Raw genomic sequence first — 72089 nt, 5'->3', positions numbered from 1 at the left:
CAGGTGGATATCTGCTTTCCTGTGGACCTCAATGGACTGCAGGTAAACAGGCTGCCTTGCCATGGTCTTCACTGTGGGTTTCAGGGAAATCTGCTCTGGCATATGGATCACCTCCCCTCTTTCTTTCTTCACAGACCTCGGTGTCTTCAGGGTTGTTTCTCTCACATATTCTCACTCCTCTCTCCATCTGTTGTGTATTTCCCCAACCTCCCACTTTCTTCTTAACCATGTTACCTGAGAGGTGCTGCCACTGTCACTGATGGACTCAGCCTTGGCCAGCAGCAGGTCTATCTTCAGCCAGCTGGCATTGGTTCTGTTGGACACACAGAATCACAGAATATGCCGAGTTGGAAGGGACCCACAAGGATCATAGAGTCCAACTCTCGGTCCTGAACAGGACCATCCCCAAGAATCACACCATGTACCTGAGAACATTGTCCAAGTGCTTCTTGAACTCTGTCAGTCTTGGTGCTGTGACCATTTCCCTGGGGAGCCTGTTCCAGTGCCGAACCAACTTCTGCATGAAGAACCTTTTTCTAATATCTAACCTAAACCTTCTCTGACTCAACTTCAGGCCATTTCCTTGGGTCCTGTAAGTGGTCACCACAGAGAAGAGATCAGCACCTACCCCTCACAAGGAAGCTGTAACTGCAATGAGGTCTCCGCTCAATCTCCTCTTCTCCAGGCTGAGCAGACCAAGTGACCTCAGCCTCTCCTCATATGGCTTCCCCTCAAGAACTTTCATCATCTTCATTGCCCTCCTTTGGACACTTTCTAATAGCTTAATATCTTTCTTATAATCCAGTGACCAAAACTACACACAGTGTTCAAGGTGAGGCCATACCAGTGCAGAGCAGAGCAGGACAATCACCTCCCTTGATTGGCTGGCGATGCTTTTCCTGATGCCCCCCAGGACACAATTGGCCCTCCTGGCTGCCAGGGCAGTGCCACCTCATATTCGACTTGCCATTGACCAGGACCCCCAGGTCCCTTTCTGTGGCACTGATTTCCAGCATCCCATTCCCCAGTCTGTATGAACATCCAGGGCTGCTCCATCTCCAGTGCAGAATCTGGCACTTTCCCTTGTTGAACTTCACATGGCTGGTGATTGCCCAGACTTCTGATTTGTTGAGGTCTCTCTGCAGGGCCTCCCTGCCTTTGAGGGAGTCAACAGCTCCTCCCAGTTTTGTATCATCTGAAAACTTGCTAAGAATCCCTTCCAGTCTTGCATCCAAGTAATTTATGAAGATGTTGAAGAGCACAGGGCCTTAGATGGAGCCCTGCCTCTATCAGTGGAATAGTATGCTAGGAAAGCAGGCTATATGGGGTTATAGCTTTCATCCATGCACAAGAGAACATTGAGAGAACAGGAAAAGGTAAGGAGAGCGGATCAACAAAACTCAGAGGGTGTTATCATCCAGGAGGAATTAATATATGTCAGATAATACTGAGAACGGTTGATTAAAAAAATATTTTTATCAGCAACAGACAAAGAGAATTGATTTTTAACTACCGTTCAAGACTCAGAGAATACAGACAAAACAACCACTACAGGTCAGATAAATCAGTACATGCTAGAGATCCATCCACCAATAAAATTACACCTATTCATTCAGATGAAATAACAAAAGAAATAATTATAAAGATTGTGACATCATGGAATAGAGGGATGTGGGAAAAAGCAAAGCGATTGTGTTAATGACATACTATAAAAGCACAAGGACAAAGAACGATACTTAAGCAAAGACAGAGAATATACAATTTTCTGACTGAACCTTGTGAAGAAGTCAAAGCTGAGTTTACCAAAGAAAAATGTCCAACGTAGTTTGGAAAGGAGTGCTGGGTAAATCCAGGTTAAAACTCACTCTTTGGATGTTATTCAGTTTAGCAAATACACTTAAATGAAAGTTCTGCTCCAAGGATATTTCTGAGATTAATTGGGTAGATCTAAGACAGCCAGAAAATTTTCAGAGTTCATAATGGATGATGTTTTAATTTGGCTTATAGAATTTAAATTATGCAATAAGAGATTTTGGCAAGATTTTCAGAGAGGAAGAAGTAAACCAAAGACTTAGATTAATCTAACAAATGTTCTATGCATTCGACAGAGAGGGACTGCTTCACTGTTTTGTGCCCTCACTGTAACTTTGAGAAACTGCAAGGAGAACTCTGCTTTAACAGCATCCATGGTGCACAGTTCTAAATAAGTACATCAAATATGAGACAGTAGAAAACTATGGTGAGTGTGAATCACTACCCACAGATCCAGGTGAAACTGAGTTATTCTCTCACTAGAAGCTCTTTGCGATACTCTGCTAGTACAAAGGCCATTGCAGGCATTTATGTATAATGTAGGTTTTTGAGTAATAGTAAAAAAATCCTTTAAATTTCACCTTTTAGAGGAAAAAAAACAGTCTTTTTCTTTTTTAAATATGTTTTATTTGTGTGGTAAACTGGAATGGAAAAGTCTGGAATTCAACATTAAAATCCGTTTAAAACTGTGTAAATTCTAGACAGAAAACTAACAGAATAGTCTTTTCACAATGGGTTACAGAGAAATTATTTAAATAACTGCATGAGATGAGACAGCTTTATCTGTAAAAAACAATTTATTTTAAGTAAAGTATCAGAACAAATCTAATATTGCCATTTCAGCATCAAATGGCTTCTCTCCAGCTATTTACAGTGTAATTGCCATTTCAGTGGCCAATTTCAGTGAAGTTCTGAAATATGTTTCTTTCATGCTCTATCAAAGAATTGCAAGAGTTTTATAAAACTTCAAACACAGCTGCATTTGGGGCAGTAAGGGATGGGAGGAAAGCAACCAGCACAATTGCCCAAGGCCGTAGGCTGTAGGAGGCTATGTTGGAAAAAGTTCAATCATTCCATCCTTGAATCGAAGCAGAGAGAAATCTTTCCTATTGTGTCTTCCCAGGTCTCACTAAATCATTACTGTCCACAAATCTCCCTTGGCTCTGGAAATCTGTGGAGAAATGTGCAATAAAGATATTTGTATATGAAGTGTTTAAAAAGGCAGACTTCCTATTTTCTTAGGTTACAAAATATAATTTAAATAAGGACCAAGTTAACTAATTGGTATGTATGGAAAACAATAGTTATCCACAATTCAGTACCATAAATATTTCCAATTAACATTTTAGCATGAAGCATATGTTTAAGAACTTAGGTTCAATTCAAGCAGAACACCATTTGGGATTTAACTGATAGGTATTCTGCAAAACTCTACAGCATGTTGAGCAAACAGCAGCAAAAAATGTGTGACCAATTTAATCAGCATGTGCTTTGGGAGTGGCTATAAATATGTTTCTAATGAATACCCAACTACCCTTGTGAAATCAACATTTATATGCTGTTTTTTTCGCTCCCTCCTCCACCCGCCTTCTGAACCTTTTAGTCTGTGGGTATTCACTGGGGAAAACAAAAACAAAGAAACAAAAGCAAAACCTACATGCAAGGGCAAGAGAGGAGTTCTTGCAGTTGAGCAGTCTGATAGAAAAGAAGGCAGGTTACCTCCTCATCACCTTCAACTGGATTAATGTGCACACACACATGCACACAAACACTTATGTAAACAGATGTGGGTGGAGTAGCACCAAAGCATCTTTTGCCTTGAGAGTTTTGAAAATCTTTGTTCTAACGCGGGAAGGATGGAACAGGCATCAGTGCTTCACAGGCTCTGTTCCTCTAAGACAAATAGGGTCAGAAGATAGCTGTGATCCTAGTGGGAATGAGGAAGAGATTTTAGTTGCCACTCAATCTTTTCAGAGGAGGACAGCTGTCTGTAGACTGATTTCCTACATTTTTTGCAAAAAATTTGTCCTGGATCTATTATCAAAATGCCAACAGCCTTTCATCCACTGTGGCATGTTACTACAGTCTTGTTAGTAGAGCAGTATTCCTTTCACTCAGAACAGCAGAGAACCATTTTGAAGGTCTTCTGTCTTAGAGATGTCACAGCAAAAGTTGGTGGTGTTGGAGTGATTTCTAGCACTTGGAAAACACAGCCTAACAGGTGCTATGTATCTGCATGCCAGAGTAGGTAAAAGAGAGGACTAAGTAGCTATTGAGATGTGAGACTGTGCTTTTCATATTTACTGACATTAAGTAAAATGTTCTTGCTTGGGAGAAGAATTTAATCAATCAAGAAATGATTTTAAGCACCGTTAAAATCGCTTGTTGTCTCAATTCTATATGTTAATGGAATGATTCATATGGCTTCAGTACTGCAGGTTGCAATCAGTCTTTCCAGTAACTAAACACAATCCTTTTAACTAGCATGCTGGAAAATCCACATTAAGAGGCTACAAGCCTACTTCATTAATCTTTTCATTAATCTACCATTCACCCATGAGACAAGAGGGGTACTAGGCATCTGTGGGCCATTTTATGCAGATTTTACCCTTTAAGTTTCTAGAACACATCAAAATAATAGTTTGGTATGCATTGTTGCAAATATGTCTGACAGCATTTCTATCTTCATCTGATCAAAAAGAAAAAAATGCATATAAGCCAATAAAAGTTCTGTTCTGGGGATTGGTTCATATCTAAAATTTTTCTGAAGTATTTGAAGCATTTCCTTTTAGGAGATATGGGTTGACAGCTTGTATGACAAGTTTTAACCCAATGGGATTTTAAAAAGATGATAAATTAATCCTGAAAATCCAGCTTTATAACAGAAAGCCTTATAGGCTCTTACCTGTATTGCTAGTGAGAGCTGTTAGAATACTAATAGTTTTTTTAAAAGCCTTTCAAAATGTTTTCTTTTCAAAATTCAAACTTTGAAATAGTTTAGTTGTAACCAAGTGCCAAAGCTATAGCACTGGAAAGGAGAAAAATTCCTCTATTATATTTTTTGTTAAATTCATTCTATTCATCAAAAACATTTTCGAACAATTTTGTTAAAAAAATCTGCATAAAAAATAACCCTTTAACTTCTGTTCAGCATTCCAACTAAAGATCTTGGGGTTCTTTGCCAACATGAATGAACTTAAGCTCTCAACCAGTATGTGGAACATATGATTGCTCTCACTTAGCTAGATAAACAGAGTCACACAGTGAAAGTGACTAAAGTATTGCAGTCCTTCTTCCCCATTCAACTTTCACAGTAATTACTTATTCATTCCCCAGAATTCACATGAAAATTATTTATATTCCCATTAATGTAGGAGGTTAATTAATCTACTACATTTATCTGGAAGATTTGGTTTCCATTCCATGTTTCAGGAGAGACACAGGAATGTACCATCTATAATTGATACTAGGTAGCATTAAGTGTCTTAACCAAATGGAGATGTCAACCAACAAAGATTCAAAGATTCAGGTTTGTTCCACCTCTCTTGTGAGCCATCCAAACTAAGAGTTTAACTGCCCTGCACTTCTGTAGGTAGCAGGGGAAGATGATGATTCAAGCCCCAAATTAAGATCTTCAACCACAAAGTGAATGGCTTAAAGGAAAACAGATTCTTTTCCCCCCTATTCATTACTTTAGGTAGCACTTCAGTGCACCAAAGTGCAATGGTTTTCAGTGTAACACACATTTTTGTGGCTAGAATACTAGGATGCTTTTCATCCCTATAAGTTGTGCAAAGAATTTCAAGCTTCTCACTGAAGGCTTTAGAAGCCTTTCCATAGCCCTGGTATTTCTCAGTGGTGTAATACTTTTGTTCAGAGAGCAAGCTAAAATCATATACAGATAAGTAGCAATATGAAGGATAGGATGAGATGGGATAGAATAGGATAGGATAGGATGGGATATATTAGGACAAAAAGGATAGCTCACATTACTTATTCATTGTTTTGTCTTGTTTCTAAAATACATTCAATGTCTCTGTGGTAGCTTTTGAACATCACATTTACTTCCTACTCGTACCAGTGATACACAATGTAAGAGTCTACTACCTAGTCTCCTTTTCAACCCTTTCTTCCTATTATGTAATTTCTTAACAGTCCCAAAAACTTTACTACTAAATCAAAGTGAATTCACTTACTCAACCTTTGTTCCCTGTCTCAAAAGACTGGAACCCTCTTAAACAGCTGCAAAGAATTGAACTTGCTTAAATAACTGCAATCGAGCAGAAAAAGGAGAAATCTAATCTCCCTACACATCTCCTTGGGTACAAATATAGTTAACAGCATAATCCTGGTGCATTTTCAATGTCCAGAAAGGTAGCACTGCTAGATTTATTCCATCTATGCATTGCAGAGCTGTGCCCATGTTAAGTGGGTATTTGATTGTATTCAGCAATTGCTGTTTGATCATCAATGGCTGTGAATCCATTTGTGGCAGCACACAAAATTCTCCCTCACTACCAACATCACACTGGGCCATTATGCCCCTTCAGTGCTCCACTGTGTTGACATTCAGGTACATATTGTCATTTACAATGCACTCAGGCATTCAGGGGATCGTATGATGATCTGAATCTCATGACTTACAGTCCCTGTGTCAGTTGCTCCAGTCAACAGGGATTTTTTTTAAGCAGAATGTCAGCCGGTGAGGGATGTCAAAGTCTTTGAAAGACTATGTCACCATTCTAGCCACATTAAACAATGTTTTCAGAGTTTCTGTGGCTCCTCTGCTGTCACCAGTCAGCGTCTACCTGTCTGGTAGCTTAGAACTTGAGGAAAGGCAAGGCAAGAGTACAAAGAAAGGCATTTCTAAAGACTGTGGGACTAACACAATTATGCATGGCTTTTCGAAGGGGATAGTTTTCCTTTTTCAGGTCTTGTTTTACTATTGTATGAGGATTTCTCCTTTCCTTAAACATTACAGGGAAACAAAATATGTTCAGAAATATAAATATGTGCATTGAGTATTAATTTTCAAAACCACCTGGGACAACAGCTTCAGCAATTTCCCATTAATGCACTTCTAAATATTGAGAAACTTATATTTGTGACTTTTCCTCCAGAAATATTATTATTTCACTCAGCACCCCTTCTGCAATTTTAAAATGCCACTCTTGCATTCCCTTTTTTCCAATAATTGTTTCATGCTGTCCAGAGAGTCTTCAAGCTGTTTTAAATTGTTTTGCAAAAGCAACTGATTGCTTACACTAGCTCTTCATACTCTATGTTATGCTCAAATTCTGGTTTATGGACAAAGATGAAGCATACTGTATAAATATATATATGAAATTGAAAATTTATTGTTAGCATAAATGATATTTTAACACTGCAGTTCAAGAAGCGTATTTAATCTTGGTGTAATTTTTCAGAAGAAGAGAGAAGAAATAATAATGCACCCACAATACTTGTATGGAGAAATAAGTCTCAATAATATTAATAATGCAATTAAAATTGTAACACACTTCTTAATTTCTGTCCCTTTTTCTGGTGTTTTGCCTACCCTTCCACTGTTTTTTTAGATCTTATACTACCGACTACTTAAAGTAGTTTCTTAAAATAGCTTTGGACTACTAGAGAAGGCAACACCACAGTTGTCAGCTTGTCCCTCTTGTTCTGGTAGGAATAAGATGTTGGTGGCTTCTTCATTCTAGGATCCACTTGGAGTTATTTTTATATGTTTACTACCATTCTTTAACACCTTTACTCTGTCTTCATCAGCAGCTCCATGTTATATCTAAATTTATTGTATATGGTGGGTTTTATGTATTAGTTGCTGGTTTTTGTTCTCTTTATTACTCCTAAACCAGTTTTACCCAGATCCACATCTATGTTGCTGTTACTGACCATGGATGAGTTTTTAACAGCCATGAGATGTTTAGAGCTGTGGGTTTGTCGGTGCCAGCCTTTCCTCCATTCCTTGTCTCATGCCAGTACACCTCTGTAATAGTCTTCCTTTGCTATCCTACCAGCACCATATTTCTCTACATCACTATCTTAGAGTCAAAAATCTCTCCTTATGAATAGAGCAACTTCTCACTACTGCTATCTATACTACATAAAGATAAGGAAAAGTGAAACAAATTAGCTGTAGACATCTGGGCAGTTAGAGAAAATGCCATCACGATTAACCAGGAGAAACAATGCTACAGGCAGGTCAAGAAAAGCTGAAGTAGAGCAGGTTTGGCAAAGCCATACTTCTGCAAATCATGCAGGCTCAGTGCAAAACATATGATGTTACTAGCAATCACAATGCTATGGTGCAGGGCATATGAAGTGTACGTGACATATATTGCGGGGTAGCAAGAGGAAGTCAGGCATTGTTTTAGGTAGACAAACTCTGGGGTGCAGCAACATCAAACAGGGTTAATTTTTCACCTGTTTCAGTTTCCCCAGTGTGATGTTGCTGAGGAGACTGACGGGTAATTTGCAGCTGATTCCAGTTAGTGCAAGGATCACAAAATACTAAGTGCAAACATTTTACAATTTTACATGAGTTTAAAATCTTCCTACGAAACAATATAATGAAATCTTTGGTGAAACAAACCCAGAGGCATTGATGTAAATGATTCTAAAATATTTTTATTTCTTTTCTGAATGAAAAGCAGTGCTTCAAAGTCTGGTACTTTGTACCATAGCTGTGATCTGACTAAAGAAGCCTTAGTTGTGGTCATTTTATACAGCATAATGATACCATTATTTCAGAGCAGCAGAGCCCATCTGGTGGCATTTAAACTACGGAGGAGCTGTCTTTTTTAAAACAAAATTAAAAAGGACTTCTTTTTGCATTAATTATGAGAATGATGTTGGCTCTTTTGGTCTTTTTTGTTTCTCTCTTTTGCTCTTTCTGTCTTTCTGCCATTCTGTTTTTCTTTTCCGAGTGCAGCAACAGATACAATAAATAATGAAATAACCTGTGGATTGGAAGATGGCCCTGTGCATCCATGTTTTCTGATGAAAAATTTGAAGCATTTTTTATTTCTTCTTAACATATGAATTCATCCTGATCCCTGATGAGATTCTGCACAACATAAAAACATCCATCTTAAATAAGGTGTTTATGGAAATTCCTCATATTTTCTATCTAGTTGTTGTTAGGTTTTATCAGTTGTGACTGAGCTCCCTAAGGATGTAAACATACGACTTGAACTAATTTAATGCACTAAAAATGAATATTTGTTACTTAAGACCCTCTCTATCTCTGAATAAATCTGTTATTGATAAAGGTGACATGAATTGAGAATACCTTTTTCTCAACATTAAGAGAAAGGTGCTATATAATGTTTAAATACTTTTGCCACAGCCTCATTCTTTTTTCTTTTTTTTTCTTTTTTTTTCTTTTCATGCTAGTTAAAATTGCAAAATATTAGGAAACTACAAAAGGAATATTTTTCTCAAGGCTGGCAGAAGTGAACTGCCGAATCTGAGTCTGAAATGACAAGCACATCAGTCACTGACACGAACCAGCTGCCAGGCCTCTTTATATGCAAGTCATTCAGTGAGATATCAAAACATGGAAAATATAATACTGCTACCAACATTTCTTGTTGAATTAATGCCCAGGTGAGTTCTTCTGAAATGCTGCAGTTGTATCTTAGAAAAAACAAGAAGCAGTAAAGCATCATACTTATTAGGACCTAATTTGCCACAGCAGCAGTCAAGTGCTTCAGCCTCTCCCAGTGGCAATGGGGAGGGAGGACTGGGGATAGGGAAACTTAGATTAAATTCATAGTGCAGTGCACATTTAGAATTCAATATTGAGAGCTCTAATTACACACACCTTTCCATCACATGTTCATCAGCTAAGAGGGAAATGCTAGAAACAGCAGTATCAACTTCTCATGGAAATAAATAAATAAGTGCAGAGCCAAGAACTCCAGAGTTTCTGATCTTCCCCCTTTCTTTCTGGCAAAGCCCCACATTTTTTTCCTGCACTTTTTTCTTTTTTTTTTATTTTTCAGATTGGAATAAATTAATAATAATAATAATAATAATAAAAAAGCTGTCTGGATATTAGTCCTTCATTCAAAATATAATCTTAAAATGCTACAGTCAGTGTGGTGGGTGCGATATACTCTTAGGATATTTGCCTTCCAGCAACTTTTTAAAAACAAGGAATCTCAGCAACTCTTCAGGCTTCTTCCAAAGTAGATAAAGGGAAATAAGCAGCCTGAGAAGGCAAGTATTTTAGAAAAGGTTGAACCACTTCATGGATATTATTTCTCTCTGTCGGCAAAAGAGAGAATTGCATATCCAAATGCTGGTCGAGGTGAATCCTGCTTCTTCAGAATGTACCATTAAGAACATAAGAAGTCCACTACTCAGCACAAGATCAAAGACCTCCCTGTATGACATTAGACATACTTATGTATGCAACTGTACGGGTCAGCCATAGTCCAACTGCAGAATTTTGCAGCATTGGAGCAGATGCTACAGTCAGTTAATTTTAAATATGATTTCCACCAGCATAGAAGATGATTGAAGTAATTCATCAGCATATCCCAAGTCAAGTAAGTGAGACAACTCAGTTAACTTACAATTCACAGGTTACACATAATGAGGAATGGGGTTTTGTTGTATAAGATACTGCTCTCTGTAAGAACAGCTTACGCATTGTTCCAACAAGCAGTTTTTTTTAGTGATTACATGTAGGAAATTCTAAACCTCACTAGTGTGGGCACAGCTCCCTGCTTTTCTTCTCTGACTTCTGTATATTTAATTTAGTAAAATTTGTTGGATTTTGAACCCTTACAAAGTATTGCTATATCTTTTCCTTGAGCATCATATCTCCAGGGAGATTAAAGAGGTACTTCGAGCTAGGCTATAAATTAACTGCTGCAAAATCTGGTTTGGTTCTAGCATCAATTTGAGAGTGTGTAATTCCCATGAGCAGCTAGTCCTTATGTAATAAATTGCCTGTGGCGTGTGCCAGGAAGTTCAAGGAAAGGGTCACTGGTGCATCCTATTCATGATCATGTGAGACCACTGGTGGAGAGCTGAAACATGACGGACATATGCCTAGCTTAGGATGAGTTAGAGCAAGTCAATAAAGAATTCTTTGTCTGATTTTCTACTTTTTAACTATTTATTCAAAATTTCTTAAAATACAGAGACATGGTAAAACTGCCATGGATGAACTCTCCAGTCTCTAACATTTCAAATAATTTGGCCACATAAATAATAGTGGAACACAAACATCCTACACGTGTTCATGGAAACCATGATGCATTTTCCTTGTTCATTTTACAATATTACTTCTCTAATGAATGAGTAAGTTTGAAAGATTTGTTTAGCAACACTCGTAACATGAATGTCTTAAAAGGGAAAATATGAATCAATCCTCATTGACATGCAAATCTGTATTTTATCTATGGATACGGCATGAAATGTATTTGACATTTTTCTTTTTACAGAAGAAGTAGACTGTAGAACTTTGCAAGCTAGCAGAAGTTTCCACTTACAGAAATGTCCAAGACTTTGCTATATCTTCAGTAAGAATAATCCTTTTATAGGCATTATGAATATTTTAATATACATATGATTCAGCTCCTCACAGTTAGTTGCAGGATTCTGTTGTTACCACGCAGACTGTTGTAAAGATTACTACAGCCTTTGTTGTACCTCCTACTGCAAATTTCTTTTTGTCCTCATTCCAGATAATACTCATTACAAAGCACATTTTCTCAATAGATGCATTAAGATTCTGACATGCCAAAGACTATTCTGTTAAAACACTCTGATAACTGGACAAAGTTATTTTTTATTAAAAAATTGAGCATCATGCATTTAGCAGAGTTCCATATTTCATTTATCTGACAGTCTTTCTGTTACCTTACAGGCACAAAGTACTTGACAAGGAGTATTCAAACAATTTTCAAGTTAGGTTGCTTGGATTTGCACCTCTGCCTTGGGGAATTTTTTTCAGGTTTTTTGTTTGTTTGTTTGTTTTAATGTGTGTGTGTTTTGGTTTTTTTTTTTTTTAATTATTTGGGTTTTTGTTTGGGTTATGGGTGTTTATCTGTTTTGTTTAGTTTGGCTTGGTTTGTGTTTCTTTTGAACAATGGTGTTCCTGAATGTACGTCTGGCAGATAAGAAGTTCTCATATTTTCTGGTCATTTACAGATGCTGTGGAAATGCTGCATCCTCTCTAGGAACAGGTTGTTAACAGAATTATTTCCTTAATCTTCTATATAGGTGAATGTAAGGCTAGTCTACAGTGCTGCTTGCTTTCAGAAAAAAAAGAGAGTCTTTAATCAGTAAATTTCCCATAGCACTGAAGTACCAGTTAGCCTTTTTTCAGATGAAAGCACTAGATATCATTTTCTTCTTCAAAGGGAATAAGTGTAGCAGGTCTGAAAACCCATCTGATTTCTTCAGCCCATATGTCATATTAAAATTCCCTAAATATTATACAAAAAGCCTAACTGTGTTCCTCATTTCATGTCCATTTGTGGCTAAGAGGAATATGAGTAATTACCAGCCTGGTTTAAGTGAACATGTTGACTGCACGATATGGAGCTGTTCTCTGGATGGATGCTTCTGTCTCCAAAGTAAATAGCATGTTCATAATTCAGTATTTCTTTTTAGAAAGCATTGTTTGAAAGGTGTGCTTTTGAGTGGATTTTAAAAACTTTTCTAAGTGTGCATTCACTAGAATAGAAAATGCAGAACAGAACTGCAAGTTTGTGCAGTGCAGTTAAAAAAAAAGGGTTTTTTATAATACTTACAGGGGGGTTATTTATATGTCATTTGACTTTTAAAGAAGTTAGCTTAAGTGTGGGAAAGTCCCAGATTCAAAGCTACAGCAGCTTTATATTTATCCCCAGGTTAGATTTTGTTTCAAATCTTCATATGGTTTGTATGTGCACTTATAATTACATCAGTACTGCCTCTAAAAGCCATTTCTCCTTTTAAATATGCAAAATTTATCAGTGATCAGTAAACATCTGTTACCAGGTATGTTGTAGAATATTGTCTCTTCATCAGGCTAGGAGGATTGCGCTTAATCTGTTCCAACAGCTCAAAAGATTAAAGGTATAAGTACTTTGGGGAAAACTTAGTTTTCTTGTTTACAAATTTTTTCATCATGCAAAATAGTTCCTCAATAGATAAAATTTTCAAATTTCTACATTGATATATTATTATGTTGACGAATTTCACCTGACAATTCCTCTAATCTTTCAGTGACAGTGGAGTGATGCTTTTACTCTCTGTACAAGGAATTAGATGAGGTGAGAAAGAGTGCTATTGATTCCTGTATTAGCAGTACCTGATGGAGTGTGTTTTCCTCATCACAGGATGCCCCTATCATCATGACAGCACCACCAAAATTGTTAACATTGTGTTAGAACGGTGTGTCTGGGATTAATACACAGACAGGTCTAAAACATATATTTTCAAAAGCTCTCTGTGAAGCAGAAGACCTCAAGAAGAATGGATAAATCAATTCACACCGGTTGGTAAGCCCAGGAGTTAAGTGCTATTTAAATAAATTACTGAAATAGGTTTATAGTTGTTTAACTGTGAACCTGTTCCCTACAATCACAGCATTTCAAGTTTTGAAGTGAACCATATGTTGATAAATGCTCAGATACTTAGAGTCTTTGCAGCATAATAAACACGCCAGCTGTATCTACTTGCATTTCGCTCCACTGAGGAACTTAGGTGTCCCAATTCAACTAAGTATTTAATCACAGTCTTCTGTCTTCTTTAAGCATTTTGTTGAATTTGAGTACTGAATTCAAAAGTGAAGTTAGCACTGCCATGTGCACTCCCCTGAGACCCTAATGAAGTTAAAGGACTGCTGTTGGGCTGCAGGTTTCACAGAATTGGACTGTAACACCCCTGCCTCAATGTCTTGGGAAAACCTGCTGTTACAAACTGTTGTAGTTTAACCCCAACCAATAACTCAGCATCACACAGGCACTCACTCACTCACTCCCCAACACTAGGATGGGAGAGAAAACTGGAAAAGTGAGAAAATGCACGGGTTAAGAAAAAGACAGTTTAATAAATAAAAAAAAAGCAACACACAAGCAAAGCAAAACAATGAATTCATTGAATTCATTCACCACTTTTCATGGGCAGGCAGGTTTTCAGCCACCCCTGGGAAAGCAGGGCTCCATCACATGTTAACAATGACTTGGGAAGACAAATATTATCACTCCAAATACCTCCCCTTTTCTTCTTCCCCCAGCTTAATGCTGAACCTGATGCCATATGTTATGGTATATTCCTTTGACCAGTTGGGGTCAACTGTCCCTTCAGCGTCCCCTTCCAACTCCTTGTACAACCCCAGCTTGCTTTCTGGTCTGTGGGGTGAGAGGCAGAAAAGGCCTTGACTCTGTGCATGCAGTGCTCAGTGGGAATGAAAACATCCCTGTGATATCAACCCTGTTTCCATCACAAATTTAAAACACAGCCCCATACCAGTTACTGTGAAGAAAATCAACTTTATCCCAGTCATAACCAGCACACAAACCCTTATAGGTATGGGATGTTCCACTGCCAGATGCCAGACTTATCTCTTTTGCCCAGCACATTTGATCCCTGTATAGAATCCAGTATCAATCCATTTACATGAAAGAGATTACTCCTGAGAATTCCTGTAAATATGTTTTGAGTTCAATTTCTCTGATCTACTAAATGTGTGCACTTGTTTTTTCATTCTTTCACACACTGTGAGGTTACTGCCTTCAACTTCATATGTAATTCCCTTACAGTTTAAGACTGTATGTGCATTGGTCCACAAATACAACTCATTTATAGTTGTTTTCCTTATTGTCAAATTTGAAATCCAATTTCTTTCAGTTACTCCAACAGCATCCCCTACTTTCCTTGGGTTTAAATACATATGTGTATTCTGATGGAATATAGCTACCTTCATTAATCTCTCTAATGACATGTGAAGGAGATTTCCTAGGTGTGCAATGATGAACAGAGGCCAATTCACTCCGTCTTCATCCATACCGTCTTTCTAATGCATATCAGACAGCTAACTTGATCTCTGTGCTGAGAGGTATTAGCTGAATCATATTGTAACATTTTGCTGGCTATAGGCCTTTACAGAACTTACCCATTTTACTTTCCAAGGGAACTAGCTGATTCACCTGTATGCAAAAATCCAGAAAATAATTTCCAGTGTGGGGGTCGAACAGACTATGAGTGGATAAAAAAGGTAGACTGCATACTTTTCAGGGAAGATGTACTTTTGAGCACTTCAGAATCCCAATTCCAACATTTTTATGATATTTTTTACCTAAGTCACTTAGGATGTAAGCTTAGTGTGTTTAGGTTGCATGACTGACTCTGTCTACCCCTTTTGGAGTGTTGAAGCAGCCAGATATTCACAGAGCACATCCATTAGGAAAGGCTTTACATCAAAGCCAGTTGGAGTATAACAGAGTATGTGTATTCTAATAAGTAAGTAATGATAAGGAAATAATTCGACATTTGAAAAACCCAAATAAAATCTCAATTCCTTTTCATAGGTAATTATATAAGCAAACCAGAGTAAATTTAGCATAAAACATATTGAGAGCCCCTTCTCTCAGATTGTCCAATAACTCAGGATTTGATGATACTAAAATTTTAGGGTTTGATCCTCATAAGATAATTTATAGATGTGTTTTTTAAGTGTTCTCAACTCAAATTTTCGTGTCATTTGTCTAGTCAGTAAAGTGAGATATACTAGAGGAGGAAAGAGTATCGGTATCTGTCTTATTTTTCAAGAGAAAGTAATTTTGTGTCTTAGTTACCTAATTTAAATATAAGGTTTATATCAGAGAAGAAGGATGAACAGAGATAAGCAGTTCTCTCTGAGTTAAGACATCATCTGTCTTCAAATACCAGAAGTTAAGACCTGGACCCAGAGAATTCTGGAGTGTATAACTTAACGTCTACCTGTTCATCATCGAAACTTTTACATCTTTCAAATATAGATTACAAATTTTTTACCTGAAAGTTGGATATTTCAACCTTTTTCTTTTGGCATTTAGCTAAGCCAACATGTTCACTAAGGCTGTTATAATGGGAATAACTAAATTCAATTCTTCTTTTTGAGGCCACTGTCTTAATAATTTTGTAGATTTTCTCCTACTCTGTATGCTTCTGTCTCTGTAATACAGCTATCAAATGAATCTACGGCAGCTACAATTTCAAAGGTTTATTTCTGTTCTGGTGTCTTTGCCGTAAGTGTTATTCAAGGAAAACAGTAGGTTTTTGATCTTATGTTCGTGCATGCACAAAGCACATGAACAGTAACAAAAACTCTGTGGTCTGGATTATGAAAGTGAAGATTATTTCTCTGGTTTGTAAAAAAGCAAATACATTTGCACATTTTTGACAGGGGTCTTACGTATGCTAACTAAATTTCATTTTGAAAACATCAACTTAAGGTAACAGTCACAGCCAAAAATTGCATCCTTACTCAATTTTAATTGTTTTAAGTTCAGAAATAGATTTGGCTCTTTCATCCACCTTTACTAAAATTCCAACTCTATAGATCTATGCAGATAAAAAAGAGAAAGAATATTTCCTTTTTGTCTGCAAGTAAATATAACAATTTATTACACATACACCTATGTTCATGTGACATAGTCTTATCTGACTTAGTTTCAACCTAATTTGCTTTCTCCTTCATTCTGAAAATGTCATAACCTTCTCTTATTAGCACACCATAAGCCCTTTTCTCTGGTGCATGTTCTTTTCTTGAGGTCATGACAGGTCATACATTTCCCTCAAAAGATATGGCTATCAAAGCACAAATCATCTAACAGATACATGTTGTAACTATGGAATCATTCAAGTGTGTCGCTATCATAATCCATTGATGAAGGTCACCAGAACCATAACTTGCCTTATATCAAGATCAGAGTCCCTGAGTACTCTGTTAGCAGTCATGTACTTTGGCTTTCATGGTCCATGGTACTACACCTAATAGCAATAATTAACTATACTGTCAGAAATTCCCTTTGTATGCTTTTACTTTGAATGTTCAGGTTGAGTATTACCAATATATTTTTGTGTTGGCATTTAACAATAAAAGTAGTTTGTCTGAAATAAGCAGTATAAGATTTTTCAACTTCTCACTAAAGGTCATTTTGACCAATTACGTTACAAAAGAAAGGTGAAAAAGAATGAAGTAACACTTATTGTAAATCCTAATTGTGGTTCATCATAAACTAGATTGCATCTGTGAATGTCATTTTGCTTCCTTACTTATAAGAATGAGTTTATATGTTGAATCATGCTATTTCTCTATAACATATCCAGGCGCAAATGGGAAAGAAGGTAAAAAGTTATAGAAATATAAAACCATAGAAAGGCTTGGGTTGAAAGTGACATTGAAGAGAATATGGTAGGCATGCTACCCACTAGATCAGGTTGCCCCATCCAACCTGGCCTTGAACACTTCCAGGAATGGGGCATCCACATCTTTTCTGGGCAATCTATTCCAGTGCCTCACTACCCTCTGAATGAAGAATTTCTTTCGATTATCTAACCTAAATCTCTCCTCTTCTAGTTTAAAACTGTTCCTGCTTAACCTGACTATCAGTCCATGTAAAAAAAGTCACTCTCCCTCTTTATTATTAGCCCCTTTTAGGTACGGGAAGGCCACAAGAGGGTCTTTCCACAACCTTCTCTTCTCCAGGATGAACAACCCGAAATTTGTCAGCCTTTCCTCATACGAGAGTTGCTCCAGCCCTCTGATCCTCTTGTGACCCTCCTCTGGACCCACTCCAACAGGCCCACATCCTCCTTATGCTGAGGATTCCAGACTTGGATGCAGTATTCCAGGTGTGGTCTTAGGAGGGCAGTGTAGAGATTTAAGTATATATTGAGGAATTATGTATCAGTAAGATGATTTTTTCCTTCTTTCTTTATTTTAATAATTACAGATTTCAAGTTGCAGTCTTCCTGAACTCTATCTCACTAAAAACGATTTCAACATGAATTTCTGCAAAAACTGAAATACTAGTAGAAAATAACCCTCCAAAAAAATGTTGACTTTTTTGAAAATAAGTTCTTTACAATGTTCTTGCAATCTATCTAGTTTGATCAGATTTTGTGCGAAAAAATCTAGAAGAAAAAAACAAATGAAATGACAAATTTTATGCACAATTGATTGGGTGTTTTAGAGTAGAAATAACCTTTAGGCAGAAAAAGAAATATTCTAAATCAGAGGTAAAAATAATATCTTGTAAACTTTTCATCCTTTAAAGAATTGATGACAGTTTTCCAAATAGTTTAAAAGATATTCTTGTTACCTTTGCATATTTCACTGAATGTACATTCTGTCTAATACGGTCTGTCTGCTTTACTGTTTGGAAGTGTTTTTGTTCTGCTTGGGCAATTATATTCCTCTTCAGGAGATGAAAGATAAAACACTGTTACAGGAGAAGTTTACCTGTTGGTGCATTGGTGTTGAACAGCTCCCACAGTCCACACCAAAGGTGTTTGCATTTCAAAGCTGAGTGGAAAGAACAAGATAATGAATGTAGTAATTTTAATTTCTGCACTTGTGTGTCTGTGTGCAGTCAGTGAAAACTTGTGAGAGTTTGTTGCAGTTCCTAGGTAATTTTCTTGGGTTTTTGTCAGAGGAGAACATGAAAACTGAAGAAAGTCCACAGTGCAAAATTATATGAAAAGTGGAGGAGGGGGAGATGATTTTTAGGTATATCACTGATGTGTAGCCCCCTAGTAGTAAATATGAACAGGTACTCATCTGGAAATTAAAACTTTTTCTGGAGTTTTTTTTATTACACAAACTTGTGTTTCTTGTAAGTAGTTTAATAGCAAAGAACAGGGAAAAGCGACTGTCTTCAGTATGTCTTAGGAAAACAACTTGCACAGATAAAGTGTTCTAGGTAATAAATATGTCAGTCACATTTAGACTGCAAATGGATCTTGCTCATATTTTGCTATTCTTCCCGTTTTCTTACTGAGGTCTGAGTTCTAAATGACTGTGAACTGTATATTGTGTTTGATTTGGGTATATGTGCATACACTCCACAATGAGCATAGTCTCTTTCTAAGATTATTTCTGTGGCATACAGGGTCTGGGTTTCAATATGTAGTTTTTTACAGCATGATACTCTTATATGGCAGCTTGGCGAAGTTAGTGTCATTTTACTGTATTGTATTCCAACAGAAGAATTCGGAAATTTTGACTCCAATCGGAGGAAATTACAACTTTTAGGATGGCTTTTTGACTGATTTTAACTGGTAATTCATGTCTTTAAGCTCTTCCTAGACTGTGAGAATTGTGAATTTGCCTGATGAGAAATTAAAATCTAGCATCAGCTATAACCACTTGAAGCAGAGGTTACAAGAAAAACAAATCAAACCCACATACTCACATTCCCCCACAACATTCTCTAAACAACCTGTGAAAAAAGGTAAAGTTGAATCATAGGATGTTGCGATTTCTGTGAATGCCAGTCACCAATTTTCATGGGGTTTTTTTCCCAGTTTTCTCTGCCATACTCTTCAAAACATTACACTATAATACCATCTTCAGCGACATAAGGGAATTTAAGGATTGCCTGTTTCTTATATCCTTGTCCCTAAAATGAAAAATGAGAAATAAAATCTGTTTCTGACAAAATGTAGGCTTGATGCCTTGTGTCATTTTTAGGTATTATAATGTATTAATATTAACGCATTATTGCAATATAAAACACTAAATTAAATAAATCATTTTCTTATATGGGAAGAGAAGAACTGAAAAATTTTTTGAATAAAAATGAAGAAAAAGAAAATTCTGGCTTAACTATATTAACATAATTTTGAAGAAAAACTTTATGGAGATCACCCTAATTTTCCAGATGAAGTGCTGTTTCCCTTTTTCATGCTGTACAAATAAGTCAATATTCACTTTTCATTTTAAAAGAATTTACTTCAGTAAAGTGATATCTACACAGCAGACTCTAAGAGCACATCCCAGTTGCCGGGTCTCTGTGCCTGCCGAGCAAGTCCTGAATGCACAGGTGGATGGTGCATATGCATGTGCATCACCCCTCTGTGCTGTGGTTTCAACAAAAAGAAATAATTTGCACAGGGTTATGCTAGAAGCGTGATGTACAGCAGCCAAGTCTATATCAGCAATTAAAACAGAATTAGAAACCACACCGTGTTGTTTAGGATTGTTGTATCCATGCTACTTAAATCTACTTCCTTTGTTAGCAGATGTATCTTGGAGAGACATTTTAAAAAAACAATGAGCAATCCAACGATTCAGTGAGGTGGATGAGCAAGGATCTATGCCACAGGTTCACTCCCTAGCCTGTTTTTATTTAGCAATACCTGTGTAAATCCTCTGCTCTGGATGGTCAGTGATCCCGAGACAGGTCGCAGCAGGCTTCAGCAAATACAGCCAAAGCTGAAGATGTGGCCATACAGAGGAAGGAATAACACTCAGGTTCAAAGTTCTGAGCGTAAACAACAGAAATTTAATTGGTTTCGACCTCAGCATGTGCAAAGAGAACACACAGTTTCTGTATTTTTTATTGCATTCACATCTGGAAGTCCTGGCTTTGGGTTAGCCTGAATGAGGAGCCACTGGCCTGTAGCCTGAGTACTGTGGGTAGGGGCAGAGTGATGGGTGTGAGGGAAGAAAAAGATATCTGAGATGAGAGCTTGGGCTCTTAAGGCATTCTTATTCTCACTTATCTTTAGCCCCACTTGGATCTGAACTAAGAATAGAACCCTAAATAATCATCTCTGAAGAAATCAGGCTGAAGTTGAACCACTTCTGCATCTGCTTAAAATACACTGAAGTTTCAAAAGCTTCACAAAATTCAACTGAAAATGTTCATCTTCTCTGGGTAGCTACATGACTTATTGAGTTAATTTTTTTTTATAGTTTTGATGAGTCTCAATATTGTGTTTGCAAGCCTGATCTATGAAATCTTTATGTCTGACCCGGTTCTATGTAACTGTGATAGGCAGATGTTTTGGGAAATTGCAGCTTTGCTCAGCTTACAGGCATGTCCCAGTCAGATTTTGTGCAACACTCCAGAGTTTTGCCTAGCTCTTTTCCCACCTGTTTCTGTGCTTGTGACTGCTTAAAAAATTAAAATGGTAAGGCAAGCTCTCTGAAAAAGGGAGTCAAGGCATCCACTCTTGGGCAAGTAGTGATGTATGATGCAAAGATGGCACCACCATACTCCCTGCCATTGCTCCTTTGCCCTGAGCAAAATTAGAGCATCTTGTGAATGGAGGGAAAAGCTGCTTCAAATTATGTGTTAAATTATGCTCTAAATTACACTCATTTGTTAGATGTTGGTGGAGGCCTGTTCTGCCTCTTCTTCCAAGATGCTATCTTAGCGCAGGTCAGTCAGACCTAAAGTCTGTTTCTGTAAACTGAGTTCACCTCAGTGTAACTCCCTGAGTACTGAGTCAGCTAAATAGTTATTTTTCCTTACAATGCAAATGATCTCCTGTGTGTATGTGTGAGGGGTGTTTTGTGGTTTGGGTTTTTTTTAGATTTCTTTTGGGGTTTTGGCACCTTTTCTTTGTTTGTTTGTTTTAAAATAAATATAGCTAATAACATTTACTTATTTTGTGGTTCGAGATCATAGGTACTTTCCTTGCTTGATCCCTTCAATTTTATTTTGAGCAACAGAGCAGTATTATGAGATCTGAACTCTGTATAAGTCAACGTAGTTAATTTTATGAGGCATTTAAAAGATGCAGATACACTGCATGTAATCCCTAAACATATGTGTCAGCTATGGTTTTCAGTACTTCTGTATAAAACATTTCTGGGCTTAAATTTAGTCATTACTTCCCACAATAAAGCATTTTGAATTTACAAATGAGGTAAAGCCAGGATTTTTAGATCATAGGTCATGCAATGATAATTATTTTCTTAAGAGTCTCTCCCTTAGCAATCAGTGGGATTTCTCCAGGCTAGGATATCTGTTATCAGCGTGATTCATCACTGCAGTGGGTCCTTGCAGCTATTCAGCACTTAGCTGTGGACTGGCTAATGAAGTCAATCTTATCTTTGTGCTGTGAAACAAGAACTATTTGTTTGTGAGCAGTTACAAGTAAAAGGCACAGAAACAACTTACAAGTCAGTATCATAATGAAGAAGAGTTTTTTCTTACCCTAAAGTTCTGAAAGACAATGCACTATTCTTAAATATCTACAAAGACCACTAGACATTGTTTGAACGATTTTTTTTTCTGAGCTTTCAAATTAAAATGTTTTCTCCAAGAGACAAATATAATCTCCTTTGTAATTTAAAGTGCTGGATGATATGGTTAGGCCCAATAACAGCTGTGATTTCTTTAGGGAGAGTTTAATCAGTTTGTTGTGACATGGTACCAGGAACTCAATTATGATTGATCACTATTGCTCAAAAACTGGCCAGAAATGAGTCAGCGCAAATCATTTAAACAGTGCCTCAAAGCTTCAGAACCTCAGAAAATGAGAGGCCTCTGGAAGCTGGCAGAAATATCAGCATGCTTCAGGAATGGAAGGGTTTCCAGTGGCTCCATAAATACCATCTTGGTGGTATCTTATTCCCAGCATGGCCAGGGGAATTCTGTTATCCCATTACTTAGTGCAGTGGTCGTCAAGATTAAATAAAGGATAAAATAGATCATTTGCTGAAGCCACCTTACCGGTAGGAGTTCAGTGTCAGTGAATTTTCATAAAAATATTCTTTTTATGAAAAATAAATTTTCTGTGGTTCTACTGGTCTATATCAGTTGGTTTTGTTTCCTCTTCATAGATTCAGGTAATCTAAGAGACCTTTATGCTCATTGATGGGCAACTAACATGTATCCTGACCATAAAATTTCATCAATGATGTTTATATTAAACCAATATGTCATGGCTGATCTAGAGAACACGCTTTAAAACAACATTGAATCCAAGGCATCAAGTTATCAAGCAAAACAATGGGCCACCAAATTCCAAGGTAAATTATTTTAGTGGCTATTTGCCTTTGCAACCAGATGTGTCTATCTCGCATTGGCCTTTTTAGCCACCAACGCGCTTGTAGCAAATGTGGGTAGAGCCCTTCCCAAATCTTCGTTCGCGAAGCCTAGCCTTTGTGTTGGTTACATAGTGACTTCCACTTTCAGTCACTATAACTAGTTGTACTTCTATATCATGCCTTTACTGACAGAAATCTTCTTTGATGTAACTAACAAGTGACAGGACAAGAGGAAGCAGCCTCAAGTTATGCCAGGGGAGATTTACATTAGATATTAGGAAAAATTTCTTCATTGAAAGGGTTATCAAGCACTGGAACAAGCTGCTCAGGGAAGTGGTTGAGTCACCATCCCTGGAGCTAGTTAAAAGATGTGCATGTGGCACTTGGATATAAGATTTAGTAAAAGATTTGGCATTGCTATGTTAACAGTTGAATTTGATGATCTTAAAGGGTCTTTTACAACCTAAATGATTCTATGATTCCATCTATAACAAGAAAGATCCCTGAAAGATTTTTCCCTGGTTGCTATCACATATTAGTCTCTGTGTCATCATATCTTAACCAGTATTGTTGCCACTATTGTAAAATGGTTTGCTGTGGGCTCCTTCTTTTGAGATGATCAAAAATCATTATACTGTAAAATACCCTAATACAGACAGAATTTTAACATCAATGTTTGCCCTATGCCTCTCAGAATATACTTGTGTCCCAATAGGTTGTCAGCACTCACTTCAGTAAAGTCCTCATTCTGGTGGCAGTGATCAAATCTGGCTTTTTGTCCTTTTTAGGTAATTTACCTGAATCAAACTCCTTTATTAACTCATTAAAAAATATTTTCTTGACCCTGTATATTTTTTCTAAGCCCTAATTTTCACATTCAACTTTTTTTAATTTATTTATTTTTATAATGTGGACACTGGAATCATATAATATTCTAGTAATAGCTTTACTAGTGCTGCAGATCAGCTTTCTACTTCTACTCAGTATTTCTTTGCTTATGCATCCAAGGATCACAGCTGCTTATCCAGATGTCATATTAAAGTAAGAGCTCATTACCATGAGCTACTTAGTTTCCCAATTACCTGTTTCCCAAGTAATTTTTTTCTATAATATTATCCTTTATGGTGTATATTTTTGTCTTGAAATAGTAAAATGGGAAAACATGGAGAGAGAAGGGGTGAGAAAAAATCTCTGAAAAGAATAAATACTGAAAAATTTTAAGGACCAGGTTAAAAAAAAAATAAAAAGAGGGGAGAGAATCTAAGAATTACTTTCATATGTAAGAGATAAATTTTATGGTCACCATGGCACTGATATACTTAAATAAAAGAATATGAGGCCTGGAGATTAGAGAAATAGGAATAGAATAGGAAAGTTTGTCAGTAGGAACTTGTTTGATGTGGTGCTGAAGGAGACTATAACTATTTAGAAAGGAAAATCAAACTGCTATAGGGAGAAGGGTACAAAGTCTGGTGAGAAATAACTTAAGAAACCGTGAGAGAAGACTAAAGACTAACAGGAGAGATCTGAAAACTATAAAACAAAAAAAAATTAAATCTAGGTGAAAGCCTGGAAGAAAAGCTGAAGAACCTTCAAATTTTGTTATCTGGCACTAGGCAACAAAGTAGTTATATTACTCAAAAATAGGAACTCCAGGTAAAGAAGCCATACAATACAGAATTCTAACAGTTTGGTTAAAAAAAGGCACCCCACCTAGTAGAGGGAGACAATCTTCAGGACATGTTCATTGCTGAAAAAGGAAATACCACAGTGAAGTATTCAATACATCTTCACCAATCTTTTCTATAATTGACTATAGAAATTGCAAAATGCCAGTCATTTGGTTCCCAGAAGACACCATGCCTCATATGCTTTTGAGCTCATTCAACTCTGTTATGCAATATCTAGTCTCTGTAAGAAAGTAACTCTTTATTGCCCAAAGGTTAACTTTCTGAAGTCACCTGTGAGTTAAGATTATTTTAATATATGAGCCAGAGCACATTATTTATATCTCCTATGAGCACTGGCAAAAAAAAAGGTCTTATGTATGCATGTTGTGACTTAGAATACATCCAAAATTAGCTGGACTGAGGGCATGAGAGTACCAGCGTAAGTTATAATTTTCATAGTGAGATTGAGCTTTTGTGCACCAAGCATTACAGCTTTTTTCCACAGCATGGTTAAATGCATCTTTGCACTCAGAATGAAGTGATTTCTAAGGAGCTTAGCTTTTAAGTGCTGTCTTTTAAGACTTGAGAAGATACTTGGAATTTTGAAGTGACTTAAACAAACATTTCTGAAAGAAGTCATTTTAATGACAATGGCTGTCTTTCTCCCACTGTGTAATCATTCAGCCACTTTTATCCTTGTCACAAGGGATGCAGTATATGTAACATGCACACCTAACTATCAGTATCCACTGGAGATCTATGTTGTCCAAGAGAAGATCTTCAAAGCTTCACATTCAAAATAGTACCAGAGACCCTCATCTGGACAAATGGATTGAAGCTCCTTTAAATAGCCAATGAGCCTGGAGAGCTGAAGATCTGACCAAATCTCTGTTGAGATTTGAGACAGCTGAGTAGCTCAGCAGTCTATATTAACAGCAATTACTAGACTTCCACTGTCTGCAGTAGACATTTAAATGCTATAGCTGATAGGCAAACATCTGTATTGAGACACCTAGAGTGTTTAAAATCTGCAGATGAATTTGGACAACGCCTGACCACTGAATGTAATGCCCTTTGAAGTATCCCAGTGTGTCCTAGCTGTGCTTTAGCTGCCCTTTCACCAAGTGATCCATGGGCATCTCTCATAAGCCTTATTTTCCATTTCTGTTCATTTTAGGGTGAACCTATGTTAAAGTCTTAGCTTAGACAGTAATGTGACTTTGGAATGTGCCTCCTGGTTGTGCCCATCTACTGTCTGGGTTTGTGTTACAAAATTGTCTTAGAGTACATGAACCTGTTTCCTTTTGGATTAAATTTAACCAGAATATGCCCTCAATAAGTGTATTTGAAGCTTTCTAGCCACAAATGTGAATTTTGTCACCAGACCAGGTTATAAAATTCTGAAATGTGTGTTCATCACTCACTGTTTCACTCCACAGACTTACCCCTATAATCTGGGACTGTTTTCTGGGCTACATCAGAAGAAGCATGATCAACAGGTCAAGGGAGATGATTCCCCCATTCTACTCCACCCTCATGAGACCCCCATCTGAAGTACTGCATCCAACTCTGCAGTTCCACCACAAGAAAGACATGAACCTGTTGGAGTGGATCCAGAGGATGGCCATTGAAGTGCCTGAAACATTCATACAGGGATGTAGATGTGACAGAACACCATCAGCATATCTGCTGTGTAAGGTAAACATACACAGGTATTCTTCCGAAGAGTGCCAAAGCACTGGAAGAATTAAACAAAAAGGTTTCTTTCAGATGAAAGGACCAGTGCTTTTACAATGCAGCATACCCATCCTTCAGGGGAGAAAATGTGAGTTCCTGCACCCTCAGGGCCCCCTGTATCCTCCTATTTCTCCCCCACATTTCCAAGGCCTCTGTGCACATCTGTTAGGGCTCTGTCTCTCCTCTCACATACCAGAGAGAGGCTTGCTGTGGCGGGGGAGGGGGAGTGAGGGGCATTGAAATTGCCTTTGAGAAAGAGTTACCATTTAGGCAGAAAGCCTTCATAGTGAAAATCGAGTTTCTAACTTTCCAGTACAAATTCTTCCGCAATTGTATCTATCCCTACAGCTCCTTTCTGTAGGAACAACTAGAGTTGTTTCCTAGCAGTTACTCTAGGAAATCCAAAGTAGCATTTAGGTCTTTTCTTAGGTGAGAGAGTTTAGGCTGCCCCTGATATCTTCATTGTTTATATTACTTTTGGAGTCTATGTATGTTACTCAGACAACTCTGAGCGTGATAGTACCTCTGTATATAACTTTGTGAAAAATTTCACTGAATGCAACTAATATCTGTATTATGGTTTATGAACAGGATCAGGCACTACCTGTTCATGTCTGAATTTTTCTTTCTCTTGTTTTTTTTTAGCAATTTTCAGTGACCTAATTTTCGGTTCCTTCAGTTCGTCACACTGTGTTGATGGAGATATCCAAGTGGTAATATGCATTTATCTATATTTCCTTCTACTGCTTGCTATTTCTCCATCCATCTCTAACTCACGCATCTCTACTGCAGTAACAAAGACTACAAAATCATTTTCAGCATAAAGAAACCTTCAGCAAAGACCCATGTTTACCATTTTCTGAGCAAAAATTGCTTGCATTACCAAAATTAAAACTTAAAGTGCAATTTTCCCTAACTTATCAAGCGCATATTGTCTTTGTTGGAGATAAATTCTTTTGCCTGCTACTTCCTGCCAGTAGCTTGATTTACCATGAAAAACTGAGCAGTGGGAATCTGCTACCAGAGAAAAACTGAAGGAGTTTTCATATTTTCTCTAAGCTTCATATTTTTGAAGAAATAGTGTGCTGGTATCCTTTCTGAGAACTGTATTAGCAACTAAAAGCTGAGCATATGCTAGTGCTCATATGATACACATGGTTTACACTACCTGAGTGGTTTTGCACTTCATAGACTCACTGTGTCTTCAGGCATTTAGTTCCTGATTCAGCAAAATGATTATTCATACTGAGGGTAGAGCATATAATTAAGTGTATTGGCTTTACCAAGACTAATGCATAGGCTAGTCTTATGTGTTGCCATACATTTTTATGACCTTAAACAATTTAGCTAAAACTGCTTGTAAAGCAAATGTGAATATTTCAATGACTTAACAGCACTTTTTCAGTCTAAGAAACAGAAATTTTGTCATGACTGTTGAAAAGAATGTGGTAGTGTTCTCATCTTTTTTTTTAACTCACATTAATCTTTTGTTGAAAATTATAGTGGTGTCAGGCGGGCACCTAAGGTGCAGGTTCTCTTTGACTTGACTTTTTTCTACTTTACATCTCTCAGGACAGCACTTTCATTAAAAGATTATGGAAAAGACTGAGAATTTTTCTTAAACCTGCCACAAAAAAGTCAGATACATTATGCCAATTCCTAGCTCTTACTCAGAAATGCCACTGATGTATGCCTGGGCCCTCACTAGGAGTGATGACTTTAGGAATGTAGCCAAGTCTCATATGACAGATTTTGTGGGTCCACTCAAAAAGTGTAAGCAATAATAATTTCCAACCCTAAAGAAGCATTGTGAGGTCAACTATGTCAAAATGGGTTATTCATAGATCCTATCATAGTTGAAGTGTTTAAAAGTCTAAGTACTGTATTTAAGTGCTAATATAAATGTAAGCTTAAATGCTAATATAAAGTGATTGTAAATATATCAGAGCAGAAGATAGTGTCTTACCTCCAGTTTATGCTTAAACTGTTCAGGACTGCAGAAGATATAAAGAAACCAAGGTATGAAGTCCATAGAGCCAGTTTCATGACACTGATTCACAGAGGCAGAATAGCAGAGGAAATGAAAATGTCATTCAGTTTCTGGAGAAAAAATGTTGGGTTGTTTAGTGCTTTTTTTTTTTTTAATACCACTATTTCTCATTGAATGCTTAGTTTGAAACCTAAAGGGATGATTCACCACAGAATACCTTAGTTTTTCTGCTAGTAGAGTTGTAGAGTTCATTGATATCACTAAGGCAAAAGACTTTGATCTTGATTTTTGAAAATGTTACCTATATACTTCGTGTCAGTGTGAAGTTAAGCACCTCATCAATTTAAGTAGGTTTACTGTGGGTGTCTTTTTGGGTTGTATATCTAAGGTAGGGGAAAAGCTACTCAAAGAAGTAGTAATAACTAGATTTGTAAACTGTACTGCTGTAGAATAAGTGAAGTATACTGGTCACCCTAGACCTCAGTTCTGTCCTCAAATAAGGTTTTTGATTGCCCTTGTGCAGTTTTTCCATCTGTAAAACAAAAGAAATATCTCCTATATTGCTGTGTGAAGCTCTTTTCAGAGAAAAGAAAAAAAAATATTTAAAATCTAGGCATTATCAAGTACATACATTTGGCAGTTTTCCAGAACACCCAATCTCCTTTACCCTTAGCTACATGATGGTCATGGGTTTAGAAAACTTTTCAAAAAGCAGCTATGTAGTGAGAATTGTACTTTGCTTATTAACATGCAGGCCTCTGCCAAACTTCTCTCATTTGCATTATATAAACTGTTTCTCACAGCTTATTTCCCCTTATTCAAACAAACAATGACCTTTGTAACAATGAAATATATTAGCAGGAGGAAAGTTATTTCATAACAGAAAGGACCAATTTTTTAACAAGTGTATGACCAATGTTTTTTCTCCCCTAATTCCTCACAAATAGGTTGTGCTGCTTTTGTTCTCTCAGCAATATTTTCCGCTCTTTCAAAAGATGACAAAATTAGGTCTTTGTCAGTGTATTTCAGACTTTTCAGGATATATAGTAACATATGAAACACTGGATTTTATTTAGATGGATTTTGCAACATTTTCATACTGATTGGAACTCAGAGAAAGAAGTGCATTTGTTTGTGTCTGTCTCAAACTATTTGTGTCCGGAATAACAGTTCATGATTAATTTCCAGGAGGAGTATTGCTCTTTTGGTAGCCAGATAAACAACTGCAAAATGAGTGTTAAACAAAAAAAAATAAAATCCTTTCTCGTTTGTTTTCATAAACATCCAAGGAACCAGAAATTCTGGTTCAAGTCTATTAAAAATATTTTTCTTGAATTTGTGAATTTTATCTTTTATGATTTTATAGAGATGATCTGATTTGATGCTTCACTGGTGAAATTGGTGGATTTCCCTCAATTCCATTCCAATACAACTTTGCCAAATTCTTGCCAAGTTTTTTGTTAGTAGAAATGAAGTTCTCTATTAGAAGAAATAAACACTTTCCCATAAATGAGGTAGCTGAGCACTCATCCATTTTGGCATGTTCTGTAAGCATAGACTTTGTTTTTTAAGTTCTTTCATGAGAAGAAAACTCATGCCTAAAAAAAACAGCACCAAACAAACTCACTTAATCTAAGTAAGGAGTTTCAGTGTAAAGAACTGAAGAGCTTGCATCTTTCCAGGAAGCTCAGAGTTAAATTATCCCCTCTTAAGTTAATATTTTGATTATAGCAACTACATTTAAATATACACATTGACTCAATTTTATGACTGTTTCTATGGACTCTTAGAGTGTGTGACTGACATTATTGGTTGATGTTTATCGTAATGCAGTAGTGCATTATACAGATCCACAAGCACAAATCACCTGTCATTGATGACCTGATTTTTTTTCTAAAGGGTGCTGTGAATAAGGTGAAAACTATTTGCCATAAACTGTGAGCTTTGATCTAGCTAAGTTATCCTGAGAGTAAATGGAGAAGTGAGTTATTTAGAATATGCCCGTGAATAAATTGTTGGGCAGCAATTTTAAAGCATTCATAGCTTTACTATAAATTTAAAATTAATTTTGGTAAACATGTTGAGGTTATGTGAAAATTATTGCATTTTTAGCAGATAATTCTGCTTTCCTGAACAGAGCATCATTTGTTGGAAATTGAAGGAGAAATTGGTATTGCAAATTTCTCCTTGCTTTTCTTGAGCACCATATAGTCTAAAAAATTATAATAATGTAGTATGAGTATTACGTGTGAGTAGACCAGATACTTGTTCACTCATATGTAAGAAAACAAGAAAGAAAACTGGAGAAAATACTTGCAAACACCTCAGTAGTTCTTCTCTTGAAATTTTGTTATTGGCAAATTTATAATTTTCCCAAAGTAAGTATCAGTGAAAATCAGCATAAATGGATTCTCATTAAGTGGTCAAATGAACTTAGGCAGTTCTCAACTATTGAGTAGTGTAATAATGTATTATTATCTAAATCTAAATTGTCTCTAAATTGGAGATTGACCCAATTTGGAGGTGGGATTTGGACCGTTTGACTACCAGAGTTCTCTTCTAACTTGAATTATTCTACTAAAAATAAAAAACTCCTTAAAATATAGGACCTTGAAAAGATTGCCTTTTTTTTTTTCTTTTTTTTTTCCTAGACCACTAATAGTTGTTTAGCTATGGTACCTAAATGAAGCTTGGAAAGTGGTAAGACAATTGTTCTTTAATAGAAGCAGGTGGCACAATATATTCTTCAATGCTACATCCATTTAGGAAAATAGGTCTCGTTTAATCTGTGTTCTGTTTTCACTAGTGACAGGTGTCTTTTTAACATGAGTTGTTGCCACTGTGTGAAATCCTATAAGAAATAAAACCCAATATATCTTGTAAGTTGGATATAGCTGTTTTTCTAGCTTTTATTCAATACCTAGGGTTATTTTACTGAGATAAGCCGGATGTGTTCCAGTCTGGTATTTGCAGGCAGATCTCTGGAAAACTTGTGAAGATTAACATTTTTTCCAATTGGAATGAATTAACTGATGGGACTAGCATAAAAGTACCCTAAAAGAGGTTGTATCTATTTAGCTGAATCTGTTTCTAAACTACTTCAAGCCATGAGACTTAACTAGCGTGAATTTTTAGAATTAAACTAGGGTATCTCCCATTATAGGGGTTCACACAGACATTTTGTGAATATATTAAACTGATATATAATCAACTTAAGTTACACTGAAAAAAACCCTTGATTTCGGTGAAAATTGTTCACTTCTTATAATTCATAAAATAAATGAATAATGAGGGAAAAAAGTGGGGAAACATAGTGGTGTACTTCATGGATCATAAAGGAGTAAAAAGGGAATTAAAAATATCCTGGTGATTACTCCTAATAGAACAGGTCTATGTAAAACCTATGCTAAAATACAATGTAAAAAAAATGCAGCTATAACTTTTTCAATGTTCTGAAACTATTATAATATCAAAATAATCCTAGGACACCACGATCAACAGAGAACACTATGTGTTCACTGTAAATGAACACTATACACATGTAGGCTTCTGTACTTAACTTTAGAAATGAATTATTAGATTCTGTGGTGGTTTGACGCACAGAATGCCCACCAAAGCTGCTCTATCACTCCCCTTCACAACTGGACAGGGGAGAGAAAATATAACGAAAGGCTCATGAGTTGAAATAAAGGCAGGACTCAACAACTACCCTCACAGGCAAACCAGACTGGACATAGGGAAATTAATGGAATTTATTAACAATCAAAATCAGAGTAGGATAATGAGAAGTAGAACAAATATTAAAAAACACCTTCCTCCCACACCTTCCTCCTTCCTAGGCTTAAATTCATTCCCAATTCTCTATTTCCTCCCTCCCAGTGGCACAAGGAGGATAGGGGTTATGATCAGTTCATCACACACTGTTTCTGCCGTTGCTTCCTCCTCAGGGAGAAGAGTATTTCCCCTGCTCCAGTGTGGGGTACCTCCCATGGGAAACTGTCTTGCATGAACTTCTCCAGCATGAGTTCTTCCCACAGGTTCTTCACGACCTGCTTCAGCATGGGTCCCTTTTCGCAGGGTGCAGTCCTTCAGGAACAGGCTGCATCAATGTGGGCTCCTTTTATCTTCTTAAATATGTTACTAAGAGGCATCACTGATTGGCTCGGCCTGGGGTAGAGGTGGGTCTGTCTTGGAGACAGCTGGCATGGGCTCTGTCAGACATGGGGTAAGCTTCTGGCAGCTTCTTGAAGAAGAATCTACCTCTGTAGCCCCCCCCCCCTACAAAACCTGGCCACACAAACCCAATACAGACTCAGAGAATTCAGATTCAAGGCACGGCTTCAAAAAGAAAAGTAATGACTACAGAGTGCTAAAAAAAAAAATGTATTCCCTGTCCTTTTCCTTTTATTTAATAAATCAAATATTGTCATGAAGAATCAGCAATCCTGTGACACTCTGTGGGTTGAGGAACACAGAACCAAAATCAAATGTCCATCCTATGCAAGAGCTGCAGCCATGAAACTATCATTGGACATGGTTGCCTTGTCCTTTCTCTCTAATTCTGAATGAAAACTAACTGCAGCTCCCAGGTGTAGCACACTCTATTACAGGCTCCTTGGCTATTTTAAACACAAGAGTGTCATTATTTTAGTCAATGAAGTTAAGACAAACTTGTCAGTCAATTGGCACTTTGGGACAAGCATAGTAGCAAACTTTACTGGAAAGAAGTGTGTTTCAATAAAAATCTTCAGCAACAAAGCCATCTAATAAGGTGACTAATTCAATAAGGAATAATCATTTGATTTGTCCCAGAAAGACACTAACATTACAGATTTACAGTTTTGTATAAGTACAGCCTCAATATTAGTTTCCTCAAAATATTACTTTCTCCCTTACTACTCAGTATCTTTAAGGAAGACAGAATTGTGTACCTCCTTTCTGACATGATCTATAGCTGAGTCATAGGCATGATTTGTAAAGGAAATGTTTCAGTTCTCATGATAACTCGAAATTCACAGCAATGAGTTTTAAAAGTATTTCCTTTTTTTCTCATTACCAGTTTCCTGTTTATCCGGTCGTGATCAGCTTCCTCAGGACCATTCATTGGATTACCTTTGTTCCTCTAATCTCTGTGAATTTTCAAACACTTTACAAGTGCATGTGATTAATAAACCATGGGAAGAAGGTAGGGGGTTTTGGTTTTTTTTGACAAAGTTAATAAAAGTAGTCAAATGTTCCAGTGATTTCTCTTGATTTTCATTAATATGTCCTCTGTGTTTTAGTATAAAGCAATCATCCCGTTTCACATTGCCAATCTGCATTTTGAATGAGCCTAAAGATTTGATACTTTTGATCAGACTTTAACACACATCCTTCTTATCTGAAAATAGTGTTAAAAACATTATTTGGATTATAAGCAAAGCTTTAATTTGTACAGCCCATGGCTGTCTGTGTCATAAATATGCACGTCTCTTCCCCAGCAAGACTTTTCTAAGCACTTTTCATGGCACTTTTAATATGCATTGGGTTTAATTTGTTTTAAGGCATAATATAAATTCTTGTTTGATAGAGAACAAAAAAAATCCTTAAAAAAAAAGTCTGCCTTAGTTACAAGGCTGCACTCTTCCTACAGAACCCTAAGTTTTATTAACTATCCAAATAACCTGTTATCATTGTTTATGCACAGAGTTCTCATTTTGTTCTGAGTATTGTATCTACCTTTTCTTGAAATATCTTCAAGTCTATGCATTTGCCCTCAGCTACTGGTGTGAATTCCTTCAGCACATAATGATAGTGTTTCACATTCTGAGCCATGAGCCCATGCTACCTGCCATGGAATACAAATGTGGACAAGGTGGTATTTTCATTATCCTAGGGTCAGTAGAATTTCAAGAGCTCCGAAATTACCTCTATCAGTGATGCAGGTGTCAACTTAGTTTTAATAAATCTTTGGAAACAGCCATGAGTTACTTCTAGGACATCTTCCCATTTCCGGAAATACATCATTCAGCTGCCAAACCCGCTATCAGTTTGTAGCAAATAGAATTTCATCCGTTAAATGCAAAGTCTCACTTCAGCTTCTGCGTACCATCACTCTGTGATAGCTAAAAGTGTGATTAACCTGAAGTTTAGCTGATATCAAGCCAAATGTATGCTATTCCACTTTAACTGGAACAAGGTCTTGAAAAATTGTATTTTCTGCAGCATATGCATAAGGAATGTTATATTTACCATACTTCTGATTATTCCAGCTCTCAATTGGCATTACATTCTGTAAGGAGATTTTGACAGTTTCTCAGTTTCTATTTATTCATTTTTTTGGCTTTTAAAAAGCTGCCCAAAAACATCAAATCAAATAAAAAAGAAAATGCAGCCTCCCATTAAGAAGAGAATTAAAATATAGGAGAACATCTTGTTTGCTGATAATAAACTAATATTGTATTATGTATTCAGGCAAAAATTCAACTCAAGTTAATGGGACAGCTATGGTATTTTAGTCAATGCTGACTTCAAATGACAAATTCTTTTTAGACCTGTTAGCTACACTAATTAATCCTGACAACAGCTTGAGTAAAAAAAAATATTAGTGTACTACTTTAGTAAATGTGAAACTGATATATGTGGATATTAAGTGGTTTTCCAGAAATGGTAGAGACAATACGAAATAAGATTAAGTAAAATTCAGGATGGAGAATAACAAAATGAAAAAAAAGAACGTAGCCCTGAGTGTTACGTGTCAACCACTAGAGTATTTTACAAGCCTGATATGTCAAGTTGATGGAAATCAGGAGATATTTCTATTAATTTAATGAATCCTTTTTATTTGAAGCTTTTTTTTTTTCTCAAAAAGACAGTCTTTTGGTCTCTCTAAAAGTCCTAAGAGTGGGGGCAAACCTTAAGTACTACTGTTGTCTAAACAAATCAGGTCTAAGTATAAATGAAAGGAGTTTCTAATGTTCATTATGGTAAATTAAGAACTCTTTATGTTTGGTTTTCTGCTTTGCAAAGATTTTGGTGACTATTGTTGTATTATATGTTTCATTTATTTTCCAAACATTTTTCTTACTTCTGTCAAATAATTAATGACCAAGAAAATGGGATCTCTGGCAGTCATACAATCCAACTTTCCTTTAAGTGGGAATATCACTGGCAATCATCATCATGGCCAGGCTTCGCGAACGAAGATTTGAGGAAAAAAAAACCAAAAAAACCCCAAACAACCAAAAAAACCCCCAGCATGCTAGAGTTAATTTGGGAAAACCTTTGGAGGCAGGTGTATATGCCTTTGTCTTTTGATCTTTGTGTGACTGCATTTGTAGAAGATGTCACTACAGGGCTTTGCAAATGTGGGTAAGGCCTTTGAGCCTATGCAATGGATTTTTTAGGTGAGACACAGTGTGCACGGAACTGAACCCACGCTTTAATCCTAAGGTTCATCTGCCAGGGCCAAGCGAGCTTGGATGGTGTCAGCGAGGTCGTCAGGACGTAGGTTTAATTAGAGCGACCTTCTCTTAGATGGATGGCCTTACAGGGCTAGTCAAGCTCCATCTGCCCGGGTTTAGAGTTGTCCTTCTCTTCTGTGTCCTCTGAGGCTCCTCCTCTCATCTCCCACGAGGGCACAGTTCGTGCTGGCGAAGCTCCCCCTCTCTCTCTCCTTTCCACGCCCGGGGCCAGGCCCACTGACAATAGATTGCATCAACTGTAGCTTTGTTCAGTGAAAGCTTAAAAACCCCTTTGGAAGGAAATTCACAGTCTTCTCAAATAGTATCTCACAAGAAGTCATGTTAAACTCTGTTAAATTTCTTTATTGAAAATCAAAAATTTTCACAAAATACACTATTTTCAATAATTTGTTGCAAAGTCTTTTGTAATTAAAAGGGAGAAAAAATAAAAATTTGTGAACTTTGTTAATTTTTTCAGTGGAACATTGTATAAAATTAGTGCACATGCTTTGACCTTGATTTTTGATATTAAATACTATTACAACTATCAGGGATACCAATAAGCATTAATATTAAAATTAATATGTTTTCCTATATGTTACTTGTTATGTGCTTGCTAATTACTGGGTTTAGGTTTTGGTGATAATTCTACCTCTACATTTACCTTACCACACATAATAATTGTTAGGACTTTTTTTTCCAGGGAAACATCTCAGTTTGGAATGGACAGAAAAGCATGTATTTAAGTTGCCAGACAGGTATTCCATGCTATCTTGTAAAGCTTTGCATATCTTTGTTTTACCTTCTCCATCCTTATCATGCCATTATTCCAGATTGTGCAGTAGTGTGTGTCAGGTTTTATTTGCCTTCTGTCTCTCTCTCTTTGAAGACTGCAATGTGTCAAACACCTCTAAACAATCATTACCATTTTGTTTAAAATATCACTTAAGCCAGCATTCAGCTTCATGGATTAGGCTAAACTGTCTCCAGTATTTCAATGTTTTTTTATATAAAAATACACTTTGCTTTGTAACGAAAAGCATTAATAAACTTTTTACTGCATTTCTCTAGCATAATTTAATTACTTAGCAGCAATACCACTATTTTTATTGCTACTAGACTGTCTAATGTCACAAAGGGTAGACTGCAGACTGCACGTGGGCTATGAAAAATTTTAAGTAGCTTACAAAGCCAGTTCTCAGCTGTGGTCCCTTTTACCCAGAACCAGTTGATTGTTATCGTTGTGATAATTAGAGGACCCTTTTCAGCTCAGCTGCAATGCACAGCTGTTCAGGTCCAAAAGCTGCAGGAGCTGCCAATCACACTGAACCTGGGACTGTCCTTTGTCAGGGAATTTGTCAGATGGTGAAAGATACTGCTTCACACTCCACAACATGCACTTCCACCCTTCCAGTTCAACCTACAAAGTGGCCAAAGGCTTTTGAAATTATTATTTCAACAATGTGAAGCTTCTGGAGCCACAGATTAATAAAATTTGGACTCTAGGGACATCAAAGCAAATGTACTCACAGTATTAAGGATATGGAGAATTGCAATTACGAGGTATTTAAAGTCTAAACAGTTATGCTGTGAAAGAAAGAAGTATAAAAAAATATGGAAAACTGAAACTGAAGTACATAAACTACTCAGATAATGTTGTGAAGTCAGTTGTGTATGTATGCATTTTGTGACATTTGATATTTGTTTTTGGTAAAGAATTGCAAAAAAGAAAGTTCTGTATGTTTGAAGTTAATGGTTTGGAGTTCTAACTTAGTGGGACTTTTTAAATTACTTTTTAAGGAAACTTACCATTTGTCTCAAGACATAATATAGACATAGATATCACCCAGCAAAAGAAAAATTTTGTTGAATTCTTCTTCCCTATTTTTTTTAACTAAGAGAAGAGTTATACAGTGTAATAAATTAGCTGTGCTTTTAATCAGAGCTTGAATGTGTGTGAGTCCCACACATGAACTACTATAACATATACAGTTTTATAGTTTTGACCTTTACTTTAAACTACTGACTATCAAGAACTGCAACAGTAAAATATTAGTATTTTTCTGTTTCATTAACTGGAAAATATAGGGGACCTATGCTGAGAGTAAAATAATGTATCTATAAATTCTAAAAATAACAAACAAAGACTTGGAAGACTTAGGTATGACTGTCAATATCTCAATTGAAAGACAGTGGGTTGTTCAAATCCTGTTAAGGTTGTACTTACTAAACTTTGAGTGTGCCCATCAAGGCAATTACAGATTAATCCTTTCTATTTCTGTAAAGAAAAGAGATATCAGATTAGAACATTTCATATGAAAGAAGCCAAGCAAGAATATAATCTCTGAGACCATTTAAATAGGTAATATCTGTACTATGTTCAAAAGAATGAACTGGTTGTTTAACCAATATAGTCTGCCTGAAATTTCTATCCAACATCCTTTATGAACTCCCCAAGATGTTGAAGAAACTGGTTCCTCTGGAATCCATATGGAACTGAAGGCAGCATTACCCCTGTAATGTGATCTAGACTGATCATATACAATCTCCCATATGGCAGAGTATGAATCACAATGTCTGTATCTAGTGTAACAATTATCCCATACAGTATGAGATAATTTTAACAAACTGCAATGCATCTTTACCTTTGTGGTGGGATGACCTTGGCTAGCTACCAGGCTCCCAGCAAAGCTGCTCTATCACTCTTATCCTGAGCAGAACAGGGGAGAGAGAAAATATCATGAAAGCTTCATGGGTTGAGAAAAATCAGGGAGAGATCACTCAGCAATTACTCTCACAGGCAAAACAGATTTGACTTGAGAAAATTAGATTAATTTCTTGCCAATCTAAATCAGAATATGGTAATGAGAAATAAAACTAAATCTTAGGACATCTTCCCCCTACCTTACATATTTCTTTCCAGTCTCAACTTTACTTCAAACTTCTCCCCCTCTCCTGCCAACCAGCAGTGCAGAAGGATGGGGGCTGTTGCTAGTTCATCACATATTGTCTCTGCCTTTCCTTCCTCCTCAGGAAGAGGAGGACTCATACTCTTCTCCTGCTCCAGTGTGGGGTCCCTTTCACAGCACTCAGTCGTCCATGAACTTTTCCAGTGTGGGTTCTTCCCACAGGCTGTAGTTCTTCATTAACTGCTCAAGTGGGCCTCTCCCATGGGTTTCAGTCCTTCAGGAAGAGCCTTCTCCATTGTGGGTCCCCCTAGTGGGGTCACAAGTCCTGCCAGTAAACCTGCTTCAGCATGGGCTTTTCTCTCCATGGGGTCACACGTCCTACAGTAGCCTGCTCCAGTGTGAGCTTCCACAGGGTCACATGTTCCTTCAGGGCCTGCTCCTGCATGGTGTTCTTCATGGACTGCGAAATGGGTATCTGCTTCGCTGTGGACCTCCATTGTCTGCATGGGCTCCATGGGCAGTAGGGGAATCTGCTCCAGTGGCTGGAGCACATCCTCCTCCTCCTTCTTCACTGACCCATGCGTTTGCAGAGTTGTTACACATATTTTAAAACCCCTCTCCTGCTACTGTTGCACAGCAGTTTTTTTCCCCTTTTTAAATCTGTCATTCCAGAGGTTCTACCACAGTTGCTGATGGGATCAGCTTTCACAAGCGGCTGGTCCTTCTTGTTACTGGCTGGCATTGGCTCTGTCAGACATAGGGGAAGCTTCTGTCATCTCACAAAAGCCACCTTTGTGGCTCCACTGCCACCAAAACCTTGTCACATTAGCCCAATACAACCTTGAAGAGTGACTAGTGTTTTTGATAGCTGAAGATGAGAAGGACATTCTTTTATTTGATTTGGCATGAGGCACTACAATCTCAGGGGCCTAAGAAAACTGGTTAATATTCAAAGATCACCTCATCCAAGCTCAACAGCAGTCCATCTCAAAGAGGACGTCAGATGAAAATATCAGGAGGCCTAGATGTATAAGCCACACTCAAACAAAAAAAAGGAAGTAGAAATAAGATGAAAGCAGGGACAGGTAACCTGGGAGGAATACAGACAAACTATCTGACCATTCAAAGATGCAGTTAGGAAGGCCAATGCTCAACTGCAATTGAAAGTGCCCAGGGATGTCAAAGATAATAATGAAAGGTTTTTATAAGAACATAGAAGACAAAAAGAAAAATAGGGAAACTATAGGCCTATTGGTCAATGGAATGGGGGACCTGGCTACACAAGACATGGAAAAGGCTGGGTTACTAGATGCCTTCTTCATCTCAGTCTACTAACCTTCAGACCAGGGAAAGGTTGGATCAAGGAAGACTTATCCTTTGTGGAAGAGGATCAGGTTACAGAATACCTAAGCAAAGTGGACATACATAATTCTACAGGAACTCATGGGAGGCACCCATTCTTGATAGGTTTTGCTTGATCATGCCAACTGGGAGAAGTGCTTGAGGACTGCAGAAGAGTAAATGTCACTTCTATCCTCAAAAAGAATAAGAAGGAGTGCCAAGGGAACTACAGGCAGGTCAACCTAACCTCAATCCCTGGGAAGATGATACAGCAGCTAATCTTGGAAAACATTTCCAGCCACATTAAGGACAAGAAAATCATCAGTTGTAGATAGCATTTGTTTCACCAAGGGGAAGTCATTCTTGATTAACCTGACAACCTCATATGATGAAATGATAGGCTCGATAGCTGAAAGGAGTTCAGCGGCTGCTGCCTACATAGATTACAGTAAGGGTTTCAACACTGCCTCCTGTAAGTTCCTCATAGAGAAGCCAAGGAAGTATGGTCTGGATGAGGAGACAGTGAGGTGGACTGAAAACTGGCTAATTGCTGGGCCCAGAGTTGGTGATCAGGATAACGAAATCTAGTTGGAGGTGAACTAGTGATGTACCCCAGGGGTACATACTTGCTCCAGTCTCATTTAACATCTTCATCGATGAGCTGAATGATGGTTATTCATGATTTCCCTGGCTCTGCTGTAGCATGCAAAACTGGGAAGAGTGTTGATACACTAGAGTTGCTGTGCTGCCATTCAGAGGGACTTTGACAGGATGGAGAAATTGTCTGACAGAAAACACATGAAATTCAACAAGGAAAGTGCAAAACTCTGCATCTGGAGAAGAACAATCCCAGTCAATGAATATATTCTGGGGGATGCCCAATTAGAAAGTAGCTCTGCAAAAAAGGCCCTGGCAGCGCTGGTGGACACCGAATTGAACATGAGCCAGCAATTGGTCCTTGATACAAAGAAGGCTGATGATTACCTGGGCTGCATTAGGAGTGTTGCCAGCAGACGGAGGGAGATGATCCTTCCTCTTTACTCAGTGCTGGTGAGCCCACTCCTGGAATACTGTATCCGGTTCTGGTCTACACAGTACAAGAGAGACATAGGCATACTGGACACAGTCCAGTGAAGGGCTTTGAAAAAGATGAAGGGACTGGATTATCTCTTCTATGTAAAAGGCTGAGAGACTGTCCGGCCTAGAGCAAAGAAGGCTTAGAGGGAGTTAATCAGTGTGTATAAATGCTTAAAGAAAAGGTCTAAAGAAGACAGAGTAGGGTCTTTTCAGCAGTCCCCAGTGACAGGACCAGAGTAAGCGGGCACAAACTCCAGCACAGGAGGTTCCCCCATAATATCAGACAGCATTTCCCCAGAGATCCCTTGCAACCCCAACCATTGTTTTATTCTGTGATTCATCCATTTTATCTAAATAAACAAGCATAAGTATCCTGAATTGGTTAGGTAATTGTGTCACCAGGATACACAGCCTCCTTCATTTAATAACCTCACTTTCTAATTAGTCAATTTTGTAATCTTTATGATCAGGTGAAATGATGCCCAGCTACAGTTGCCTAAATAAGGAGTATTGAGATAATTAACTCAGAATCTCCATCCTTTTATTTTTATTTATTTTAACTAAGAGCACTTGCAAAGCTTACATATTTTGTATGTGAGAGAAGGAAATATGATAACAGAATATATTATCTGTTATTAATTTGTTGACCGCCCAAAAGTTCATGTTTTCTATATCATTAAAAATTAGCTATGATATTCTTATACTTCCGTTGCAATTGGAGGAGAAATTTCAGACTCTGTAAGGGATAACAGTTATCTTTGCTTTCAGAGCAGCTAGCACACAGCCATTGCAGTGTAGACTTCGATGCACAGTGCGTTTTGAAGCTTGGGTTTAAGCTAGTGGCAAGACAGTTTCATCTTGGAGAGTCCCTGAACTAGTTAAAGGAAAGGTAACTGAGGCATGTTTGACCCTGTTTCATATTCATGTCTCTGACTGCTATGTAGCTGTGCCCATAGAGAATTATGGAACTAGTTTGTATCATCCTTACCATCTACAGTAATTTCCAAATGCAGCTCAGCAAATTGTTTTCTGTATTTACAAACATTGTTTTATTTTCTACTTGTTGTCTCTGTATTTCTGTCCCTTGATGTGCTAGAAATCCATGGAAATTACATGAAAAAAGTATGGTTACTCTGTTGTCTAGTAAAAAGAAAAGGTTGAAAGTTTAAAAGTTGTCATAGCATTGTCATCTGCTTTATATAAATGCTTATTATTGTCATGAAATCATTTTAATTTTGATGAAGAATTTAGATTTTTTTTTTCTCTGCCATTTAGTAGACAAAAAACCAGATCAACAAAGAATTTAAGAAACAACACCTACTTCAGATAGCCAAATAGTTTTAAAAATGAAGAATTTAATCCTGATGGAAGAAGTTAATGCATGTGAATAGATTATCTGCTTTAAGGCTACTAAATCCTATATAATGTGTTTGGCAAATAGATTTCAAATGCAGTACAAACCAAGGGAGCTACTGCAGTAGCAGAAAATCATTCTTTGGAGTTTGTAACATCTCCAAGCTTTAGCAGATCCCATCTGCCAGACAAATGCAACAAATACATTTGTTGTATCTGACAAGTACAAATCTTCAAGTGGATCACACCTCTAATTTGCTGCTGAGCAACAACAGAATGTTGTGGCAGGAAATTTCACGATAGCTTGAATTTCAAATTGGTATTAAGCTTGGAAAGATTTTAGGGCCTCAAAGATATTATTTTAGGAGTGAATTTATGTTCTGGAATACAGAACATATGATTTAATTGTCTAACCTTGTGATGCGACTGGCAGAGCGATACAGGAGTGCTGTAATTCTCAGCCACTACAGAAGACATGGTGTTATCCAAATCCCAATGGAACTCCACTGAATTGATGAAATGACCGGGAAGGCCTAATTAAAGCTGTTCAGCTCAAATGTATTGATGTATTACATCTATTATGGTTTGGTTCAATAGGTCTACCCTATGAATGCTGGCAAGCCTGTAAAGCAAACTAAACAAATTGCATAAATAATGCTGGAAGATAAAGAGACGCCCACGGAATTAAAGCTGAATCATGCAAAATGTAACAGGCTGCCCTGTGAGCTTATTTTCACATAACATTATATAAAAAAATATTGCTTATATCTTATCAAGTCAGAAAAGAGACAAGCTCTAAAATTGAAAATTATTATGTATTTAGCAAGCACAATATTTTTGATTCTGTAATGCAATATGTGATTCCTAAAAATTAAAAGGTTCTTCAGATATTACTTCCTTTCCTGTGATTAAAATATTTCTGAATATATCCATTATAATGAACAGGAATTCTCATGGTGATTCATTTATGTCTGAGTTCTGTGGGCAATAAGGTGTTAAAATCTTATATTTTTTTAAGTGTTTCAGCAGGATTATGTGATTTCAAACTGATTTATACTTTGATTGCACAGTTTGAGAAGAAAGCTGATATAGAAAATTATTTTGCATTTTCTGCTGGTGAGTCATGAATTCAACAAAACATATAGAATGAGAAAGACCAGTAGTATTCACAAAATGAAACTGAAATAATTTGCTTGTCTTTGTATACAAGAATTTGTATAAACCTCATCAAAACCTTTCAAATTTCAAACTTTGATTTAATACTTAAACTTCTAGAAATGTTAAAACATTTCTGCTTACTGTTTAAAATAAGCACAAGAAATTGTTTTCTTCTTTGTAATTTGGCAATGTACAGAAAAAGGAAAACATTTTTTAAAAAATCAGTAAGCTTGAAAATGAGAAAAAAACCCTTTCATTTCAAATAGATCAGACCAACTGTGACATTTTTAGACTCAATTTTTGTATTCGCTAATTTAAGAAGTTTATATATGAAAGTTTTACTTCAACCTGAATCAGGTTTTTCTTGCTTTTTTCTTTTTGGATGTAAAACTCAAAAATTCATGTTTTCCCTAGCTCTTCTGTACAGTGCATTATAGAATTCTAGGTATTAACAACTATAGCTAATCTTGGTGAATTTATAAGTCTCTTTTAAAGACAGGATGCATGAATGTACCTGACAGGAAATTTAAAAATAAAATTAATAAAAGGTATGATGATTTTTTCCCCTTTTCCGAGGCATGGATTTCTTCTTTCAAAGGGACATGTCCCAGATATTTAACATCTTCAGTCTTTTAGGGTCTCCTGGAGAAACTGGTTGCTCCTGGCTTGAATGGGTGTACTTTTCACTGGATAAAAAACTGGTGGGATGACCCAGCCCAAAGAGCGGTAGTGAATGGAGTTACATCCAGCTGGTGGACAGTCACAAGTGGTGTTCTTCAGATCTCAGTGTCGGAGCCAGTTCTGTTTAATATCTTTTTCAATGTTCTGGATGAGGAGATTGAGTGCAACCCCAGGCAGTTTGCAGATGACACCGAGTTGGGTGGGAGTGCTGATCTCTGGAGGGCAGAAAAGGTCTGCAGAGGGATCTGGACAGGATGAATCGATGGGCTGAAACCAATGATAGGAGGTTCAACAAGACCAAGTGCCCGGTCACAACACTTGGGTCACTGCAATGCCATGCAATGCTACAAACTTGGGGCAAAATATTTGGAAAGATGCCCAGTGGAAAAGGTCCTGGGGGTGTTGGTCGACAGTGGCTGAACATGAGCCAGCAGTGTGCCCAGGTGGCCAAGAAGGGCAATGGCACACTGACTTGTATCCAAAACAGTGTGGACAGCAGGATGAGGGTCTGATAAGAAAGAGACAAATTTTACTGTTGGACACAAAATAGCTAAACAGGATTTCTGAAAGTACAGGCTGATGAGAAACTTATCTAAAATGTGCCTATAGAATGCACAAGGAAAATTTTTAACTATTGTATCGAAAGAGACTTTTGGTTGATAGGGAACAGTCATGCCGCTTTGCAGATACTGCTTCATATGCTCAGTGTTTGAGCTGTATATTTTTCTAAGAAAGGACACCTCTTACATATGTCTTCAGTTTTAAGCAAAAGAGCTGTTCTGAGCCTTCATGTAGAAACATCCTGTCACTCAAATTTAAAATAATTCTTTCTTTGTGGAATACCAGATCCACCTCTTTATGAGACAATAGGAGCCTTCATCCTTTCTTTTTCTTTTTTTAGTGATTCACTCAAGATGAAATTTCTTCTTTAAAAAAGGTCTTTTTGGTGTGGTGGTTTGAAAAACCTTTTCTCTGGGGTAGTAATGGTTTGCCCCACTGATAGTGTGTTTAATACTGGACCAATCAAAAGTTCACATGCGCCCTACGGAAATTACATACCCACAGAAATGGAAGAGAAGGTGGTGGAGATAGTTTAGAAGGTAGGTAGCCATGATTTGAGCCAGGAGGAAGCAGGGGGCCAGTGAGCCCCTCTGGGGGCCAAGGGCCCCCAGCCCCCAGCTGAGGCTACAGGAGATCCGGTCAAAGTTGGACCGGATCCCGTAATCAAGAGCTGGAAGAGTTTCCTTACTGTCAGCAGCAGTAGAAGACATTGAAAGCGGCAGTGGAGCAGCCCTGAACAGAGATGACAGTGGCTGAAAGCCAAAAGACAGCCAGTAGCAGCGAGATAACGTGAAGCCGGTTGAGAGATGCAGAGATGTTCCTGCAGGAGGGAGAGCTGGCAACAAAACAGAGAAAATCTCAACAGAGCTGGTTTGGGGTAAGACTGTATCACTTTCCCAAAACCCAGAGACCTCCTGAAGAGGAGGGGTGGACTTCCAAACCCTTAGGGAGTCCCGAAATGCAGCAGCAGCTAGAGAGAGAGAGAGAGAGAGAAAGGAGCTGAAAAACCCGGAGTCGTCCTGAGAGCTGAACAGGACGGGATGCAGAGGAGGTGCCCGTACCCTCTGCTGCTGCTGCTGCTACCATGCTGGCGAGCTGAGACAGAGCAAAAGAGCTTTGGTAAGGCTGAACTGAAAGCTGCCTTAAATGTTCTAACCCAAGAGGAGTGAAGGTCTCCAAGGAAATCCCCCGAAGGCTCAGGCTCGGGATTGGAATTTCCACAAAGTAAGAACAAAAATCCTGTCTACTTAAATCTGCTGCCTTGGAAAAAATGAAAGACACTAACCAGTACCACAAAAAACTGAAACGAAGGAACTGTGGCCTGAGGAATGACAGAAAGACTTTTTTCTTCTTGTACATTTATTGAAGAAAAAGAGAAATTTAGTTTAATGTAAATATATATATGTATGTAAATAAACTTTTGTAAATATTTTCCCCTTCCCCCAATATTGAATGGTTGTGTTTTGTCTGAAAACTCTCACACAACCAGAGTGTGTGTCAACACCGATGGTGTTAAATCTCTCCCAACTCTCCACATGAGGTGAGGAAGATATCAAGTCCATGGCATCATTAAACCCTCTCACAGGGGCAAATTGTGGGAGGGGAGCTTGAACTTAGAAATTAGATTCTTGGGAGTTTCAAACCACCACATTTTGGATTTTAGTGGGCTCTGGTAATTTATAACATTTCAGTATGTCTTTATAGTCATGACAAAGATTTTTAAAAGAGGCTAGCAATTTGGAGTTCCTCAACATCTGAATACCCAAGCAAACATATTTAAAGGAACTACTTTTTAGCTGAAATTGCTTGGAATCTACTACTGTACTACTCAGTACACTACTGCAGGACTCAGTGAGAGTCCTGTCTTTGTCATGAATGGAAATAAATCCTCACTTTTTTTTCAATTTCTTCTAAAAAACATTCACTCTTTGACACAATTGATGGATCAGTTCTTCATTCAGCTGCTTATGTGGAAATGTGCTTATAGCACATTTTGTTTTGAAGTTCCCTAAATGGCTCAGTAGGAGTCAGGACTCTTACAATTACACACATAATTATTAATAAAACTGATTAGCAATTTTTTAGTTCTGTTAGCTGGATGCTATAATTGTATTTGTATCAATATTCAAGCTGTGCCAGTTCTGAACAATCTTACCTCCAGCTGAGATCACAGAAAATGATGCACAACCTCAAGCTAACATATTCTTCATTTCCATATCAAATATAATGACACTACAGTACATACTAATGTAAAATTACTCAATAACATTTTGAAAGGTACCATCTGCCTTTCCTTTAAACCTTTCAAGATATACTGGTACAGAAGCATGACAGGGAAGGAAGAGAAGAGAGAAGCTGAAATTGGAATTTCATTTTATTCAAAAGATCTTTTTCAAATTTCAGTCAGAGGGTTTTTGTGCTTCTAGTCTTGTCTAAAAAAGCCACTCACCACATGACCCAAATTTAATTCAAGCTAGTCATTCAAGCTCTAATCAATATGTCACTTGGAGGTGTTTTGCTGTGATGTTGTTTATATATTCAGTTTGAACTATTTTTCATTTCAATGTAATAACGCTTCAAAAATAGGGCTGTTTATGAACATCATAGCTGTCACCTGTCATGGAAAAACTGCTTCCAAAGTGTGGCCAATTAGATTAATATTTATGTTTATTCACACTTATTAGACCCTCATGAACCAACCAGAAAGTTGTTTCCTTGTGTGTTTCTCCTTCACAAAACATGAGTCAGAAAGTCACTCTCATTGCCCAGTTGCTTAGCTCATTCCCTAAGGATCCTCTTCAAAACGGGGAAATAAAACTTCTCTCTATCATGCGGAATAAGCCACCAATGCACCATGTAAAAGTCTGATAGGAATGTCTTTCAAGTAACCACAGTTGCACAGAGAATGTCCATTTTATATTGACAGTGATCTGGCAATGATCTGAACAAGGATTAACCTTGCTTTGACAACGTTTTTTTTGGTCTTATTTGCATTTCAGGTCAGCAACTGAATGATACCTGTCAAACTGTATACAATCACATCTCAGTAAACAATGATTTCTTCATGCCAGGCTTTGCTTGACAGTATTTTTGTCTGAGAAATGCTAGCAGCAAAAAGCCAATTAACTGCTTCCACCCATTGTTCTTATATAATTCTCTGTATCTTTCCTTTCTGAGGTTATGGGGAACAGCAGGGACATAGGACATGTGTTCTAGTTTTGTCACAGGCTTCACATTACTGTAGATTAGAGTCTGCTCAGTCACATCACATGGCACAATTCAACCTTAGACATTAGAACATGCCATGGATTCGTCTTCGCTGAAGAAATATAAGGTGACATCATGGTAATTTTTTTTATTTATTGGAATAGGCAGTCACTTCTGCATGATGCAAAACTGAAATACGAAAGTAAATTGGAAAACTGAACCAACACCTCTGAGCTTTCAACAGCTGTGCTATGGATTTTTCGTATATTATAAAGACATTTCATGCCAGACTGACCATGAGAAATTATGACTGCCTAGTCATGGATGATTCTATAAGCCTCACTTTCATTAACAGGCAATGTGTGCCTTTGGCTTACAGTAAACCCATGTGGGGAACAATTACATCCCCGTCACATTGGTACACAAAAGAACTTAGAGAATACACGTGAACAGCCAACAATTTCTCAAGAGGTTCAGGTAACTTACTAAAATACTTAACACTAACTCTTACAATGCATATTTATTTCATCCTTTAAAATCTCATTCCCCACAGCAAATACATTGAGGTATATTAGTGAGTGGCTGAAACCAGAACTGTTTATTCTACCAAATAATCCTATGGATTTTACTGCAGTGGGATTCAGCCCTGCACCATCCATGATTAACACTTGACTCTGCCAAAAAAAAAGAGAACAAAACTCAGTTGCCAAAGCTAATCAAAGTCTAATCTTTTGCAGTTTTTCCTTCAGTCTCAAGTCATCAAAAGCAAATATTAAAATAGATAAAATGATTAAAGCTATTTTAGAATAAGGCAAGTGGACCTGTGTTTCATGTAATTTTATATAAAGTTGTGGTCCATTTAATTTATCTTCACAAAACTTCTCATTGCATTGAACAATGCTGTAATCCAAAGTTAATTCCCCTGAAACCAGTGGCATAGATTGCTGTTTGGACTTTCAGATACAGACTCATTTGATATTTATTGATAAATATTTTTGTTAAAATTGGATTTTGTGAATGAGATCCTTTCTACTCACTGAAATGTGTTAGTAAGAATGGTATAATAGACTCCAGAGATTTATTTGGTTATTTGATTACAGAGATACTTACTGCACTTTGAAAGGCCCTTAACTATCCCTTCTGATCTCCAGCTGCTGCTCCAGGAATTTGGGAATCTCAATGCCAGTCTTGTGTAGGTATTTTATACCTTTATATGGATATTCTGTACATCCTGTGTCATAATCAGCAGCTCTGTGCATTTCTCAGATACCTTAGCACTCCTCAGATACATCAAGACACTTGTGTTTTAGCAGATGATTCAAGTCATATGTTTCCATTGCTTATGTTGGGAATTTGCATACATGGCTCTCATGTTGATACATGAAATGTGTGTGGATATCTGAATTTCGCTCTAAACCGTATTCATCTGTACTGTAAAAGGTATCTTTGTAAGACTACTATGATGATTTTTAAGACTGGATGAGGAACGAAATACTGCCTTCACTCCACAGCAGGAACTGTGGTATTGAAGTAGGGTGACTCAATCCAACTCAGTCAAGCTTATTGTCATGGTTTGAAGTCCCAAAATCCAATTCCTGATTCTTAGCCCCCCTCCCACATCTCAACTCAGTGTGAGATGGGTTTTCCAGACACTACACGAGACTCAAAATGGGGGGAAAGGGATATATTACAATACACTGTACAAATAAATAAATAGTATAATACATCATATACAATTTCAACTAACTCTACCATGACATACAATATTTACAATGGGTCAAATCTCTTCTCCCTTCCAAATAAAAGTCTAGGAGGGAAGAAGAAAAAAGACCCCTTCCAGTCTCTGAGCAGCAGTTCACTAGGGCAGCAGGTTCTCTGTGTCTTTCATGAGGCAGCAGTTGTTGGATCTTTGCCAACACACACGAGGGAGGCCTCCAAGCCTCTCTCGGCCCCCCGACGCAAACAAAGGGTCTTTCCGTGGGCTGCGTTACCCCAGACAAAGGTTGCTCCACCATGGTCATGTCGACGAAGTGCAGAAACCTTCGTGACGGTCTGGTATCTTCAGGGGATTCAAACCCCTCACAGAGCTTCTGTGCTCTGCCTCAAGATGGCTGCTAGCTTCTCTGAAGCTGCAGCAAGGGAGGGCCCAAGGTCCTCTCTCACACATTTCGTCCTGGCTGAGCTCTCAGGACCACTGCATTTAGGACTTCCAATTAATAGAAGTCCACCCCCTCCATTTTTGGAGGGATCTCAAAGAAAGTTTGGGGGAGTTTTGGTTTTCAGTTCTTACCCAAAGTCTGTCCATAGAGATTAGTTCTGCTCTCTCCCTCTCCATCAGAGATCTCTGTGTCTTCCTGCTCGGCGGCTCTGCTGCTTCTTCTTATCTGCTTGGCTCTTTGCCACTGCTCTCCGTAGGCTGTTTGCTGCTGCTCCCTTTGCTGCTCCTGATGTAGAAGCTTCCCCCAGCTTTCAACTACAGATACTCAGTCCAGTTTTAGCATTGTTCCGAGTCCCTGTAGCCCCAGCCAAGGGGCTGGGGGGGGGGGCGGAGCCCCAAGGGGCTCCTACGCCTGCTCCTCGTGGCCTCAGAACATGACCACCTCTTCTCCAGCAACTACAACTACTTTCTTTTCCAGTCTAGTGATATGTTTATATTTTGCAGGAGCGCTGATTGGGTCAAACCCCAAGGGTCACCACCCCCTGGGGGTTTACCACTTTCTTAGCTCCGGGGGGGAAAACCTGTTTCAAATCACTACACTTATGTAGTTTCATTTAAATATGTTACTGTTGTGATTTAGGAATGGTATTCCCCAATTAGTGTTCCCACTGAAGCCCTTCAAACCATGTGCCATTCACTCACTACCCTCTCCTTGTTCTCCTCCCCCTGCAGCAGGCTGGAGAGGAGAATTGGAGGTAAAAAAGGTGAAGGTTATGGGTTGAGATAAGAACAATTTATTAGAAACAGCATTGAAATAGGAAATGAACATTAACAGCAACAATATTAATAACAGAATATGCAAGTGAGGTGAATGATTCACATGCAAATGCTCATCATGCTGAACCTGGCAAGCCCCAATCTCTCCGCCATGCTAACTGACGAGAAGGGACCCCTTCCCTCTGTCCCCTGTGCATGAAGTGTTTTAGAGTAACCTCAGGGTTCTAGCCATTCCCCTCCCACCTACTGCAAAAATTAACCCTGTCCTGGCTGGAACCAGGACAGTTGACAGCACTAATTCTTACTTCCTTCCAAAACTATTTGGGCCTTGACTTAGCAGAACATATAATCTCTTGGTTAATATTTGTCCTGGTTTCATCTTCTTCTTAGTAGCTGGTACAGTGTTGTGTTTGAAGAGTAATGTTGAAAACACACTGACGCTTTAGTTGTTGCTAGGTATTGCTTATTCTAAGTCAAGGACTTTTCAAGTTCTCAGGCTCTGCCAGTGAGCAGGTGCACACGAAGCTGACAGGGAACACAGCTGGGACAGTTGACCCAAAGTGGCCTGGAGGATATTCCATTCCACAGAATGTCATGTTCAGTGCATAAATTGGGGGGAGTTGGCTGTGAGGGGTTTGATCGTTGCTTGCAGGCAGGCTGTGCCTTAATCAATGAGTGGTGAGCAATTGTATTCTGCATCACTTATTTCTCTTGTGTTTTATTCCCCTTTCTCTCTCATTTTATTACTATTAATTTTTTTTCATTGTTAAACTATTCTCATCTCATACCATGGGTTTTATTTTTTACCTATTCTTCTCCTATTGTGGGGAGATAACAAACAGCTGCATAGTACTTGGTGGCTGCCTGGGATTAAACCACGACAATATTTTACCTGTGATTCAGTTCAATGCATAATTTAGGACTTTTTGATCAGATTAATCTCACCCAACTGGTTACAGATTCAGACATCTAAAGGTGTATATGTATTCATGGTGTACAGTGCTATGTAATACAAATAATTTGGTGTGTAAAGGTCCATTATAAAATCACAGAATCCTTTAGCTTGGAAGAAGCTTCTAGATTCATGGCATCCAACCATTAACCTAACACTGTCAAGTCTACCACTAAACCATGTCATTAGTACCACATATACACATAAGGACATGTGGCTTCTTACAGTCAAGGACAGTCTAAAACTTGATTTAATTACCTGAACATGGACATCTAAAGTCAACTGAGTTTTCCTAAGTTACCCAGCCAGGCTATCAACTGGCTCTTGGGAAGATTAGAAGTCTTCTGTATATTCTGGGCCTCATGAGCAGGTAATTTATAGATACCTCAGCTATCCTTGGATATATCCAATGGCACTAGGTCCTTATGTGTGGGCAACAGAGTAAATAATCAGTTGAAAAAAAGAAGAAATCTGCAGAGGTAACTAAGCTCTTCTATTTTACAATGGGATTAATTACCCCTTGAAGGGTCTCTCTTTCTCTGGATCTATGACAAATATGGACACCTAACTTAGTCTTAGATGGGAAAGCTCAAGTGACCTGAATCTTTCCCTTACATAGTATAACACGACAAATCAATTGTCTTCGTGCTAGCATTTTTTTCTCTCAGTGGGAAGGACTTTTGTTTTAAATTATTATAGCAATTCATGAATAACCATTAGTACCATCTGGCAAGTTTTCAAGATGACTTGTTTTACTACAAAATGCATGCACTAGCTTTGATACAGTGACCTGCACAGTGTTTTTTTTGACCTAGTTTAACTGAGCAGAAACGGTACTAGAAATTGCATTACTCATTTACCTGAGAAAGCATTTTATAAGATGAGACAAGATAATAACATAATAACATGTAATAACAATCTGAGGTTTGGTGCACTAGAAGTAATAATAAAAAAAATCGTTTCTGACTCTAATTTAAACTCTTACATGGTATGAATTACTTAATTTTATTGCAAAGGTGATTTATAGAACTTCAAAACTTGAGTAGATAAGCAATTTTCTGTAAATATCAGTGCCCTAAGTTTCCAATCATCATTTTTTTCAATGACAAATCATACTGTAGAAAGAACTGAACCCTGATATGATGAATTTAAGTAATTTTTTTAAGAATAAAAATAATTAACTTATTTTAGTAATACAGTATATGCTAATGAACATGTGATCCATCCAGTGTTAAACTCACTGGTACAACTCTTTGAATAGGTCAGGCAAGATCCAGGAGTTTAAGAGAGAAATCGTATTTTATTACTGCCTTGAGAAAGGTCGCATGCGCAGATGCTTTAGTTTGTCTGAACAGAAGAAAGACCTCTGGAGCTTTTAGATCCATCCTCTAGACTCTTTTAGGATGACCAAGCTGTGATTCATCATATTTACTACAGTGTTAATGTGCCTGTTCCACTTCAGGGATGAGACACTACAGCAAGTTCCACTGTGTTCAGTGGGAAGTTTTGGTACAGCTACACGCGAATACTGCATGAGAGTAAACCTTAATGTATACCCTTTGCAACTGTTACAACAAATCAAAGTTAATTGTGCTCATTTATTTTTAAATAAAAAGCATGGAGCATGAATATTCAGCCAGTGTTGTAGAAAGCCACCATAGTAAGGATATAGAGACTTTCTGTAGAGTGCATTAGTAATAAAATGACCAGTCTGGATCAAATAAAACCCTCAGCTATGCTTCATACTTAATTACACTCAAAGTGGTTCAAAGCTATTTGCTAGCTGTGTCTACTCTAACTTCTAAACTGATGTTCATAGGGCTGACAGAATGTTAATAAACAGCTCACACTGCTGATCAGGATGACCAGCAGCAGCACCAGAAACTAAAGGAGTTTGCTTTTTTGTATTTCACTTTCACCGATGGTGATTAGCTGGTGTATGGCTTAGCTGTCAAACAGCATAAGTCCTTTTAGCACACTTGCAGCAGGATGGGCACAATGCGACTTGGAAGAAACCAGCTGACATAAGGTGGAATTGTCTGTGAAAGGGAAGAGGTCGTTATTGGCTAGTTTTGTTAGATGTCTCCAGAAGAGAAAGGAAAGCATCATTCTCTGCATGGATCCTTACAGCTCTCTGGGATGGCAAGCCACTGACGATGACAAGATGCCATCTGTTGAGAAGCTATTCTGGAAGAAAACCAGAGCTGCTGGAGGATTTCACTGCACTGCAGTGAGCAAATGGCACATTTGGCATATCAGGGGCTTGAGCATGTCTGCAGGCTAACATGCCCTTACACACGCTAGCTTTCTGACTCTAATAAATAACAAGAGTGGGGAATCTATAATTATTTTGGGAATTCCATCCTTCATTCTAAAAAATAAATAGCTGTGTTAAATTAGTGATCTCCACTTCTAATATTTTCCAGGAACAACAGGTTTTTTCATCTGGGAGATCACAGGCCTCTTTGTTAGGGGTAGTTGATTTGATAGTTATTTCATGTGAAAAAAAAATCATCATGCTGGTTAGACAACCGATATCTTATGTATTCACAGAATCATAGAATCATAGAATGTTAAGGGGTTTGAATGGACCTTAAAGATCGTTTAGTCCCAATCTCCCCTGCCACATGCAGGGACATCTACCACTAGACCAGGTTGTTCAAGGCCTTATCCAGCCTGGCTTTGAACACTGCCAGTGTTGGGACATCAACAACTATTCCTTTTGGATACATTTCTGTTTAATTTTCTTATAAATATGCCAAACTTCCAATATCAAATCCCAAGCAAATCTATTTTATTAATATGAAACTTGGAAAATGTCAGATAAATGAAATATGCTTGCCCAAACAAGTTGATAGTTTGTAAATATACCTGCATATCACTTACTTTACCCTACAAAACATCCAGTTATGTCTTCAGTCTTGGATTATTTAAGTTCAAGGAAAATAAAATTTAATAAAATTTCAATTCTGCTTCTCCTTGTATTATAAATAGGAATTAAAGTAACCTGTATTTCCTACAGAACAAAACAAACAAGCAAACAAAACTACCTTAAACCCATATGTAGAGTATCCTAAAGAGCTTTTCATCAGGGCAAGTTTTGCATTTAAAATATTCTGTAGAGAGAATAATGACAGTAGCGTAATGTAAACCTTAATGCTATGAATATGACTGTGACTGGATGCTCTCTGCAACTGATTTTTAAAGTCCTCTTAAGTTTGAATTGCACAGTGCTAATACATAATAGTATCACTAATAGTTTAAAGTTATGTGTTAATCCAGACAGGTTGGAATAGTTCTGAGCTGGAGTTGTCTTTGTACTTTAACAGATCTTTATAAACTTTCCATTGCTTGCTTTGAGGATACCCTTTCCATGTCTGAGTTTGCTAGTTTGTTTAGAGATCACAGCTTCAAGAAATCCTGTAATAACATTATCAAATCTTAGACCTGTCAGCATCAGCCAAGGTTGTTAATAATGATTTTAGCAGACTGCAGTAAATCGTGACCTATGCTGTATTTCTCTCTGTACTGTGTTAAGATCTCAGTCAGGGCTCAGACCTACTCCGTATTGAGCCCAAATGAAATGTTGTCCATAGCTACAGTGCGACAGGAATTCCCAGAGATCAACTGTGCAAATTACTGATTGCATATGGAAATAATTAGACTGAGTTCTCAACTGGATTCAAATATTATAGCTCCAGTCTCCCATTGAATTATACTTTTTTTCAAAAACTGAGGTTATAACCACAGACATCTGTTCACTAAAGCTTTATATGGAACTTCTCAATTATGCTGTAACCTGATGTCACTTGACATTTTCTTCCATTTTATTTCTTTCATAAACCTGGAAGACTCATTCCATTGACCAATAGTTCCTTGCTTTAATATTGATTCTGTTGAATAGTCTGGGCACACTCACTGGCATCCTGTTCCAGGGTCTGATGAATTCTGTCTTTAAGCACAATTTACACCTAGCTAAGAAAAGTAAGTGATGATATGCAATTTGGTTGACTTGTTGTTAAGTACTTATATTATGGCAGGAAAAAAAAATCAGTTCATTATTTTGCATGCTTCTGGCTTGTGAAGGGCTTGGGAAGATATATATGTATTCCATACTTATTCTAAATCCAATGACTTGAGTATTTTAATATTGAATTTATCCTCAACTAAAGTGCAGAGGACTAGCTCTGATTCTTTCCTAAATCTGGAGGAAGTTTACTTTGAAAGGTATTCTTTATTTCCTTTCTGGTAATAGTAATAGTGGTAATAATAATAATAACAGCAGCAACAACAACATCATCAACCAAAGAAACAGACAAAATCCTAATTTTCAGTTATCCCTTGAGGCATATAATAGTCTATATAATTCTCTTCTGGAGACACGCAAATGGAGACAACAGACGAGGGAACAGAACGAGAAGGAGAAAGGAAAGGAGGATAAGAAGAAGGAATGTAAAGAGGGAGTGAAGTTGGAAAAGAAGATAATAGGGTTAAAGTCCATGCACAGAGATGAAACCAATAAAGCTATGCCATTTTATATGACAACTGGGATGAGATCTTCTGTATATGAGCTTTGGATTTTCAGTATGAAAAAGAAATGTCAAAAAAACCAGACAAAGAGATCTGTCAGTTGCTACTTAGCACACATTTGAAAGTACTTGCCTGATGTATTCCATGGGTTAAAAGATTAGTCTTCACAATATTTTGGAGAAGAGTCATCCCTATTGAATATAATTTACAATGGTAGCTTCAGCTCAACGAAATTCAGGTATTTATGGTACAGATGTCTTCAAGTAAGCCAGGTAGCTCAACTCATTTGCCCACATAAACATGTCTAACATCATATAAGTGCATTGAGCCTGACCTCTAGCTGCCATTCCAGGGCAGCAGGTTTCCAAGAGGTCTTATGCAATATATGACTGCTAGCTCCATGTGCATGTCTCCATGGTTACTGCATGGCATCTCAGATGACACCAGACATTTAAGTGTGCACAGGTGAGTAGACATTTAGATTCTCCTTGATTAAAACATAGTTTAAGGAATCCGTCCACTGTGTAGGGAGGTATGTTGCTATAGCCCACATCAAGTAAGGTGACGCTGTATCATTCAGAAAGATGGTTCAGTTCCATCATAGTTAAGGTACACCATTAGTCCAGCTTTGCCTTTAAAGCCAATGAGAGGTTTACAGATTAATTTACTCTAAATAAAAGCAATGAGAAAACTGGAAAAAGAGGTAAAAAGGACAAATAGTATTTCAGAAGCACAGACTAGAAAAACACACAATAGAAGAGACTGTGAAATAAAAATAAGAATTTTGTCTTAGATATCTTTTAATTAAAAAGGCCCAACATTCAGTGCTAAAAGTAGGCAAGTTAAGCTCTGATTCAGCAAAGTCTATAAAGATATGCCTCTGTTTCATTAGACTTTTGTTGAATCTTACAAAATAACACCTTTTCCACTTTGACTAAGGAGGTTTATAGACTATCGACTGATAGCCTTAAACTGTAAATTGAGGAACAATAACTGGATCAAAGCTGTAACTTTTATCATAAAACTACGAATAAGGGCTGTGCTTAGCAGTGTATGAAAGGTCTTCCCATTTCTTTAGTGCAGCAATTTTCAAGGAAAAACATTTTAATCCCAAACATTACTTAACATGAATATTATACCTCAGGTATATTAAACCACTCCTACTAGTTTTGTGTCACTGGCAAATTTGCTGAGGATACACTCTACCCTATGGTTCTGATGAACAAGATTATTTTTAGGAAGGGCTTGCACAAACTTTCTGTCTCTTTTATCTCTGAGAAGGCCTTGGACTTGGGAATTATCTCTTGAAAAACAGGATCCTCACAGAAACTGTGTTTGGATAGGCATAGAAAGTAGAAATAGATTAGCAAGTATATCTTAAATATTGCCTCAGTTGCCTCCAGTTATGGTATCCAGATTATTTGATAAGTTCCTGGATTTAGTTTCTGAAAACCTGACTTTCAGTCCTTATGTCTGTCATTTGAAGATGTTCTTTATTCTTTGAGGGGACCCCTGATGGCCTAGTGGTTAGCATGCAGGACTCTCACTGCTGCGACCCAGGTTCGAATCGCAGTCTCCCGGGCAGATGGAGCCCGTTAGCCCTGTGAGGCCATCCATCTATGAGAAGGTCACTCTAAACAAACCTACGTCCTGAGGACCTCACTGCCATTGTCCAAGCTTGCTTGGCCCTGGCAGATGAACCTTAAGATTAAAGGGTGGGCTCAGTTCAGCGCATGCTGTGTCTCACCTAAAAAAAAAAAAAAAAAAAATCCATTGCGCAGGCTGGAAAGGTGAAAGACCTTTCCCAAATCTTCGTTCGCGAAGACTGGCCATTATTATATTATTTATTATTCTTTGAAAATCAGAGATGAGAGTCAAAGTTCAGAAGATTTTTTTTTTTTAAATATACTTCCTTTAGTTTTGGGAACATTTTAAAACATCTATAGTTGTAAATGTCTATACTTGAATTAGTTAAAAACAATATTAGAGCCACTGGAGAACGGTAAGCACTGCAAACTGTTCCATCTGACTTATTTCCTATGACCACCTTAAGGTGAAATGAAATATCTGAGTTTATTCTGAAGAAACCTATTTCTGCACATTAGCTATAAGGATACTCTGGTCAGCTGGATGGGGTATAATGTATATATAATTGATTCAGAAATTGAGACAAACTTATTTCAGGTACACATATTCTTTTTTTTCTCATAAGAGTTCTTTGTGTTTTATAGGGGTGTTGTTTTCCCCTATGCTGTTTTCTTGGGGATGGTCAGTGTATTCTACAGTATGGATGCATAAAACTAACACAGGATTATTATGTTTGAAAGGGAAAATCCCTTGCTGAAGCTCTGAAAATACATTTTAAATATACATTTGTTGCTGGGACATGGTTGATTTTCATTCAGTAAGAAGAGTTGCCTTGGAGATTTTCTGATTTTTCAACTACATCAATTATTTTAACAATAGGTACAACTGACCTTCCTTCACCATGTCTCTAGACCTATGTGGACAGCAGCCCTACTGTCACAAGGTTAAAGGTGTATTTGTTCAGCTGTTACCTGTATGCGAGTATGTGGAAAGAGGAAACAGCTTCTTTAAAGTGTCTGGTCAGGGACCTTTTCAATACAAAAGGGGATAATGAGAAAAGGATGAAGCCATAAAAAAGGACATGCAGAGATACAAAAAGGATTGACAAATTAAAAGGGAGGGAGTCAGACCTGGTCTGTCAAACAAATTGATGAGGAATTGTGGGAGTGTGGGAACACTTCTTCCAGGACAGTTATCTGATCAGAGGCGTTGTGAAATGGGAAACTAAGGAAAAGGGGAAAGCAAAAACAAAATACACAAAGTTGACAAGTGAACATAATGGAGATAAAGACCAAACTTGGTCAGTCATGGTAACTAATGGGCTATTGAGAAGATGCAGGCAAACTGGGATTTCACAGCTGACAGCAGTGCAACCTTGAGGATCCTGGGTGTTGGAGGACATCAGTGGGACTAAAGCAGGTGATGGAGGAATGTATGGGGGAAGCAGATCAGGGAGGAACAAAGAAGAGGTAAACAGAAAGGGGTATAAAATGGACCAGTGTGCTGGTTTAAAAGTTAACCAGCAAGGGAAAATGAACTCAATTCAAAAGAGAGATTTATAAGTCAGAATAACAATTTATTAAAATAATGCAATAAGTACAATTATACAGACAGACAATTGGTTTTAACCCACAAAACCCAAATGTATAAACCAGCACCCTAGGGTATGAACAAGAGTGGTGTACCTTGGCCCACCCCCGAGTCCAAAGCAAAGGGAGAGGGAATAAACCTGCTGGTGGGAGAGCTGCCGCAGTCTGGTCAGAAGTGGTGATTGCAGTCCAGTCCAGGGTGGTGGTCTCAGTCTAGTTGAAGGCAGTGGTCTGGAGTCTTCCTCTGGATCCCACGAGAGAGTCGCAAGGCTCTGAAACTCCCAGTTATATACTCTCCAGTTCAGGCAGGAGTGCTCAGTCCCTCCCTCAGAGTAGGGAATTCCATAAAAGGGCATGCGGATGCTCAGTCCCTCTTCCATATAAGGGTATCAGAGCGGGGAATTCCATATAAGGATATCAGAGCAGGGAATTCCATAAAAGGGTACAGGAACATCTTCCCACCTTGCAGGCCTCTACTGACAGCAGTTTTTGGGAAATGGCATGGAGGCTATAGAATACACAGTTTTGGGTTACACCCATCCAGGGATGAATTGGTCCCAGCCGTTCTAACCAGGACAACCAGCCACATGTAAAAGGGCCACTCTAGTCTGCTCCCAGTCCAGGCAGAGGTATCAGGTGGGAGGGTCTGTGCTGGTATTCAGAGGGACTTGTGAGCATGCTGTGTCCATGGGACAAATGTGTGAGTGCTGTGTCTGTGCAGCAAGCACTGAGCAGTGAGTCAGAGACCCATGGGGCAGGTAAGGGGTGCTGGAATCCATGCAGAAGTGCTGGGCGGGCACAGGGGCCACAGTAATGCTTGGAGTACTCATGAATATGCATATACTTGTGAACCTGGGGAGTGTGGTGTGTGCTGCACTAGCAACCTTCTGCCTCTACCAGTCCAAGAGGAGGTCCTAACCTAAAAAAAAAAAAAAATCCAGAAAAGCCTAACTAAAGATAGAAGGTGGAAGATTTTGAGATTTTGATAGTGACAGATTTTTTCTCTTGTTGACAAAACAGCTTTATAGAATTACATTACAAGTGACAAACCTATAAAAACCCCCAACCTATAGAACCCATTTCCCTATTACATAGTATGGACTAAAAGATGAGTGAATTTATACTTTCGGTCAATTGCTTGAGCAATTCTTGTATAAATATTTTGGTTCCATCTGTTTAATTATTACACACCACTCTTGTTAAGGGAACTTCTCTGAGCTTTCTCACTTCACTGTTACTGTAAAATAGTTGTGGTAAGTCAGGGGTACAAGAGAATTTATTTTCTGGATGAACATATAAATAAAGAAAAACCAAAGCGATTTATTATCAGCACTCAATTGACAAAAATAATCTCTCCCCTGCTGCAAGTTTTCATGAATCAGCAATGAAGAAAGGTCTTACTTTTATTCAAATTTTAAGGGTAATAATAATTTGCAGTAACTCCAATGAAAATGGGTAGGAGATAAATGAAGTTCCTTTGACATATTTCAGAAGTGAAGCTGTAGAGGGAGAGGAGACAGGATAAGTCAGGCAAAGGAGATATTGACAGTAATGGTAGATCTGCACAGTGAATGAGAAAAACATATGCACATATTTAATACTCTAACATAATAGCCTTAAAATATACACATATGTCCACTTTATACTGTAAGGGCAATCAGTGCCTTTTCAGCCATTATACAAACATATACAGATTGTAGGAGATATTTTACCATTAAAAATATTTTATGGGTACATTTGGGCTATTTTCACACTTGGAAAATTGTGTGTAATAATTCATGTGACTCTTTCTTAAGAAGCTAACTAAGCATGGCTCCTTGAAAAAGTCTTGTGGGTCTACTTTTTTCTTCAGCACAATCATAGGAAGATATTTGAAGGTATCTTCTTCTATAGATGGCAAGAAACATCCTCCAAGGTAAAGGCCAAGTAGCACTTCCTGTCAATCCTGATATGGGCCAGCCTTTGCTCACACCAGTAACCAATTTATCATGTTTCAGTCTGTGCTGGGGAGAAACAAAGGCTGTGCTGCAGTCCTTGTGGATTTGGGCATATCCAGCAAATGGGTGGCTTTTAGATATTCTGTCTAGCCACCCTAGTTAGCTGAGCACTTCAGCTAGGTATTAATAAATCCTGCTACACTTGCCCTATGATTAATTAGTGCTTTAGCCTGCCAGCATGTTGCAGATGAGTACATTCATTCTTCTTGTGTCTGATCAAATGCAAAGACTGGTGAAAAGTAATATCTGACATAAATTCAAAGGCTGCTTCCACTTAGTACTGGACTGGAAAAGGAGGAAGAAAAGAATAATGTTACACATTTAGGTCACAATAGTTTGGTATAAACATTGAGAAACACTGTCAGGGCAGAACTCAACACTGCACTGACGACCAGCAACACTTTCTCTGGCAAATCTAACGTAGCAGTCTGAGTACAAAAGGACATATGGATATTTTGTCATCAGTGCAGAGTGAGTTAGTGTGAGCCAGGCAAACTCCTGTTGCGTATTAGCAGGAACAAGTTTCTAGAGTCTGAAGGTACTTTAATATGTTAGCATGAGAAAAAAAGATTTGGCATGTTTTTAAAAAGGTTCTTTCTTTTGAGTTTCCTTTCTCAGCATATGGTATTTGTGCAAAAGCCACTTCTTCTGTTGTGTTCTAATGTGAGATTTTACACTTTTTTAAGAGCAAGACATTAATTGTCTGCTTAAGAGTATTCACACTACATGTCCCTATTGTTGCCTCAAGTGACTTGAGTTGTTTTTACTGGAAATACTGCGTGTTTTGTCTCCTATCCAAACTCTACGCAACTCAATAGATTACTCCGAATGCAGAGTTTTCTGGACCAAAACATTTTTCCTTGGACAGCTAAAGTTTATTTGCCTGACATGTGTGCCTTTAGGTCTCCCCTCTTCCATTTGTTGCATTTACCACCCCTAGGTTTTCTAGTGCTGCTCTTTTCACTGACATTTTCTGACTCTTTTTACATAGTAAATACAACTAGTGCCTGTACCCTACTACTGTACGGAGTACAACTACTACTGTATTCTGGTGAGGAAATGGGAGAGTAAGTGAAGTTGCCATATCCTCATCTGTTGGCTTGTAGGTGTGCCCTTCAGCCACTTCTAGAAAGACTCACATCTTAATGCTAGCTGCCAGTAAAGTAAAATTTGTTTAATTGCTTCAGGTTATTCTTAACAGCAAAAACATTCTTTAGAAAGGTGCATATGTTTGATGGAGGGTGGAAGAGAAAGGTTTTCTTAATACAGTGAGTGTATTCCATGCTTATGTTTCATCTTACCCAACTTTAATGTTAATGTCTACACCATTTAATCCTATTAGCTCTTTCATAATGAATAGACACAAATAAGCAGCTCTGAAATGTATTTTGAAGTAGTATATGAAATAGGAAGAATTGAGATCTATTTTTAAAATCTAGTTTAGGTAAGATGAATTGTTCCCTAGTAGTGCTCTCTTCAATACCTATAAAGGGGGCAGGGGACACCAAGTGATCAGTTCAAATGCAGATAATCTAATCTGTAGACACCTAGCAGTATGTGTCCAACCTAACACAGGTGACTGGTGTCTCATTAGATTTAATAGAAAGTAGTCAATAATATCATAGAATCCTAGAAAGGTGCACTGTTGACTCACATTTAATATGTTGTCTTCTAGAATTTTCCAGCACCTTTCTGAAGACCTGTTTTCTATCAAGTTAATTCCTAACCTTACAGTACTATGGAGTTATTCCAGTTCAGCTGTTGGACTCTGCATTCGTCTTGTTTGACCTTCATGAATGTTGTCAGTCCATTCCTCCAGCTTATTGAAGCTACTGTGAATGGCATCCATCTTTCTATCGTATTGCCTGCTTCCCTGGTTTGATGCCTATCATCAAGAGCATCGCTGAGGCCTTGCATCAAGCCCCAAGGAGAATTATTTTTAGCTGCTTTCCAGATTGATCCATTGACCACTATCCTCTAAGTTCAGCTTTATACACAGTTTTTCACCCACTAACACCCACCTACAAGGGCCAAAACAGGGTCAATGAGATCCAAAGGACCTGAGTACTCTAAAGTACCTTCTCAGTGAGGAATGAATAGGTTTGCTTAAGGGTTCCCCTACACTTAGAAAACAATCTCCAGTGAATTATTTAAAAACCAGTTCTGGCATTGAAGATACTAGGAACAAGGTAGATCTAAATCTGACTCTGATCAGCAGCCAGAAATAAAAACAAAAGACTTCTTGCAATATTAAGCAGTGCCAGAGTCACTTAGCAGTATTTTAAATACAAAATGGCTGAAAACCTAAAAGAAAACATGACTGAAATTATACACACACAATTGAACCTTTATTTTGAAAAGTATTAGTTTGCTGAAACAGAGTGACAAATTCTAATGAATGTCCCTTATGATTTTACAGTGTGACAAATCATCTGTGAAAGTAAGGTGGTTATAAAAGACACTGATTGTGCAATACGAATGCTAAATGAAATCAGACATCCCTGTAATCAACATCAATAAAAGTACCATAACTAATTTTGCTGCCTCAAAGAGCAGCATAATAAAATGTACCAAAAGAAAGAATCCATGGTCTAAAAATATTGCTCACACATACAAAGATGTGCACATAAATATATATATTTTTAATTTTGAGTAAAATGCTTAGAAGGGTAAAATGAAGATGTTTACAAAGATAGTCTTATCCTATTCCTAGTTATTTCTTTTGACCTCATGGGGAAAAAAAAGCACCCTTAAGTAAATATAGAATAATTTTCAGTGGATTTGGGATGATATCCAGAAGTTAGGTAAATCTTACTTTTTATCCAAAAATAATCTCTTCAGATTGCATAATACAAGATCCCACCAAAAGTTTTAGAGATACACAGTATAGAGGAACTGTAGTTAATAATGGAATAAAAAAGAAATGGAAAGAATAGATACACTGGAGCAAGAACTGGTTTTTTTGCTCTGAGTTTAACAAAGGAATTTGAGGAAATGATGCAGTGGGATTTCTAGGATTTACTATGATACAAATCAAGAAAAAAACATATGAAGGAAAAGGATACGTGAGCGTCTAAGGAGTACCTTAGATAAATTTAGTATTGAAATTTCTGATTTTGAATTATATCTCAACATTTAGATATTGTTTTGGGTAAAACCCAATACCTTGGGGGAATAGTGCTTTGATTTTATCCGATAGAGAAGACATTCTAGCTTTTGTTAGGATGAAAAAGTAGCTTCTGATTTTTCAAAACTAATGCTTTTTCTCTTATGCAATCTCAAGTCTGAATGAGAAGGATCCTCTTTGCTTTCTTCTTTCCCCACAAAATGTGAAAAGCATTTTTCACATTTTCTTATGACAGTACTAAATGTATTGTACTTTCAAATTTATTATTGTGACAAATTTAAAATTTTGGATGTTAAAGCACAGCAATTTTCTGTTTTAACAAGGTAGTATTTTATCAAGTCATAAAACAGTTAACTGCACATTTCTCTAGGAAATGCCGGAATTGTTTCACGTCACTGCAGTGACAAGACTTGAGAGTCACAAAGCTGCTGCCAGTTTGTCTTGGTGAGAACATGTACAAAATCCCCACTGGATGCTTCTGCACGAGCACGAGAGCTGATCAAAATCATCACTGTAAACATTTTGCTGTGAAGAAAGTAAAAGAAGAGTGATCTTAGGGAGGAAAAAAAGGAGGTGGATAAAGTTTTTGCTTTATTTCTGATGGACTGAGGATGGTAAAAATTGCCATAATTTGCAACAGAATTATTTTAGTAGAAGTAAAGTTTTTTGCATCAACTAGGAAAAAGATAGAATAAGTAGTTCTATCTTGAGCCATAGTGCCATTAGACACATACCTGCAGAGATATGAAATAGGCACGTCCTTTAATCAAAAGTCTAGGCCACAATATAGCTGTAGCATTACAATGGTATCTTTAACATTAAAATTAAACCCTGCTGAGAAAGAGGTGAATTTTTTCTTGTTGTTTCCTAAGTTACTTTTTTTTCTCTCCATAATCCCTTAATAACATTTGTAGCCAATTAAAAAATATAGAAAAGACAAACACAAACAGTGAATCCTTCATGTTTTCACATTTTTTTCTTTCAGAAACCTGTACCTTCTGAACTATTTGAGCATCCATCTGATTCACAGAATAGTGCAGAACAGGCTTTCTAAGGGAGGCATCCTGCCATTGGCATCTCTCCAGGCCTCTTCAATAAAATACTAATTTCAAACAAATTTAATTACCCCCTTTAGAGTTTTGGCTTTTGCTTAATTTGTATAAATAATTTGGGCATCTAATTAGCTCTCACTTTGTATCACATAAAATAATTGGGACTGCTTTGTCAGGCAAAATCTTCTTTTCAAAATGAATTACTCAAATGCAAGTCTTTGCTCTTAGTTCAGGAATTACTTCTAGCTTCATCATCTCTTTTTTCTAAAGCTGTCTGATGTTGATCAGTATGGATGCCTCCTCTTCTGCTGCTGGATACAGACACCATTGACTTACTAATATCTGAACAGTATCGCAATCCAGTTTCAGCTTTCCTGTGTTTTCGCTTCATCACTGCAGCATCTCGGTACCTTTCAATCTATAACATTCTTTTTCTGGCAGCTGTATGTTCTACAAAGGAGAAAACAGAAAAAAAAAGAAAGGAAGCATGTTTGATATGTTCATTTCAAACTTATTATTTTAATTGAAGAAGAGTAGATGAGGTTAAACCAATGGAGGGTTTTTCGTTCCCATTGCAGAGCTTGGGAAGTATGGGCAAGGAGCACCCAGACTTATTCTAGGAAGACCTAGGAATTCAGAGTTCATGCAGAGCTTGAGAAATCGCTGAGAGGAGTAGATGCCTCAGGCAGCCTTAGCAGAGTCAGGCAGACAGGACTCAAGCTGTTGTAGAGAGCCTTCCTGGAGAATGGTCAGGGCACTGCAGAATTTATTGTGTTTTGAAAAATCACAGGGATGACAGAGTCTTGTACTGGAGAGAATGTGTCTGTGAGGAGAAAATGCTACTTCATTTTTCTTTGTGTCCGGTGTAGTCAGTTCAAGCATAAAGTAGTTGGCATCAGTGTGGTGGGTTGACCTTGGCTGGACACCAGGTGCCCACCCAGCTGCTCTATCACACCCCTTCCCAGAGGGACAGGGTAGAGAGCAAGGTGGAAAAGGGAAAAAAAAAAGACAACCTGTGGGTTGAGATAAGACAGTTTATTTAAAGCAAAAAAGCAAAGTGAAGCTTGTGTGCGCAGAAGCGAAGGATAGCAGGTTTTATTCTCTACTTCCCATGAGCAGTGGTGCTCGGCCACTCCCGAGAAGAGGGCTTCGGTACGCATGACGGTTTCTCAGCAGGCAGCCATTAGACAATGAATGCCCACCCTCCTGCTGTGTGCCTTAGCTTTTATATCTGAGCTGACGTCATATGGTCTGGAATATCCCTTTGGTCAGTTTGGGTCAGCTGGCCTTCTTATGTCCCCTCCCAGGATCTTGCCCTCAACTAAGGAAGGAATGTTACAGTGTTGGTGCTGTGCTCAGCAGTAGCCAAAACACCGGCGTGTTATCAACACCCTTCTAGCTGCTAGTGCAAAGCACTGCACTGTGAGGGCTACTGTGGAGAAATGAACTCCAACTCAGCCAGACCCAATACATTTGAGATTCCATATTTGAGATGTCACAAGACTTGCAGGATACCCAGCCTCCCAGAGCAACAAGTGGGGCTAGGTAGAATACCCAAGAACATCTAGACAAGACATCTCAGGTATGCTCAGATGCTTAGCAGCCTTTGTTGCTTAGGCAACTGAAACAAGACATGGAGATTTATCTGTTTAAAAAAGTTAATGATCTTAGTTTGCGGTTTAGTGAAACCTCACTTTCTGGACCTTGAAAGCCCTTTTTTTAAAATTAATTTTTTATTTTTATTTCCCCTGGGATTCTCATTATAAGGAGAAGCTCTAGGCACATCTGCTTTCAGACTCTGACAAACTCTGACTTTGTGGTGAAAGCCAGAAAGTGTTTTATCTATCATGACTTTTAGCTTCTTTTTCACAAGAGTGCTTTTAGTAGAATAAGTACTGTGTCATATCTACCCAATCTGTTCATCCTAGATGGCAATATATACTTATCAAGTGAAGCCAAAAGAGTGGGGTTCTTGCAAATAAATGGAAGGGATCCAGACACTGTAGCTTGTTGGTGTCTAAACTTTTGAAAGGTCGGCATTTCTGTTCATGTTCTTTAGGACTGTTCAGGTCTTTATATTATACAGTCACTGGACTAAAATACAGAAATAAACAAACTAGCATCCCAAAAGTAGAATTATTGGGAGAAAAGCTTTACTATTAACACCTCCTCATTGGATGACTTTCTTATATCTGTGTAACACCTGATGCCTTACTGGTTACTGTAAAGAAATTGAAAATAATTGTGGCTGATTATGTCAGAACCAACAACTTTTTCACCATCAAGCTGCCTCCATTTTGAAGAAAGAATCCCTTCATGGAATGATTCTGTTTTATAGAAGTAAATTAATGAAGAAGTTTACATGGTAGCAGTGAAAACTATTAATATAATGGTAGCAGGTGTATATATATCCTAACAAACTGTATTTTTCGTATAGCCATGAAAGAGTCATCATTGTTTTAGAAGTATGAAGATGATGGTCACCATTGCCAAAGCTTTGAGTAACAGTTTTTGGCAGAAGACAGGCATAAAGAGCAATAAAAATTTAGTAGGGTTAGTATGCGACTGTGCTGTAACTTATCACTTGATACCGTCCTATGGAAAAGTAAATTTAAATAAGAATGTAGGAACACAAGGAACGCACCAGCATCAAACGTGTTTCTGACAGTGGTTAGAGCCAGATACTGCACTGTAGGTTAGAAAATGCTCACAGTTGAAAATCAAGCAAAAAAATACCCATGGTAAAAATATAGCTAATCCTAGACCATTAGCAGATGTCTTATATCTCAGAGTCAAAATTTATATCCCTGAGACATTTTTATCCTAGCTAGTGGAAGTATAGATATTCTCAGAGTAAGAGAATTTAGATAAATGCCAGAATTCATTCAGTTCCTACAGTCTTTAAAAAAGATGAGCATTTTGCAGTGTGATATACTGAAATGCCAACTGTCACATATTATTTTCGATATATCTTCACCCAGTCTCAGCATAACGAATGCTGTTCTTCTTATTCCAACTCCCACATCTTCTCAATATTGACACACTAATAGTTCATCACAGAGCTTTTCACAGGTCAGCTTCCACTGTATATTTTCCAGACAATGTGCTCTCAAAATGAATAAACTTTCTGATTCCTTTCCTATGTAATGTCCTAAAGGATACTACAGATCTTCTGCTTCTGTGACACATAGGACTCTCAAGTTTGCAGTCATTCCTAGATATCATTACTTAGTATACCGTGTATGTCAAAAAGGAACCTTCTCTTCACGCTCAATGTTATGGATCTTCCTGACTCATGAGGTACCTACTCTTCTTAACTGACTTTGTTCTGTCAGGTTTTCCTTTTCTTTACCATATGTGTTCTTCCTCCACAGCTTTAATGAAGTGGTCTTGGAGAATTCCTGTTACAGTATTTATAAGATGTTTAACTCCACAAGCGATGAATTGCTGAACATTTTTTAAAGTGAACTCTATTTTGTGCATTAAAAAAAAATGCCCTGTAATTTTAACTTCATGTGGAGTCTCAAGTGTTACAGTAAAATGTATAGATTCTCAATGGGAGGATTCAGACAAAAAAAAAAATTGTGCTTAATACAGAATTAGATCTATGGAAGACTTTGTGTGCCATACTGGCTTTGAAAACAGAGAAATTATCTTTTTTTCACACTCAAGATGAGTTGTATAATTTTGTAGGTTTGGTGGAATTTTTCTTAACTAGATAAACCTGGAAAATTTTTCAGCCCTTTGAAAATGGTAAAATTATATTTTAGTTTTTACCTTTCCAGATCTTGATATAAACATTAAAAAAATACATTACAAAATAAAGAGTATGGACTCCTTTAATGTTTAAAATCTAAAGCTCCTGATATTTTTGACAACCTTCAAAAATTTATCAATAGGACAAATTTGGGAAGCATAGATGACATCCAAAATGTTCCAAAGAAAATGCATCTCTGTAGTAAATGAAAGATTTACACTGACTTTAATGTTTGAATATTAAGTGCACAATTCAAAATCCTCAGCATTGGGTCTCCCAAGCTACATAAGTTTCAGAATTCATAGGCCTCTCAGAAAAAAAAGGTCTTCACAATTGTTGCTTTCTTACAAAATAACATTGACACTTCAGGGATGACATTTTGTTTGCATCTGGGGTAAAATGTGTTGATTATGTTAGAAGATATATGCCGCAGAAATAAAATGTATTATTCTCACTAAAAATCTCATACTTTCCTTTTAAGAATGGTATAAAGGCAACATGACCTATAGGGCATTGCTAAGACATTGCAAAGCGTCATGGATATTTTGGGAATCGTCTGCTTTAAAGGTATTATATACTACCCACTTACTTTCAAGATTTCTGCTTTAATTGTATTGTAAACTCCCTAGTATTTCACTGTTAAGAGCTAGCCCAGTATAAGTAAAATATCTTTATAAAACTCAATTCTCTGTTAAGAATACAAAGCTACAGCACTTGTTCTTGTTTGGTCTGATTAGGACTAGATAGTTAAATTGAGGTATTATGGATAGGCAACTATTTATTTCTTATAGAAAAATCTAATTTCATGCATGAGAAGTTGCTTCTTCCCCTTTTTGTCCACTTCTCCATGTCTTATTAAAGCAATAATTTTTTGGGGGAAATTTTTAGATGACAGCTATTACTAAGGTCCCATACAGGTAGTTACTTTATACATAATATATGCCTCACGGATTATATGTTGGAGTTAACCTGCTTGGCTTCCAACAGTTAATCCAAGAACTCTGTTTACGAAGGAAACAAAATATTGAAACGAAATTCTTCAGTGGATGAAAAGGTGTTTATAGGAGATTGTCTCAGATTTGTGTCCATTTAAGCTAGAATGACTTAAATGTTTCATTTCATTCTGGGATTTTATACCAAAGTGATTACACTACAATATACAACAAAAAAATAACATGCAAGAAACTAGAACTACTGCCCAAGTGAGACAGTTAGTAGACCCTGGAAAGGACAGGACGCCCTTTACTTTCTTATTGCAATACCTTAGCTGATTGAGACTAACAGTTGTTTGAAGTCCATAAGGACTGTAGGATTAAGACTACAATGAGAAGTTCATTCAGTTGATTTTGTTGGATTTAAATATGTATAAAGTTCAACTTTGCAGGGAACAGACAGAATCTAAAAACCAGAAGGTATTTTATTTATCTATATATATATATAGATATTTCTGTACGAATGTATAGTTCCTATTTTTTTTTTCTCTCAGTGGGTACTATGAGTTGGAATTTGCTACAGAATAACCTCGACTCACAGTGTATAACACAGGAAACTATGAACAGCAATATTGTGTCTTGAGGTAATGAACGCAAAATTTGTCTCATCTAGCTTTAGCCAGGTAATAATTCAACATCGCAATCCAGAAAGCCCAGGTAGCCAATGAAGAGCAGGGAAACTGCTACAGGGATTGCCGGATTGGTGTCTCATCTAAATTGTCCTCAAGTTGTGCCAATATCTTTTCATCAATTAGAGAGGGGTCGAGGATAGTGTGCTTCAATTCAGTGCACAGCTTTTGTGAACTAAAGCTAAATGAAATGAATACTTTGACGTAACCAATAATGTTTTTGTTCAAGGGAAGAAAGTACAGAAAAACTGTAATTTGTTTTGTCATTTGTGCACGTGGATCTGCTCTTGTGGTGCACAGACTACTAGAAAGGAGCTCAGATCAACAGTTTAATTTAAGTTCCAAGTACTTACTTGAATCAACTGAACTTTATCTTTTACAATGAGGAAAGAAAGGACTGAAGTGGAATAGGCTAGATAGAAGAAAGATGACTGTCAAATAAAAAGCAAAGAGTAAAATCTCTGTAAAGTGAAAAAGTATGCCCAAAGTATATTGGTGCATATCCAAACCAAAACATCCAAAAGCTGTTTTTCCTCTTCCCTCTCCCCTGCAACTTAAAAAGAAACAATCCACCAAACCACAACTGTTTTTCTTGAATAAGTCTTAGGAGAGAAGCAGAACATTTAGAAAGTTTAAGGAGCAGAGACCAGCTATGTTACTTTTACTACCACACTTCTGAAGCATTATGCAGAGTTTTTGCATAGTTTTCCTGGGGCAGCTGCAGAATTCAAACCCTCTGCACCGTATATTAAATGGAAGGGTTAGTTTCAAGCATTTGATGTATCTGTAAAAAATAGATTTCTTTCCTGTGCTTTTGCGTTTGATGTGCAATGAAAATGGAGATGAGAGAATACAATCAATTGAAGAACTCTGATATGAGCAAGGAAATTTTACATTAATTTTTCATTGAAATATTCACAAAGCAGAAAAAAGTTAGGAAGAAATATCAAGAAGATGTGATAATAGACCATGAATGGAATAAATAGGAAAAGCTCAGTTT

The 72089-nt window shown here is 37.5% G+C and overlaps 1 long non-coding RNA gene across 1 annotated transcript; it reads left to right on the top strand.

Moving 5' to 3' along the window:
* The first annotated feature begins 17459 nt into the window (after window positions 1-17459).
* LOC113963336 lies at window positions 17460-35824 on the top strand. Its single transcript, XR_003532754.1, has 3 exons — window positions 17460-17470; window positions 20457-20463; window positions 35751-35824. It is a non-coding gene; the product is annotated as an uncharacterized LOC113963336 (long non-coding RNA).
* Window positions 35825-72089: the final 36265 nt, after the last annotated feature.

This window comes from Neopelma chrysocephalum, unplaced genomic scaffold (genome assembly GCF_003984885.1).
Source record: "Neopelma chrysocephalum unplaced genomic scaffold, ASM398488v2 Primary Assembly neopelma1_25, whole genome shotgun sequence".
Lineage (NCBI taxonomy): Eukaryota > Metazoa > Chordata > Aves > Passeriformes > Pipridae > Neopelma > Neopelma chrysocephalum.
Note: the sequence above shows the minus strand (reverse complement) of the source record. Positions and strands in the feature narration are given on the sequence as shown.